Source organism: Hyla sarda, chromosome 6 (assembly GCF_029499605.1).
Source record: "Hyla sarda isolate aHylSar1 chromosome 6, aHylSar1.hap1, whole genome shotgun sequence".
In the NCBI taxonomy this organism is placed as follows: domain Eukaryota; kingdom Metazoa; phylum Chordata; class Amphibia; order Anura; family Hylidae; genus Hyla; species Hyla sarda.
In genome coordinates, this window is record NC_079194.1 from 304488658 (window position 1) to 304549605 (window position 60948).

The 60948-nt window shown below is 42.3% G+C and overlaps 2 protein-coding genes across 12 annotated transcripts in view; both read left to right on the forward strand.

The window, feature by feature from the left end:
• Window positions 1-6102, forward strand: part of IRAG1 (inositol 1,4,5-triphosphate receptor associated 1) — a 128835-nt gene extending 122733 nt beyond the window's left edge. For 10 of the 11 annotated variants that reach the window (XM_056527991.1, XM_056527984.1, XM_056527983.1 and 7 more), the window contains 4 exons: window positions 1-70; window positions 2839-2961; window positions 3194-3319; window positions 5563-6102. The exon at window positions 1-70 is cut by the window's left edge and continues 10 nt beyond it. In XM_056527991.1, the coding sequence (XP_056383966.1) occupies window positions 1-70; window positions 2839-2961; window positions 3194-3319; window positions 5563-5803 (560 nt within the window). In that variant the 3' untranslated portion in view covers window positions 5804-6102. Of the gene's footprint in view, window positions 71-2838; window positions 2962-3193; window positions 3320-3733; window positions 3800-5562 lie in introns of all 11 variants that reach the window. The other variant, XM_056527994.1, reaches the window with a different exon arrangement.
• Window positions 6103-24927: 18825 nt separating this feature from the next.
• On the forward strand, window positions 24928-55831 carry LYVE1 (lymphatic vessel endothelial hyaluronan receptor 1). The gene is made up of 6 exons (XM_056527998.1): window positions 24928-25322; window positions 48422-48593; window positions 48718-48860; window positions 52697-53056; window positions 53769-53847; window positions 55117-55831. The coding sequence occupies exons 1-6, from the start codon at window positions 25238-25240 to the stop codon at window positions 55292-55294; spliced, it is 1017 nt and encodes a 338-aa protein (XP_056383973.1). The 5' UTR covers window positions 24928-25237; the 3' UTR covers window positions 55295-55831.
• Window positions 55832-60948: the final 5117 nt, after the last annotated feature.

Consider the following 60948-nt stretch of genomic DNA (forward strand, 5'->3'; position numbering starts at 1 on the left):
CCGGCAGTAGCGGCGGCAGCAGCAGGAGCAGTGTACCAGCATCTCCGGGACTCTCTCCACTGATAGAAAAGTGAGTTCTCCTCCATAAAACATTTCACTGGTCTGAACCTGCAGGACTCCCTCCTCTTTAAAGGTGTAACATGATGCCACGCCCCTGTGATGTCACGCCACGCCCCCTCAATGCAAGTCTACTGGAGGGGGCATTACAATGTGATGCCGCACCCCCCTCAATGCAAATCTATGGGAGGGGGCATGGCAGGAGAGGTCGCAACATGATGCTATGCCCCTGTGATGACACGCCACACCCACTCACTGCAAATCTATGGGAGGGGGCATGGCAGCGAGGGGTCGCAACGTGATGCCACACCCCTGCGATGTCATGCCACGCCCCCTCAATGCAAGTCTATGGGAGGGGGCATGGCAGCGAGGGGTCGCAACGTGATGCCACCCCCCTGCGATGTCATGCCACGCCCCCTCAATGCAAGTCTATGGGAGGGGTCATGGCAGCGAGGGGTCGCAATGTGATGCCACACCCCTGCGATGTCATGCCACGCCCCCTCAATGCAAGTCTATGGGAGGGGGCAAGGCAGCGGGGGGGGTCGCAACATGATGCCACATCCCTGTGACGTCACGCCACACCCCCTCAGTGCGAGTCTATGGGAGGGGGCATGGCAGCGGGAGGTCGTAACGTGATGCCACACCCCCTCAATGCAAGTCTATGGAAGGGGGAATGGCAGCGGGGGGGTCGCAACGTGATGCTACACCCCCGTGATGTCACATCACGCCCCCTCAATGCAAGTCTATGGGAGGGGGCGTGGCATCCGTAGATTTGCATTGAGAGGGAGTGACGTGACATCACAACCCCTGCAGCCCACATTCAGTGTTTGGAACTAAATGTTCCAAATGCTGGGGCAGTGGAGTTCCCCTTTAAATCTATTTAAACCCCTTGTGTTTCTCTACAACTTCCTGATAAAGTTTGTGACCCCGCCCCCCCCCCCCTTGGTTTTCCACCAGTTGAGGTCATTGGATGATTACTACATTGCGATACCGTTTCATCTCGGCCGAGCGCTAAGAACGTTCTCCGACGCGTCCTGTGATCTCAGGGTCAAGTGTAGATAAAGTAGAGTGGCCCCTCCCCCCCCCCCCCCCCCCCCCCCGCTGCCACTGGTACATTCTGACTGATTTATTTCCACTGGGAACACAGGATGTCGGGGTCTGTGGAAAGAAGTGTGACCCTCCCAGGCATGGCATGGATACGGGTCACCCTCCAATATCAGGGCAGGAAATTGTTGCTTTGCTGAGGTCCCAGATTTGCTGACATGACACAATGGGGAGGACATGGAGGATGAGATAAGCCCAAATCTTGGAAAATCAGTTCAAACAAAGTGTTTTTCGCAGCCGGGCGTTGTCTGCGGGAGCTTCATTCATTCACTTAAAGACAGGAATGCGCAGCGCTAGGCACACGGAAGGACCGCGCACAGGCGGCGGCCCGAAATTACGTAAATCCAGCAGTTATATTTATTGTTACAAATACCGCCACACCGTGCCATCCTGAGCTGAACCCTTCTTGCTCGGTTCCTATGTGCTGTTGTCTTCCATGTTGTATGCCAGTCAGGTGTCCTAGGAAGCAGGGCTGCCATCAGATATTTCGGGCCCCTCAAGACCAGGGACCCCCCACCAGTGTCATGCCCCCTTTGTGCCCCCATAGGTAGTTAGTCATAGGCCCCCTTTGTGCCCCCTAGGTAGTTATAGGCCCCCTTTTGTGCCCCCTAGCTAGTTATAGGCCCCCTTTGTGTCCCATTAGGTAGTTATAGGCCCCCTTTGTGTCCCCATTAGGTAGTTATAGGCCCCCTTTGTGTCCCCATTAGGTAGTTATAGGCCCCCTTTGTGTCCCCATTAGGTAGTTATAGGCCCCCTTTGTGCCCCCCCTAGTTATAGGCCCCCTTTGTGCCCCCCCCCCTAGGTAGTTATAGGCTCCATGTGCCCCCACAGACATCCTGCCTCCAGCCATACACAGCATATGGCCAGAGGCAGTATGTCTGTGCTCCGACCACTGCTCCTCTGGTCCGGTGCCTATGGGTCGGAGCAATAGGCCCCTGGACCTAGGAGCAGTGGTCGGAGCATTGAAGTCAGCCTTCTGCAGTTATCTTCCTGGCCAGCCAGTTAGTCACACGTCTTCCTGGCTGCTCCTCCGCTCCTGCTCCTTCGCTCCGGCTCTTTTTTGGGGCGCTGCTCTCTTCTGACTTTAGGGGCACCGCGCCGTGTCATAGCACAGCAGACGTGCCTATGCGCGGCACATTTGCTGCGTTAATACCTCTCGAAGGCTACCACAGTTTTAAAGTGACCGGGACAGTGTGACCGATTGGCTGTACAGAGTACCCCCCCCAGCAGTCAGTGAGTGACAGTCATCAGGGGTCCGGGGCCCTTACTGGGGTACTGGCGGCCCTGCTAGGAAGTTACAGCCACCATATTCATTAGCCATCATTTAGTCAAGGAGTAACCCAAACTCCATAGAGATGCACAGTCCTGCACTCTGTATGGCTCCTCCCTTTAAAGGGGGTGGTCCAGATTAAAAAAAACATTTTCATACACCCTATTAGTCAAATCTCGTGAGGATCCTCATCTCTGGCCCAAAATGGGGAATCATTTCAATCAGTGTAGTGTAATATATTTCTTTCTCCTGTGGTGGCGCTGCAGGGAAATGAAGCCCTTGTTGCCCAGTTCATCACTGATCGCAGCCGATCACTGAGGGATCTACTTGTAGAAAAAAAATTCCTAAGTGGACAACCCCCACCCTTAATGATATAAAATCTTTGTTTATCTTCCTCATTTCATCAGTGGGAAGCCTGGCGAGGATACAGACACGTGTGTGATCCTGGGGTCTGTGGTGGCACCGAACTGTGCAGAGGACATCAGTGCGGAGATTAAAGCCAAGATTGAGGAGGAGGCGTATAACAAGGGGTATGGATCAATGACGGCTCGTTTCATGCACATTGTGTCCATTTCATTGTGATCAGTCCATCATAGTAAAAGCTTTAAGCAGTGTTTTCATTGGGACCCTGGTATGTGGAAGGTGGGTGGTCATATGAACCCCCCCCACCCCCTTTCCTGCCCATCTGCTGCTCGCTTCACCCCGGCTTATATCACTGTATGGTCCTGAAAAAGTATATGGAGTTTCTCACCTTCTTCTAAGGTACCAGGAAGGTTTAAAGAAGGTTCAAGGTCTTCAGGAATTAAAAGAAGAAGAGGAGAAGTTAAGTGAGTGTCCGGCGGAGTATGAACAGGAGGAGAAGGAGGAATTCACCAAGCTGAAGAGCAGGTCAGGATGGTTTGACAACAGGGGGCATACATGGGCAGAGGGGTCACTCTGTTGACTGAACCTGTTGATTTGTAAGAGCAGCTGACAATCTATCATGTATGGCCCTTCCTGACCATCCCCAACAGATGAAGTCAGTAACGAAAAGTATCAGACATGTTGGGTTTCTCCTGCATAATCCTTTTGATCCCAGGCAGGTTTCACCCTTCCTCCCAGCTTAACTTGCATGTGTATAGGAGAATCGGCAAGATAGAGAGGAGAGCATACATGATGCACCTATCTACAGCCTGTGTAAGCCTCCCTCCATGTCTGCTCTTCTCCGTATCTACAACCTGAGCTGCCCTCCATGTATGCTCTCCTCCCTATCTACAGCCTGTATGAGACATCTTCAATGTAATCTTTCCTTTCTATCTACAGCCTGTATGAGACGTCTTCAATGTATGCTTTCCTTTCTATCTAAAGCTCGTATGAGCTGCACTTCAGGTATGTTCTCCTTCCTATCTATAGCCTGTGTAAGCCTCCCTCCATGTTTGCTTTCTTCCTTACGAACAGCCTTTGTTTCTGATCTGCCCATTAGTATTCTTTCCTCCCTACCTACAGTCTGTGAAAGCCTCCCTCCATGAATACTCTCCTTCCTATCTACAGCCTGTGTAAGCTGCCCTTCATGTTTGCTCTACTTCCTGTTTACAGCTTGTGTGAGCTGCCCTCCATGTATGCTTTCCTTCTATTTACAGCCTGTGTAAGCTGTAAATAGAATGTGATCTGTCCTCCCTGTATGCTCTCCTTCCTATCGACAGCCTGTGTAAGGCTTCCTCCATGAATGCTTCCTTCCCTATCAATAGCTTGCATTAGCTGCCCTCCATGTATGTTCTCCTCTCTATCTACAGCCTATGTAAGCTGCCCTCCATGTATGTTCTCCTCTCTATCTACAGCCTATGTAAGTTGCCTCCATGTATGCTTTTGTCCCTATCTACAGCCCATGTGAGCTGCGCTCCATGTATGGTTCCTTCCCTATCAACAGCCTGCGTGAGCTGCCCTCCATGTATGTTCTCTTTTCTATCTACATCCTATGTAAGCTGCCCTCCATGTATGTTCTCCTCTCTATCTGCAGCTTATGTAAGCTCACACAAGCTGTAAACATGTATGTTTTCCTCTATCTTCATCCTGTGTAAGACTCCCTCCCTGTATGTTCTCTCTATCTACAGCCTATGTAAACCTCCCTCCATGTATGCTCTCCTCTTTATCTACAGCCTATGTAAACAGCCCTCTATGCTCTCCTTCCTATCTACAGCCCATGTGAGCTGCCCTCCATGTATGCTCTCCTCCTTATTTACAGCTTGTGTGATCTGCCCTCCATGCATGCTGCACTCTCTATCTTCAGCCTGTGTAAGCCTCCCCCTTGTATGTTCTCTTCTCTATTTACAGCCCTCAATGTATGCTCTCCTCCCTATCTACAGCCTATGTGAGCTGCCGACCATGGATGCACTCCTCCTTATCTACAGCCTGTGTGATCTGTCCTCTATGCTGCATTCTTTATCTTCAGCCTGTGTAAGCTGCCGTCCTTATATTCTTTCTTCTCTATTTACAGCCCTCTATGTATGCTCTCCTCCCTATCTACAGCCGGTGTGAGCTGTCCTCCATGTATACTCTCCTCTCTATCTTTAGCCCGTGTAAGCCTCCCTCCATGTATGCTCTCCTCCCTATCTACAGCCTATGTGAGCTGCCCTCCATGTATGCTCTCCTCCTTATCTACAGCCTGTGATCTGCCTCCCTCCTTCTATGCTCTCTTCTCTATTTACAGCCCTCCATGTATGCTCTCCTCCCTATCTACAGCCTGTGTGAGCTGTCATCCATGTATACTCTCCTTTCTATCTTCAGCCTGTGTAAGTCTCCCTCCATGTATGCTCTCCTCCCTATGTGAGCTGCCCTCCATGCATGCTCTCCTCCTTATCTACAGCCTGTGATCTTCTCTCTATGAATGCTACACAAGCTACCTCCCCCTACCCAATATATATGCTCTCCCAACGATTCGCACTCTAATTTACTATGTACAACCCCCTTCCCCACCCTTCTGCCATCACTATGACTGACAGAATAAAGGGGAAGAGCCGAGAGCCCTCGGACAGATTTTTCTCTTATTTCTTTTTTAGATAAAGACAGAATTTTTTTTAACTAAATATTATAATAATTTTACATTCAGAAAACAAATGCAAATTAACAAAAAACATTTTCTTCCCGAATTTCAGTAAAATTGAAGAATGCCTTGACTACTTACACATGCTGTATCCCAAGTTATTGAACCACTGGAGCGTCTTCTCCATCATGGCGGCTGGCATCGTCCTCCTGGCCGTCTTGTTGAGTATTTATAATTCCTTCTCTTCATGCACTGAAATGCCAGACGGGGGCCACGGTAAGGCCACGTGCTCCGTACCCCAGAGATACTCCTGGTGGACCTCAGGGTCTCAGCACAAGCAGCGGCGGCAGTAGAAGACAAAGGTCCATACTTGGCCCGGTCCGTCAAGAAGGTCCATGGGACAATGAGACGCCTATTGAGAAGGAACTCTACGGAAAGGGAGATTGGAAGTTTATGGGGTCCGGGTGTAGGGTGACTCCATATTTCATCACACGGGCATTGACTACAAGTCCTATTTGTGGTCCAGCGTTAATATGGAGGGCGCTGTGGCCACGGGCACAACTCTAAGGGGGATGATGCACAGTGGGTGTAAAGCTGTGTTTCCCAACCAGTTTGCCTCCAGCTTTGCAAAACTACAACTCCTAGCATGCCCGGACAGCCAATGGCTGTCCGGGCATGCAAGGAGTTGTAGTTTTGCAAAAGCTGGCGGCAAACTGGTTGGGAAACTAATGCTCTGGAGCTCCGTTTCAATTTACTAATAAAATTTTGGTTGCCTGTTACCCCCTCTAGAGGGCAATCGTTATATGGCTCAGTCTGTCAGGAGGGTTGTCAGGTCTAGTGGTCTTCAGAGCTGTCACTCAAAGCAGAGAGGAGGGGCTAGGTAAAGCTGTCAATCCAGAGATATCAGGGCACCTAATGCAAAAGAACCTGCCTCCTGGACACCGGCGGCAGCTATTGAGCGGCCATCTTTAAAGAAACGTTTTCAATGAAAGTTGGAGCCATGGCAGGAATACTGTGAGTCAGGCCTCCAAAAGCAGCATTAAGGCTCCCGATAACCTGTAAATACTGGATGGGTGCCAAGAAGGCGGGATCTCAACTTTAATTGTATAGATACATCCAGATCCTCAGAGTTAGGGGGCAATAAGATTGGAAACTTAGGGCTCTCAACGAGTCAGACTCTCCTTTCATTAGTGTAGACAGACATATATGAATACAGAGCCTGCTGATCAGACCCCATAATTTATATACAGTGTAGACATATATATGAATACAGAGCCTGCTGATCAGACCCCATAATTTATATACAGTGTAGACATATATATGAATACAGAGCCTGCTGATCAGACCCCATAATTTATATACAGTGTAGACATGAATACAGAGCCTGCTGATCAGACCCTATAATTTATATACAGTGTAGACATGAATACAGAGCCTGCTGATCAGACCCCATAATTTATATACAGTGTAGACATGAATACAGAGCCTGCTGATCAGACCCTATAATTTATATACAGTGTAGACACATATATGAATACAGAGCCTGCTGATCAGACCCTATAATTTATATACAGTGTAGACACATATATGAATACAGAGCCTGCTGATCAGACCCTATAATTTATATACAGTGTAGACATATATGAATACAGAGCCTGCTGATCAGACCCTATAATTTATATACAGTGTAGACATATATATGAATACAGAGCCTGCTGATCAGACCCTATAATTTATATACAGTGTAGACACATATATGAATACAGAGCCTGCTGATCAGACCCTATAATTTATATACAGTGTAGACATATATATGAATACAGAGCCTGCTGATCAGACCCTATAATTTATATACAGTGTAGACATATATATGAATACAGAGCCTGCTGATCAGACCCTATAATTTATATACAGTGTAGACATATATATGAATACAGAGCCTGCTGATCAGACCCCATAATTTATATACAGTGTAGACATATATATGAATACAGAGCCTGCTGATCAGACCCTATAATTTATATACAGTGTAGACACATATATGAATACAGAGCCTGCTGATCAGACCCTATAATTTATATACAGTGTAGACATATATGAATACAGAGCCTGCTGATCAGACCCTATAATTTATATACAGTGTAGACATATATATGAATACAGAGCCTGCTCATCAGACCCCATAATTTATATACAGTGTAGACACATATGAATACAGAGCCTGCTGATCAGACCCTATAATTTATATACAGTGTAGACATATATATGAATACAGGGCCTGCTGATAAGACCCTATAATTTATATACAGTGTAGACACATATATGAATACAGAGCCTGCTGATCAGACCCTATAATTTATATACAGTGTAGACATATATGAATACAGAGCCTGCTGATCAGACCCTATAATTTATATACAGTGTAGACACATATATGAATACAGAGCCTGCTGATCAGACCCTATAATTTATATACAGTGTAGACATATATGAATACAGAGCCTGCTGATCAGACCCCATAATTTATATACAGTGTAGACATATATATGAATACAGAGCCTGCTGATCAGACCCTATAATTTATATACAGTGTAGACATATATGAATACAGAGCCTGCTCATCAGACCCCATAATTTATATACAGTGTATACATATATGAATACAGAGCCTGCTGATCAGACCCTATAATTTATATACAGTGTAGACATGAATACAGAGCCTGCTGATCAGACCCTATAATTTATATACAGTGTAGACACATATATGAATACAGAGCCTGCTGATCAGACCCTATAATTTATATACAGTGTAGACATATATATGAATACAGAGCCTGCTGATCAGACCCTATAATTTATATACAGTGTAGACATATATATGAATACAGAGCCTGCTGATCAGACCCTATAATTTATATACAGTGTAGACATATATGAATACAGAGCCTGCTGATCAGACCCTATAATTTATATACAGTGTAGACACATATATGAATACAGAGCCTGCTGATCAGACCCTATAATTTATATACAGTGTAGACACATATATGAATACAGAGCCTGCTGATCAGACCCTATAATTTATATACAGTGTAGACATATATATGAATACAGAGCCTGCTGATCAGACCCTATAATTTATATACAGTGTAGACATATATATGAATACAGAGCCTGCTGATCAGACCCCATAATTTATATACAGTGTAGACATATATGAATACAGAGCCTGCTGATCAGACCCCATAATTTATATACAGTGTAGACATATATATGAATACAGAGCCTGCTGATCAGACCCCATAATTTATATACAGTGTAGACATATATATGAATACAGAGCCTGCTGATCAGACCCTATAATTTATATACAGTGTAGACATATGTATACAGAGCCTGCTGATCAGACCCCATAATTTATATACAGTGTAGACATATATATGAATACACAGCCTGCTGATCAGACCCCATAATTTATATACAGTGTAGACATATATATGAATACAGAGCCTGCTGATCAGACCCCATAATTTAAATACAGTGTAGACATATATATGAATACAGAGCCTGCTGATCAGACCCTATAATTTATATACAGTGTAGACATATATGAATACAGAGCCTGCTGATCAGACCCCATAATTTATATACAGTGTAGACATATGTATGAATACAGAGCCTGCTGATCAGACCCCATAATTTATATACAGTGTAGACATATATATGAATACAGAGCCTGCTGATCAGACCCTATAATTTATATACAGTGTAGACACATATATATGAATACAGAGCCTGCTGATCAGACCCTATAATTTATATACAGTGTAGACATATATATGAATACAGAGCCTGCTGATCAGACCCTATAATTTATATACAGTGTAGACATATATATGAATACAGAGCCTGCTGATCAGACCCCATAATTTATATACAGTGTAGACATATATATGAATACAGAGCCTGCTGATCAGACCCCATAATTTATATACAGTGTAGACACATATATGAATACAGAGCCTGCTGATCAGACCCCATAATTTATATACAGTGTAGACATATATATGAATACAGAGCCTGCTGATCAGACCCTATAATTTATATACAGTGTAGACATATATATGAATACAGAGCCTGCTGATCAGACCCCATAATTTATATACAGTGTAGACATATATGAATACAGAGCCTGCTGATCAGACCCTATAATTTATATACAGTGTAGACATATATATGAATACAGGGCCTGCTGATCAGACCCCATAATTTATATACAGTGTAGACACATATATGAATACAGAGCCTGCTGATCAGACCCTATAATTTATATACAGTGTAGACATATGTATACAGAGCCTGCTGATCAGACCCCATAATTTATATACAGTGTAGACATATATATGAATACAGAGCCTGCTGATCAGACCCTATAATTTATATACAGTGTAGACATATATATGAATACAGAGCCTGCTGATCAGACCCTATAATTTATATACAGTGTAGACACATATATGAATACAGAGCCTGCTGATCAGACCCTATAATTTATATACAGTGTAGACATATATATGAATACAGAGCCTGCTGATCAGACCCCATAATTTATATACAGTGTAGACATATATATGAATACAGAGCCTGCTGATCAGACCCTATAATTTATATACAGTGTAGACACATATATGAATACAGAGCCTGCTGATCAGACCCTATAATTTATATACAGTGTAGACATATATGAATACAGAGCCTGCTGATCAGACCCTATAATTTATATACAGTGTAGACATATATATGAATACAGAGCCTGCTCATCAGACCCCATAATTTATATACAGTGTAGACACATATATGAATACAGAGCCTGCTGATCAGACCCTATAATTTATATACAGTGTAGACATATATGAATACAGAGCCTGCTGATCAGACCCTATAATTTATATACAGTGTAGACATATATGAATACAGAGCCTGCTCATCAGACCCCATAATTTATATACAGTGTATACATATATGAATACAGAGCCTGCTGATCAGACCCTATAATTTATATACAGTGTAGACATGAATACAGAGCCTGCTGATCAGACCCTATAATTTATATACAGTGTAGACACATATATGAATACAGAGCCTGCTGATCAGACCCTATAATTTATATACAGTGTAGACATATATATGAATACAGAGCCTGCTGATCAGACCCTATAATTTATATACAGTGTAGACATATATATGAATACAGAGCCTGCTGATCAGACCCTATAATTTATATACAGTGTAGACATATATATGAATACAGAGCCTGCTGATCAGACCCTATAATTTATATACAGTGTAGACATATATATGAATACAGAGCCTGCTGATCAGACCCTATAATTTATATACAGTGTAGACATATATATGAATACAGAGCCTGCTGATCAGACCCCATAATTTATATACAGTGTAGACACATATATGAATACAGAGCCTGCTGATCAGACCCTATAATTTATATACAGTGTAGACACATATATGAATACAGAGCCTGCTGATCAGACCCTATAATTTATATACAGTGTAGACACATATATGAATACAGAGCCTGCTGATCAGACCCTATAATTTATATACAGTGTAGACATATATATGAATACAGAGCCTGCTGATCAGACCCCATAATTTATATACAGTGTAGACACATATATGAATACAGAGCCTGCTGATCAGACCCTATAATTTATATACAGTGTAGACACATATATGAATACAGAGCCTGCTGATCAGACCCTATAATTATATACAGTGTAGACATATATGAATACAGAGCCTGCTGATCAGACCCTATAATTTATATACAGTGTAGACATATATATGAATACAGAGCCTGCTGATCAGACCCTATAATTTATATACAGTGTAGACATATATGAATACAGAGCCTGCTGATCAGACCCCATAATTTATATACAGTGTAGACATATATATGAATACAGAGCCTGCTGATCAGACCCCATAATTTATATACAGTGTAGACATATATATGAATACAGAGCCTGCTGATCAGACCCTATAATTTATATACAGTGTAGACATATGTATACAGAGCCTGCTGATCAGACCCCATAATTTATATACAGTGTAGACATATATATGAATACACAGCCTGCTGATCAGACCCCATAATTTATATACAGTGTAGACATATATATGAATACAGAGCCTGCTGATCAGACCCCATAATTTAAATACAGTGTAGACATATATATGAATACAGAGCCTGCTGATCAGACCCCATAATTTATATACAGTGTAGACATATGTATGAATACAGAGCCTGCTGATCAGACCCCATAATTTATATACAGTGTAGACATATATATGAATACAGAGCCTGCTGATCAGACCCTATAATTTATATACAGTGTAGACACATATATATGAATACAGAGCCTGCTGATCAGACCCTATAATTTATATACAGTGTAGACATATATATGAATACAGAGCCTGCTGATCAGACCCTATAATTTATATACAGTGTAGACATATATATGAATACAGAGCCTGCTGATCAGACCCCATAATTTATATACAGTGTAGACATATATATGAATACAGAGCCTGCTGATCAGACCCTATAATTTATATACAGTGTAGACATGAATACAGAGCCTGCTGATCAGACCCTATAATTTATATACAGTGTAGACATATATATGAATACAGAGCCTGCTGATCAGACCCTATAATTTATATACAGTGTAGACACATATATGAATACAGAGCCTGCTGATCAGACCCTATAATTTATATACAGTGTAGACATATGTATACAGAGCCTGCTGATCAGACCCCATAATTTATATACAGTGTAGACATATATATGAATACAGAGCCTGCTGATCAGACCCTATAATTTATATACAGTGTAGACATATATATGAATACAGAGCCTGCTGATCAGACCCCATAATTTATATACAGTGTAGACATATGTATACAGAGCCTGCTGATCAGACCCCATAATTTATATACAGTGTAGACATATATATGAATACAGAGCCTGCTGATCAGACCCTATAATTTATATACAGTGTAGACATATGTATACAGAGCCTGCTGATCAGACCCCATAATTTATATACAGTGTAGACATATATATGAATACAGAGCCTGCTGATCAGACCCTATAATTTATATACAGTGTAGACATATATATGAATACAGAGCCTGCTGATCAGACCCTATAATTTATATACAGTGTAGACATATATATGAATACAGAGCCTGCTGATCAGACCCCATAATTTATATACAGTGTAGACATATATATGAATACAGAGCCTGCTGATCAGACCCCATAATTTATATACAGTGTAGACATATGTATGAATACAGAGCCTGCTGATCAGACCCCATAATTTATATACAGTGTAGACATATGAATACAGAGCCTGCTGATCAGACCCTATAATTTATATACAGTGTAGACATATATATGAATACAGAGCCTGCTGATCAGACCCCATAATTTATATACAGTGTAGACCTATATATGAATACAGAGCCTGCTGATCAGACCCCATAATTTATATACAGTGTAGACACATATATATGAATACAGAGTCTGCTGATCAGACCCCATAATTTATATACAGTGTAGACATATATATGAATACAGAGCCTGCTGATCAGACCCTATAATTTATATACAGTGTAGACATATATATGAATACAGAGCCTGCTGATCAGACCCTATAATTTATATACAGTGTAGACATATATATGAATACAGAGCCTGCTGATCAGACCCCATAATTTATATACAGTGTAGACATATATATGAATACAGAGCCTGCTGATCAGACCCCATAATTTATATACAGTGTAGACATATGAATACAGAGCCTGCTGATCAGACCCTATAATTTATATACAGTGTAGACATATGAATACAGAGCCTGCTGATCAGACCCTATAATTTATATACAGTGTAGACATATATATGAATACAGAGCCTGCTGATCAGACCCCATAATTTATATACAGTGTAGACCTATATATGAATACAGAGCCTGCTGATCAGACCCCATAATTTATATACAGTGTAGACATATATATGAATACAGAGCCTGCTGATCAGACCCTATAATTTATATACAGTGTAGACACATATATGAATACAGAGCCTGCTGATCAGACCCTATAATTTATATACAGTGTAGACATATATGAATACAGAGCCTGCTGATCAGACCCCATAATTTATATACAGTGTAGACATGAATACAGAGCCTGCTCATCAGACCCCATAATTTATATACAGTGTAGACATATATATGAATACAGAGCCTGCTGATCAGACCCTATAATTTATATACAGTGTAGACCTATATGAATACAGAGCCTGCTGATCAGACCCTATAATTTATATACAGTGTAGACATATATATGAATACAGGGCCTGCTGATCAGACCCTATAATTTATATACAGTGTAGACACATATATATGAATACAGAGCCTGCTGATCAGACCCTATAATTTATATACAGTGTAGACATATATATGAATACAGAGCCTGCTGATCAGACCCTATAATTTATATACAGTGTAGACATATGAATACAGAGCCTGCTGATCAGACCCTATAATTTATATACAGTGTAGACATATATATGAATACAGAGCCTGCTGATCAGACCCTATCATTTATATACAGTGTAGACATATGAATACAGAGCCTGCTGATCAGACCCTATAATTTATATACAGTGTAGACACATATATGAATACAGAGCCTGCTGATCAGACCCTATAATTTATATACAGTGTAGACACATATATGAATACAGAGCCTGCTGATCAGACCCTATAATTTATATACAGTGTAGACATATATATGAATACAGAGCCTGCTGATCAGACCCTATAATTTATATACAGTGTAGACATATATGAATACAGAGCCTGCTGATCAGACCCCATAATTTATATACAGTGTAGACATATATATGAATACAGAGCCTGCTGATCAGACCCTATAATTTATATACAGTGTAGACATATATATGAATACAGAGCCTGCTGATCAGACCCTATAATTTATATACAGTGTAGACATATATATGAATACAGAGCCTGCTGATCAGACCCTATAATTTATATACAGTGTAGACACATATATGAATACAGAGCCTGCTGATCAGACCCTATAATTTATATACAGTGTAGACACATATATGAATACAGAGCCTGCTGATCAGACCCTATAATTTATATACAGTGTAGACATATATATGAATACAGAGCCTGCTGATCAGACCCCATAATTTATATACAGTGTAGACATATATATGAATACAGAGCCTGCTGATCAGACCCCATAATTTATATACAGTGTAGACATATATATGAATACAGAGCCTGCTGATCAGACCCCATAATTTATATACAGTGTAGACATATATATGAATACAGAGCCTGCTGATCAGACCCCATAATTTATATACAGTGTAGACATATGAATACAGAGCCTGCTGATCAGACCCTATAATTTATATACAGTGTAGACATATATATGAATACAGAGCCTGCTGATCAGACCCTATAATTTATATACAGTGTAGACATGAATACAGAGCCTGCTGATCAGACCCTATAATTTATATACAGTGTAGACATATATATGAATACAGAGCCTGCTGATCAGACCCCATAATTTATATACAGTGTAGACATATATATGAATACAGAGCCTGCTGATCAGACCCCATAATTTATATACAGTGTAGACATATATGAATACAGAGCCTGCTGATCAGACCCCATAATTTATATACAGTGTAGACATATGTATGAATACAGAGCCTGCTGATCAGACCCTATAATTTATATACAGTGTAGACATATATATGAATACAGGGCCTGCTGATAAGACCCTATAATTTATATACAGTGTAGACACATATATGAATACAGAGCCTGTTGATCAGACCCTATAATTTATATACAGTGTAGACACATATATGAATACAGAGCCTGCTGATCAGACCCTATAATTTATATACAGTGTAGACATATATATGAATACAGAGCCTGCTGATCAGACCCCATAATTTATATACAGTGTAGACATATGAATACAGAGCCTGCTGATCAGACCCCATAATTTATATACAGTGTAGACACATATATGAATACAGAGCCTGCTGATCAGACCCTATAATTTATATACAGTGTAGACATATATGAATAAAGAGCCTGCTGATCAGACCCTATAATTTATATACAGTGTAGACATATATGAATACAGAGCCTGCTCATCAGACCCCATAATTTATATACAGTGTAGACACATATATGAATACAGAGCCTGCTGATCAGACCCTATAATTTATATACAGTATAGACATATATGAATACAGAGCCTGCTGATCAGACCCTATAATTTATATACAGTGTAGACATATATGAATACAGAGCCTGCTCATCAGACCCCATAATTTATATACAGTGTAGACACATATATGAATACAGAGCCTGCTGATCAGACCCTATAATTTATATACAGTATAGACATATATGAATACAGAGCCTGCTGATCAGACCCTATAATTTATATACAGTGTAGACATATATGAATACAGAGCCTGCTGATCAGACCCCATAATTTATATACAGTGTAGACATATATATGAATACAGAGCCTGCTGATCAGACCCCATAATTTATATACAGTGTAGACATATATATGAATACAGAGCCTGCTGATCAGACCTCATAATTTATATACAGTGTAGACATATATATGAATACAGAGCCTGCTGATAAGACCCTATAATTTATATACAGTGTAGACACATATATGAATACAGAGCCTGCTGATCAGACCCTATAATTTATATACAGTGTAGACACATATATGAATACAGAGCCTGCTGATCAGACCCCATAATTTATATACAGTGTATACATATATGAATACAGGGCCTGCTGATAAGACCCTATAATTTATATACAGTGTAGACATATATGAATACAGAGCCTGCTGATCAGACCCTATAATTTATATACAGTGTAGACATATATATGAATACAGAGCCTGCTGATCAGACCCTATAATTTATATACAGTGTAGACATATATATGAATACAGAGCCTGCTGATCAGACCCTATAATTTATATACAGTGTAGACACATATATATGAATACAGAGCCTGCTGATCAGACCCTATAATTTATATACAGTGTAGACATATATATGAATACAGAGCCTGCTGATCAGACCCTATAATTTATATACAGTGCAGACATATATATGAATACAGAGCCTGCTGATCAGACCCTATAATTTATATACAGTGTAGACACATATATATGAATACAGAGCCTGCTGATCAGACCCTATAATTTATATACAGTGCAGACATATATATGAATACAGAGCCTGCTGATCAGACCCTATAATTTATATACAGTGTAGACATATATGAATACAGAGCCTGCTGATCAGACCCTATAATTTATATACAGTGTAGACATATATATGAATACAGAGCCTGCTGATCAGACCCTATAATTTATATACAGTGCAGACATATATATGAATACAGAGCCTGCTGATCAGACCCTATAATTTATATACAGTGTAGACACATATATATGAATACAGAGCCTGCTGATCAGACCCTATAATTTATATACAGTGTAGACATATATGAATACAGAGCCTGCTGATCAGACCCCATAATTTATATACAGTGCAGACATATATATGAATACAGAGCCTGCTGATCAGACCCTATAATTTATATACAGTGTAGACACATATATATGAATACAGAGCCTGCTGATCAGACCCTATAATTTATATACAGTGCAGACATATATATGAATACAGAGCCTGCTGATCAGACCCTATAATTTATATACAGTGTAGACATATATGAATACAGAGCCTGCTGATCAGACCCTATAATTTATATACAGTGTAGACATATATATGAATACAGAGCCTGCTGATCAGACCCTATAATTTATATACAGTGCAGACATATATATGAATACAGAGCCTGCTGATCAGACCCTATAATTTATATACAGTGTAGACACATATATATGAATACAGAGCCTGCTGATCAGACCCTATAATTTATATACAGTGTAGACATATATGAATACAGAGCCTGCTCATCAGACCCCATAATTTATATACAGTGTAGACACATATATGAATACAGAGCCTGCTGATCAGACCCTATAATTTATATACAGTGTAGACATATATGAATACAGAGCCTGCTCATCAGACCCCATAATTTATATACAGTGTAGACACATATATGAATACAGAGCCTGCTGATCAGACCCCATAATTTATATACAGTGTAGACATATATGAATACAGAGCCTGCTGATCAGACCCTATAATTTATATACAGTGTAGACATATATATGAATACAGAGCCTGCTGATCAGACCCTATAATTTATATACAGTGTAGACATATATATGAATACAGAGCCTGCTGATCAGACCCTATAATTTATATACAGTGTAGACATGAATACAGAGCCTGCTGATCAGACCCTATAATTTATATACAGTGTAGACATATATATGAATACAGAGCCTGCTGATCAGACCCTATAATTTATATACAGTGTAGACATATATGAATACAGAGCCTGCTGATCAGACCCCATAATTTATATACAGTGTAGACACATATATGAATACAGAGCCTGCTGATCAGACCCCATAATTTATATACAGTGTAGACATATATGAATAAAGAGCCTGCTGATCAGACCCTATAATTTATATACAGTGTAGACATATATATGAATACAGAGCCTGCTGATCAGACCCTATAATTTATATACAGTGTAGACATATATGAATACAGAGCCTGCTGATCAGACCCCATAATTTATATACAGTGTAGACATATATATGAATACAGAGCCTGCTGATCAGACCCTATAATTTATATACAGTGTAGACATATATATGAATACAGAGCCTGCTGATCAGACCCTATAATTTATATACAGTGTAGACATATATGAATACAGAGCCTGCTGATCAGACCCTATAATTTATATACAGTGTAGACATGAATACAGAGCCTGCTGATCAGACCCTATAATTTATATACAGTGTAGACATATGTATACAGAGCCTGCTGATCAGACCCTATAATTTATGTACAGTGTAGACATATATATGAATACAGAGCCTGCTGATCAGACCCTATAATTTATATACAGTGTAGACATATATATGAATACAGAGCCTGCTGATCAGACCCCATAATTTATATACAGTGTAGACATATATATGAATACAGGGCCTGCTGATCAGACCCCATAATTTATATACAGTGTAGACATATATATGAATACAGGGCCTGCTGATCAGACCCTATAATTTATATACAGTGTAGACATATATGAATACAGGGCCTGCTGATAAGACCCTATAATTTATATACAGTGTAGACATATATGAATACAGAGCCTGCTGATCAGACCCTATAATTTATATACAGTGTAGACACATATATGAATACAGAGCCTGCTGATCAGACCCTATAATTTATATACAGTGTAGACATATATATGAATACAGAGCCTGCTGATCAGACCCTATAATTTATATACAGTGTAGACATATATGAATACAGAGCCTGCTGATCAGACCCCATAATTTATATACAGTGTAGACACATATATGAATACAGAGCCTGCTGATCAGACCCTATAATTTATATACAGTGTAGACACATATATGAATACAGAGCCTGCTGATCAGACCCTATAATTTATATACAGTGTAGACATATATATGAATACAGAGCCTGCTGATCAGACCCTATAATTTATATACAGTTTAGACACATATATATGAATACAGAGCCTGCTGATCAGACCCTATAATTTATATACAGTTTAGACACATATATATGAATACAGAGCCTGCTGATCAGACCCTATAATTTATATACAGTGTAGACACATATATATGAATACAGGGCCTGCTGATCAGACCCTATAATTTATATACAGTTTAGACACATATATATGAATACAGAGCCTGCTGATCAGACCCTATAATTTATATACAGTGTAGACATATATGAATACAGGGCCTGCTGATCAGACCCCATAATTTATATACAGTGTAGACATATATGAATACAGAGCCTGCTGATCAGACCCTATAATTATATACAGTTTAGACACATATATATGAATACAGAGCCTGCTGATCAGACCCTATAATTTATATACAGTGTAGACACATATATGAATACAGAGCCTGCTGATCAGACCCTATAATTTATATACAGTGTAGACACATATATGAATACAGAGCCTGCTGATCAGACCCTATAATTTATATACAGTGTAGACACATATATATGAATATAGAGCCTGCTGATCAGACCCTATAATTTATATACAGTTTAGACACATATATATGAATACAGAGCCTGCTGATCAGACCCTATAATTTATATACAGTGTAGACATATATGAATACAGAGCCTGCTGATCAGACCCTATAATTTATATACAGTGTAGACACATATATGAATACAGAGCCTGCTGATCAGACCCTATAATTTATATACAGTGTAGACACATATATGAATACAGAGCCTGCTGATCAGACCCTATAATTTATATACAGTGTAGACATATATATGAATACAGAGCCTGCTGATCAGACCCTATAATTTATATACAGTGTAGACATATATATGAATACAGAGCCTGCTGATCAGACCCTATAATTTATATACAGTGTAGACACATATATGAATACAGAGCCTGCTGATCAGACCCTATAATTTATATACAGTGTAGACATATATGAATACAGAGCCTGCTGATCAGACCCTATAATTTATATACAGTGTAGACATATATGAATACAGAGCCTGCTGATCAGACCCTATAATTTATATACAGTGTAGACATATATGAATATAGAGCTAAGTATCTGAGTTGGTGCCGACTTGGTGGCGGTGACTGGAGAGTAAGACCAGATGGAAGTGAAGATCAGTAAGATGACAATAAGTAAAGTATGTGCCGAGCTGAGGGTCATATATAGTGTATGTGACGCTGCCACAAGTGGTAAAACCTGTACTGACAATTATTAGAGGAAAGTGATGAGAAACATAGAAAAGAAAATGTGTTATATGTTCATGGACATGATAATGATAACCTATATAACATCCCTGACAACATATGTCTACTAGACCCCAGGATATAACTCAGGATCAGTACAGGATCAGTAATGTAATGTATGTACACAGTGACCTCACCAGCAGAATAGTGAGTACAGCTCTGGAGTATAATACAGGATATAACTCAGGATCAGTACAGGATAAGTAATGTAATGTATGTACACAGTGACCTCACCAGCAGAATAGTGAGTACAGCTCTGGAGTATAATACATGATATAACTCAGGATCAGTACAGGAAACGTAATGTAATGTATATACACAGTGATCTCACCAGCAGAATAGTGAGTGCAGCTCTGGAGTAAAATACAGGATATAACTCAGGATCAGTACAGGATAAGTAATGTAATGTTTGTACACAGTGACCTCACCAGCAGAATAGTGAGTACAGCTCTGGAGTATAATACAGGATATAACTCAGGATCAGTACAGGATCAGTAATGTAATGTATGTACACAGTGACCTCACCAGCAGAATAGTGAGTACAGCTCTGGAGTATAATACAGGATATAACTCAGGATCAGTACAGGAAACGTAATGTAATGTATATACACAGTGATCTCACCAGCAGAATAGTGAGTGCAGCTCTGGAGTAAAATACAGGATATAACTCAGGATCAGTACAGGATAAGTAATGTAATGTATGTAAACAGTGATCTCACCAGCAGAATAGTGAGTACAGCTCTGGGGTATAATACAGGATATAACTCCGGATCAGTACAGGATAAGTAATGTAATGTATATACGCAGTGATCTCACCAGCAGAATAGTGAGTACAGCTCTGGAGTATAATACAGGATATAACTCAGGATCAGTACAGGATAAGTAATGTAATGTATATACGCAGTGACCTCACCAGCAGAATAGTGAGTACAGCTCTGGAGTATAATGCAGGATATAACTCAGGATCAGTACAGGATAAGTAATGTAATGCATGTACACAGTGACCTCACCAGCAGAATAGTGAGTACAGCTCTGGGGTATAATACAGGATATAACTCCGATCAGTACAGGATAAGTAATGTAATGTATGTACACAGTGACCTCACCAGCAGAATAGTGAGTGCAGCTCTGGGGTATACATAGGTATTTGGGGCATTAGTTATTCCCACAAGTGTTTTCTTCTATCCCAGTCTGTGCATCCACATGAGGAGATCTCCATAGTATTTGATGGTTGGTATCTTAGGTCTAATAGAAGCCGCTGATCTGTATGGACCTGATCTTATACCCGCAGGCGTTTTATGTCTTGTTGTAGTTATATTGTGTCCGACACAGCACTGAATTGTAAGTCACCCGGTGTAGAGTATTTAATTTTCTAGTAACATTCTGTGTTGCACGGTCTGTGCTGTTCCTTGTACTGTACATTACCACATACTTGATTGAAAAAATAAACAGAATAATGGATGAAACTTGTCTGTGTATAATATTATGTATCTGAGGACACAGGATCCGGACATCACTGAATGGAGCACTACAATTATAATGTATGCAATAGCAGAAATAATCTTACTGTACACAAAATAACACCTCACCTACACCGCCCCCTATGTACAAGAAAAATAATACTGCCCCTATCTACAAGAATATAACTACTATAATACTGCTCCTATCTACAAGAATATAACTACTATAATACTGCTCCTATATACAAGAATATAACTACTATAATACTGCTCCTATATACAAGAATATAACTACTATAATACTGCTCCTATCTACAAGAATATAAATACTATAATACTGCTCCTATATACAAGAATATAACTACCATAATACTGCTCCTATATACAAGAATATAACTACTATAATACTGCTCCTATATACAAGAATATAACTACTATAATACTGCTCCTATCTACAAGAATATAACTACTATAATACTGCTCCTATATACAAGAATATAACTACCATAATACTGCTCCTATCTACAAGAATATAACTACTATAATACTGCTCCTATATACAAGAATATAACTACTATAATACTGCCTCCTATATACAAGAATATAACTACTATAATACTGCTCCTATATACAAGAATATAACTACTAAAATACTGCTCCTATATACAAGAATATAACTACTATAATACTGCTCCTATATACAAGAATATAACTACTATAATACTGCTCCTATATACAAGAATGTAACTACTATAATACTGCTCCTATATACAAGAATATAACTACTATAATACTGCTCCTATATACAAGAATATAACTACTATAATACTGCTCCTATATACAAGAATATATCTACTATAATACTGCCTCCTATATACAAGAATATAACTACTATAATACTGCCCCTATATACAAGAATATAACTACTATAATACTGCCTCCTATATACAAGAATATAACTACTATAATACTGCTCCTATATACAAGAATATAACTACTATAATACTGCCCCCTATATACAAGAATATAACTACTATAATACTGCTCCCATATACAAGAATACAACTACTATAATACTGCTCCCATATACAAGAATATAACTACTATAATACTGCCCCTATATACAAGAATATAACTATTATAATACTGCTCTAATATACAAGAATATAACTACTATAATACTGTTCTTATATACAAGAATATAACTACTATAATACTGCCTTCTATATACAAGAATATAACTACTATAATACTGCCTTCTATATACAAGAATATAACTACTATAATACTGCTCCTATATACAAGAATATAATTACTATAATACTGCTCCTATATACAGGAATATAACTACTATAATACTGCCTCCTATATACAAGAATATAACTACTATAATACTGCTCCTATATACAAGAATATACCTACTATAATACTGCTCCTATATACAAGAATATAACTACTATAATAGTGCCCCCTATATACAAGAATATAACTACTATATTACTGCTCCTATATACAAGAATATAACTACTATAATACTGCTCCTATATACAAGAATATATCTACTATAATACTGCCTCCTATATACAAGAATATAACTACTATAATACTGCTCCCATATACAATATAACTACTATAATACTGCTCCTATATACAAGAATATAACTACTATAATACTGCTCCTATATACAAGAATATAACTACTATAATACTGCCCCCTATATACAAGAATATGACTACTATAATACTGCTCCTATATACAAGAATATAACTATTATAATACTGCTCCTATATACAAGAATATAACTACTATAATACTGCTCCTATATACAAGAATATAACTACTATAATACTGCTCCTATATACAAGAATATAACTACTATAATACTGCTCCTATATACAAGAATATAACTACTATAATACTGCCTCCTATATACAAGAATATATCTACTATAATACTGCCTCCTATATACAAGAATATAACTACGATAATACTGCCCCCTAGGGGCATGCTGAGTTCTCTTCCTCAGTTTTGTGTTATTGTGTTTCTTCCGTTCCGCGTTCCGTCCTATTCAGCAGTATGGGGCAGTTTTCCAGACGTCTGTCCACGGAGCAGATCAGGGGTTTTGTGTGTCAGAAGTTTCCACCCATTGTCCTCAGACTGACAGGAGACGTCCATGAAGTGAAAACCTTATTCCAGGGGTCTGGGACTTCATTCTCAGCATCTGGCATCACCAGAGATCACCAGGAGAGAGAGATCACCAGGAGAGAGAGAGATCACCAGGACAGGGATCACCAGGAGAGGGAGATCACCAGTAGAGGGAGGGAGGGATCACCGGGAGAGAGATCACCAGGAGAGGGAGATCACCAGTAGAGGGAGGGAGGGATCACCGGGAGAGAGATCACCGGGAGGGAGAGGGATCATCGGGAGAGAGAGGGATCATCGGGAGAGAGAGGGATCACCGGGAGAGAAAGGGATCACCGGGAGAGAGAGGGATCACCGGGAGAGAGAGGGATCACCGGGAGAGAGAGGGATCACCGGGAGAGAGAGGGATCACCGGGAGAGAGAGGGATCACCGGGAGAGAGAGGGATCACCGGGAGAGAGAGGGATCACCGGGAGAGAGAGGGATCACCGGGAGAGAGAGGGATCACCGGGAGAGAGAGGGATCACCGGTAGAGAGAGGGATCACCGGTAGAGAGAGGGATCACCGGTAGAGAGAGGGATCACCGGTAGAGAGAGGGATCACCGGTAGAGAGAGGGATCACCGGTAGAGAGAGGGATCACCGGTAGAGAGAGGGATCACCGGGAGATAGAGGGATCACCGGGAGAGAGAGGGATCACCGGGAGAGAGAGGGATCACCAGGAGAGAGGGATCACCAGGAGAACCATCACCAGGAAAGGGATCACCAGGAGAACCATCACAAGGAGAACCATCACCAGGAGAACCATTACCAGGAGAGGGATCACCAGGAGAACCGTCACCAGGAGAAGGATCACCAGGAGAGGGATCACCAGGAGAGGGATCACCAGGAGAGGGATTACCAGGAGAAGGATCACCAGGAGAGGGATCACCAGGAGAACCATCACCAGGAGAACCATCACCAGGAGTGTCACAATCCCTCCACTGTACCATGTCTCATCACTTTGGGGTTCTTTTTGCGCTCCTGTCCCTCATTTTGGGGGGTCATCTATTGGAATCGTCTTTTGATGTGGCAGGTAGGTTCTCCTCACCATCACATTCTCTGCAGGACAGGACGGGGGCAAATTGTGGGGTCCGCACAGAGGAAGGAAATTCTACAAAGACGGAAAATGGTGGAAAAGTGGTCAAGAGCTTAAACCCCAAAAGGATGGAAAATGGGGGATGTATATAATGGGGGGTGTAGTGCTGGATGTATATAATGGGGGGTGTAGTGCTGGATGTATATAATGGGGGATGTAGTGCTGGATATATATAATGGGGGATGTAGCGCTGGATGTATATAATGGGGGATGTAGCGCTGGATGTATATAATGGGGGATGTAGTGCTGGATGTATATAATGGGGGTGTAGTGCTGGATGTATATAATGGGGGATGTAGTGCTGGATGTATATAATGGGGGATGTAGTGCTGGATGTATATAATGGGGGATGTAGCGCTGGATGTATATAATGGGGGTGTAGTGCTGGATGTATATAATGGGGGATGTAGTGCTGGATGTATATAATGGGGGTGTAGTGCTGGATGTATATAATGGGGGATGTAGCGCTGGATGTATATAATGGGGGATGTATATAATGGGGGATGTAGTGCTGGATGTATATAATGGGGGATGTAGTGCTGGATGTATATAATAGGGGATGTAGCGTTGGATGTATTTAGTGGGGGATGTAGCGCTGGATGTATATAATGGGGGATGTAGCGCTGGATGTATATAATGGGGGATGTAGTGCTGGATGTATATAATGGGGGATGTAGTGCTGGATGTATATAATGGGGGATGTAGTGCTGGATGTATATAATGGGGGATGTAGTGCTGGATGTATATAATGGGGGATGTAGTGCTGGATGTATATAATGGGGGATGTAGTGCTGGATGTATATAATGGGGGTGTAGTGCTGGATGTATATAATGGGGGTGTAGTGCTGGATGTATATAATGGGGATGTAGTGCTGGATGTATATAATGGGGGATGTATATAATGGGGTATGTAGCGCTGGATGTATATAATGGGGGATGTAGCGCTGGATGTATATAATGGGGGATGTAGTGCTGGATGTATATAATGGGGGATGTAGTGCTGGATGTATATAATGGGGGATGTAGTGCTGGATGTATATAATGGGGGTGTAGTGCTGGATGTATATAATGGGGGTGTAGTGCTGGATGTATATAATGGGGATGTAGTGCTGGATGTATATAATGGGGGATGTATATAATGGGGGATGTAGTGCTGGATGTATATAATGGGGGATGTATATAATGGGGGATGTAGTGCTGGATGTATATAATGGGGGATGTAGTGCTGGATGTATATAATGGGGGGTGTAGTGCTGGATGTATATAATGGGGGGTGTAGTGCTGGATGTATATAATGGGGGTGTAGTGCTGGATGTATATAATGGGGGTGTAGTGCTGGATGTATATAATGGGGGTGTAGTGCTGGATGTATATAATGGGGATGTAGTGCTGGATGTATATAATGGGGGATGTAGTGCTGGATGTATATAATGGGGGTGTAGTGCTGGATGTATATAATGGGGGTGTAGTGCTGGATGTATATAATGGGGGTGTAGTGCTGGATGTATATAATGGGGATGTAGTGCTGGATGTATATAATGGGGGATGTAGTGCTGGATGTATATAATGGGGATGTAGTGCTGGATGTATATAATGGGGGTGTAGTGCTGGATGTATATAATGGGGGTGTAGTGCTGGATGTATATAATGGGGGTGTAGTGCTGGATGTATATAATGGGGGATGTAGTGCTGGATGTATATAATGGGGGATGTAGTGCTGGATGTATATAATGGGGGATGTAGTGCTGGATGTATATAATGGGGGATGTAGCGCTGGATGTATATAATGGGGGATGTAGCGCTGGATGTATATAATGGGGGATGTAGTGCTGGATGTATATAATGGGGGATGTAGTGCTGGATGTATATAATGGGGGTGTAGTGCTGGATGTATATAATGGGGGATGTAGTGCTGGATGTATATAATGGGGGTGTAGTGCTGGATGTATATAATGGGGGTGTAGTGCTGGATGTATATAATGGGGGATGTAGTGCTGGATGTATATAATGGGGGATGTAGTGCTGGATGTATATAATGGGGGATGTAGTGCTGGATGTATATAATGGGGGATGTAGCGCTGGATGTATATAATGGGGGATGTAGCGCTGGATGTATATAATGGGGGATGTAGCGCTGGATGTATATAATGGGGGATGTAGTGCTGGATGTATATAATGGGGGATGTAGTGCTGGATGTATATAATGGGGGATGTAGTGCTGGATGTATATAATGGGGGATGTAGTGCTGGATGTATATAATGGGGGATGTAGTGCTGGATGTATATAATGGGGGATGTAGTGCTGGATGTATATAATGGGGGATGTAGCGCTGGATGTATATAATGGGGGATGTAGTGCTGGATGTATATAATGGGGGATGTAGCGCTGGATGTATATAATGGGGGATGTAGCGCTGGATGTATATAATGGGGGTGTAGTGCTGGATGTATATAGTGGGGGATGTAGTGCTAGATATATATAATGGGGGATGTAGTGCTGGATGTATATAATGGGGGATGTAGTGCTGGATGTATATAATGGGGGATGTAGTGCTGGATGTATATAATGGGGGGTGTAGTGCTGGATGTATATAATGGGGGATGTATATAATGGGGGTGTAGTGCTGGATGTATATAATGGGGGATGTAGTGCTGGATGTATATAATGGGGGATGTAGTGCTGGATGTATATAATGGGGGATGTAGTGCTGGATGTATATAATGGGGGGTGTAGTGCTGGATGTATATAATGGGGGATGTATATAATGGGGGTGTAGTGCTGGATGTATATAATGGGGGATGTAGTGATGGATGTATATAATGGGGGATGTAGCGCTGGATGTATATAATGGGGGATGTAGTGCTGGATGTATATAATGGGGGATGTAGTGATGGATGTATATAATGGGGGATGTAGCGCTGGATGTATATAATGGGGGATGTAGTGCTGGATGTATATAATGGGGGATGTAGCGCTGGATGTATATAATGGGGGATGTAGCGCTGGATGTATATAATGGGGGATGTAGTGCTGGATGTATATAATGGGGGATGTAGTGCTGGATGTATATAATGGGGGATGTAGCGCTGGATGTATATAATGGGGGATGTAGTGCTGGATGTATATAATGGGGGATGTAGCGCTGGATGTATATAATGGGGGATGTAGCGCTGGATGTATATAATGGGGATGTAGTGCTGGATGTATTTAGTGGGGGATGTAGTGCTGGATGTATATAATGGGGGATGTAGCGCTGGATGTATATAATGGGGGTGTAGTGCTGGATGTATATAATGGGGGTGTAGCGCTGGATGTATATAATGGGGGATGTAGTGCTGGATGTATATAATGGGGGATGTAGTGCTGGATGTATATAATGGGGGATGTAGTGCTGGATGTATATAATGGGGGATGTAGCGCTGGATGTATATAATGGGGGATGTAGCGCTGGATGTATATAATGGGGGATGTAGCGCTGGATGTATATAATGGGGGATGTAGTGCTGGATGTATATAATGGGGGATGTAGCGCTGGATGTATATAATGGGGGATGTAGTGCTGGATATATATAATGGGGGATGTAGCGCTGGATGTATATAATGGAGGATGTAGTGCTGGATGTATATAATGGGGGTGTAGTGCTGGATGTATATAATGGGGGATGTAGTGCTGGATGTATATAATGGGGGATGTAGTGCTGGATGTATATAATGGGGGATGTAGTGCTGGATGTATATAATGGGGGATGTAGCGCTGGATGTATATAATGGGGGATGTAGTGCTGGATGTATATAATGGAGGATGTAGTGCTGGATGTATATAATGGGGGTGTAGTGCTGGATGTATATAATGGGGGATGTAGTGCTGGATGTATATAATGGGGGATGTAGTGCTGGATGTATATAATGGGGGATGTAGCGCTGGATGTATATAATGGGGGATGTATATAATGGGGGATGTAGCGCTGAATGTATATAATGGGTGATGTAGCGCTGGATGTATATAATGGGGGATGTAGTGCTGGATGTATATAATGGGGATGTAGTGCTGGATGTATATAATGGGGGATGTAGTGCTGGATGTATATAATGGGGGATGTAGTGCTGGATGTATATAATGGGGGATGTAGTGCTGGTTGTATATAATGGGGGATGTAGCGCTGGATGTATATAATGGGGATGTATATAATGGGGGATGTATATAATGGGGATGTATATAATGGGGATGTAGCGCTGGATGTATATAATGGGGGATGTAGTGCTGGATGTATATAATGGGGGATGTAGTGATGGATGTATATAATGGGGGATGTAGCGCTGAATGTATATAATGGGTGATGTAGCGCTGGATGTATATAATGGGGGATGTAGTGCTGGATGTATATAATGGGGGATGTAGTGCTGGATGTATATAATGGGGGATGTAGTGCTGGATGTATATAATGGGGGATGTAGTGCTGGATGTATATAATGGGGGATGTAGCGCTGGATGTATATAATGGGGGATGTAGTGCTGGATGTATATAATGGGGGATGTAGTGCTGGATGTATATAATGGGGGATGTAGTGCTGGATGTATATAATGGGGGATGTAGTGCTGGATGTATATAATGGGGATGTAGCGCTGGATGTATATAATGGGGGATGTAGTGCTGGATGTATATAATGGGGATGTAGCGTTGGATGTATATAATGGGGGATGTATATAATGGGGGATGTATATAATGGGGGATGTAGTGCTGGATGTATATAATGGGGGATGTAGCGCTGGATGTATATAATGGGGGATGTAGTGCTGGATGTATATAATGGGGGATGTAGTGCTGGATGTATATAATGGGGGTGTAGTGCTGGATGTATATAATGGGGGATGTAGTGCTGGATGTATATAATGGGGGATGTAGTGCTGGATGTATATAATGGGGGTGTAGTGCTGGATGTATATAATGGGGGTGTAGTGCTGGATGTATATAATGGGGGATGTAGCGCTGGATGTATATAATGGGGGATGTAGTGCTGGATGTATATAATGGGGGATGTAGTGCTGGATGTATATAATGGGGGATGTAGTGCTGGATGTATATAATGGGGGTGTAGTGCTGGATGTATATAATGGGGGATGTAGTGCTGGATGTATATAATGGGGGATGTAGTTCTGGATGTATATAATGGGGGATGTAGTTCTGGATGTATATAATGGGGGATGTAGTGCTGGATGTATATAATGGGGGATGTAGTGCTGGATGTATATAATGGGGGATGTAGTGCTGGATGTATATAATGGGGGATGTAGTGCTGGATGTATATAATGGGGGATGTATATAATGGGGGATGTAGTTCTGGATGTATATAATGGGGGATGTAGTTCTGGATGTATATAATGGGGGATGTAGTGCTGGATGTATATAATGGGGGATGTATATAATGGGGGATGTAGTTCTGGATGTATATAATGGGGGATGTAGTTCTGGATGTATATAATGGGGGATGTAGTTCTGGATGTATATAATGGGGGATGTAGCGCTGGATGTATATAATGGGGGATGTATATAATGGGGGATGTAGTGCTGGATGTATATAATGGGGGATGTAGCGCTGGATGTATATAATGGGGGATGTAGTGCTGGATGTATATAATGGGGGATGTAGCGCTGGATGTATATAATGGGGGATGTAGTGCTGGATGTATATAATGGGGGATGTAGCGCTGGATGTATATAATGGGGGATGTAGCGCTGGATGTATATAATGGGGGATGTAGTGCTGGATGTATATAATGGGGGATGTATATAATGGGGGATGTAGTTCTGGATGTATATAATGGGGGATGTATATAATGGGGGATGTAGCGCTGGATGTATATAATGGGGATGTAGCGCTGGATGTATATAATGGGGGATGTATATAATGGGGGATGTAGTTCTGGATGTATATAATAGGGATGTATATAATGGGGATGTATATAATGGGGGATGTAGTGCTGGATGTATATAATGGGGGATGTAGTGCTGGATGTATATAATGGGGGATGTAGTGCTGGATGTATATAGTGGGGGATGTAGCGCTGGATGTATATAATGGGGGGTGTAGCGCTGGATGTATATAATGGGGGATGTAGCGCTGGATGTATATAATGGGGGATGTAGCGCTGGATGTATATAATGGGGGATGTAGCGCTGGATGTATATAATGGGGGATGTAGCGCTGGATGTATATAATGGGGATGTAGCGCTGGATGTATATAATGGGGGTGTAGCGCTGGATGTATATAATGGGGGATGTAGTGCTGGATGTATATAATGGGGGATGTAGTGCTGGATGTATATAATGGGGGTGTAGTGCTGGATGTATATAATGGGGGATGTATATAATGGGGGATGTATATAATGGGGGATGTAGTGCTGGATGTATATAATGGGGGATGTAGTGCTGGATGTATATAATGGGGGATGTAGTGCTGGATGTATATAATGGGGGATGTAGTGCTGGATGTATATAATGGGGGATGTAGTGCTGGATGTATATAATGGGGGATGTAGTGCTGGATGTATATAATGGGGGATGTAGTGCTGGATGTATATAATGGGGGATGTAGTGCTGGATGTATATAATGGGGGATGTAGTGCTGGATGTATATAATGGGGGATGTAGTGCTGGATGTATATAATGGGGGATGTAGTGCTGGATGTATATAATGGGGGATGTAGTGATGGATGTATATAATGGGGGATGTAGTGCTGGATGTATATAATGGGGGATGTAGTGCTGGATGTATATAATGGGGGATGTAGTGCTGGATGTATATAATGGGGGATGTAGTGCTGGATGTATATAATGGGGGATGTAGTGCTGGATGTATATAATGGGGGATGTAGTGCTGGATGTATATAATGGGGGATGTAGTGCTGGATGTATATAATGGGGGATGTAGTGCTGGATGTATATAATGGGGGATGTAGTGCTGGATGTATATAATGGGGGATGTAGTGCTGGATGTATATAATGGGGGATGTAGTGATGGATGTATATAATGGGGGATGTAGTGATGGATGTATATAATGGGGGATGTAGTGCTGGATGTATATAATGGGGGGATGTAGTGCTGGATGTATATAATGGGGGGATGTAGTGCTGGATGTATATAATGGGGGATGTATATAATGGGGGATGTAGTGCTGGATGTATATACTGGGGGATGTAGTGCTGGATGTATATAATGGGGGATGTATATAATGGGGGATGTAGTGCTGGATGTATATAATGGGGGATGTAGCGCTGGATGTATATAAAGGGGGGTGTAGTGCTGGATGTATATAATGGGGGATGTAGTGCTGGATGTATATAATGGGGGATGTAGCGCTGGATGTATATAATGGGGGATGTAGCGCTGGATGTATATAATGGGGGATGTAGTGCTGGATGTATATAATGGGGGATGTAGTGCTGGATGTATATAATGGGGGATGTAATGCTGGATGTATATAATGGGGGATGTAGTGCTGGATATATATAATGGGGGATGTATATAATGGGGGTGTATATAATGGGGGATGTAGTTCTGGATGTATATAATGGGGGATGTAGTTCTGGATGTATATAATGGGGGATGTAGTGCTGGATGTATATAATGGGGGATGTAGTGCTGGATGTATATAATGGGGGATGTAGTGCTGGATGTATATAATGGGGGATGTAGTGCTGGATGTATATAATGGGGGGTGTAGCGCTGGATGTATATAATGGGGGATGTAGTGCTGGATGTATATAATGGGGGATGTATATAATGGGGGTGTAGTGCTGGATGTATATAATGGGGGATGTAGTGCTGGATGTATATAGTGGGGGATGTAGTGCTGGATGTATATAATGGGGGATGTAGTGCTGGATGTATATAATGGGGGATGTAGTGCTGGATGTATATAATGGGGGATGTAGTGCTGGATGTATATAATGGGGGATGTATATAATGGGGGATGTAGTGCTGGATGTATATAATGGGGGATGTAGTGCTGGATATATATAATGGGGGATGTAGTGCTGGATGTATATAATGGGGGATGTAGTGCTGGATGTATATAATGGGGGATGTAGTGCTGGATGTATATAATGGGGGATGTATATAATGGGGGTGTAGTGCTGGATATATATAATGGGGGATGTAGTGCTGGATATATATAATGGGGGATGTATATAATGGGGGATGTATATAATGGGGGATGTAGTGCTGGATGTATATAATGGGGGATGTAGTGCTGGATGTATATAATGGGGGATGTATATAATGGGGGTGTAGTGCTGGATGTATATAATGGGGGATGTAGTGCTGGATGTATATAGTGGGGGATGTAGTGCTGGATATATATAATGGGGGATGTAGTGCTGGATGTATATAATGGGGGATGTAGTGCTGGATGTATATAATGGGGGATGTAGTGATGGATGTATATAATGGGGGATGTAGCGCTGGATGTATATAATGGGGGATGTAGTGCTGGATGTATATAATGGGGGATGTAGTGCTGGATATATATAATGGGGGATGTAGTGCTGGATGTATATAATGGGGGATGTAGTGCTGGATGTATATAATGGGGGATGTAGTGCTGGATGTATATAATGGGGGATGTAGTGCTGGATGTATATAATGGGGGATGTATATAATGGGGATGTATATAATGGGGGATGTATATAATGGGGGGTGTATATAATGGGGGATGTAGTGCTGGATGTATATAATGGGGGATGTATATAATGGGGGATGTAGTGCTGGATGTATATAATGGGGGATGTAGTGCTGGATGTATATAATGGGGGATGTATATAATGGGGGATGTATATAATGGGGGATGTATATAATGGGGGATGTAGTGCTGGATGTATATAATGGGGGATGTATATAATGGGGGATGTAGTGCTGGATGTATATAATGGGGGATGTAGCGCTGGATGTATATAATGGGGGATGTAGTGCTGGATGTATATAATGGGGGTGTAGTGCTGGATGTATATAATGGGGGATGTAGTGCTGGATGTATATAATGGGGGTGTAGTGCTGGATGTATATAATGGGGGGTGTAGTGCTGGATGTATATAATGGGGGATGTAGTGCTGGATGTATATAATGGGGGATGTATATAATGGGGGATGTATATAATGGGGGGTGTAGTGCTGGATGTATATAATGGGGGATGTAGTGCTGGATGTATATAATGGGGGATGTAGTGCTGGATGTATATAATGGGGGTGTAGTGCTGGATGTATATAATGGGGGATGTAGTGCTGGATGTATATAATGGGGGATGTATATAATGGGGGATGTATATAATGGGGGGTGTAGTGCTGGATGTATATAATGGGGGATGTAGCGCTGGATGTATATAATGGGGGATGTAGTGCTGGATGTATATAATGGGGGATGTAGTGCTGGATGTATATAATGGGGGATGTAGTGCTGGATGTATATAATGGGGGATGTATATAATGGGGGATGTATATAATGGGGGGATGTATATAATGGGGGGTGTAGTGCTGGATGTATATAATGGGGGATGTAGTGCTGGATGTATATAATGGGGGATGTAGTGCTGGATTTATATAATGGGGGTGTAGCGCTGGATGTATATAATGGGGGATGTAGTGATGGATGTATATAATGGGGGATGTAGTGCTGGATGTATATAATGGGGGATGTAGCGCTGGATGTATATAATGGGGGATGTAGCGCTGGATGTATATAATGGGGGATGTAGCGCTGGATGTATATAATGGGGGATGTAGCGCTGGATGTATATAATGGGGGATGTAGCGCTGGATGTATATAATGGGGGATGTAGCGCTGGATGTATATAATGGGGGATGTAGTGCTGGATGTATATAATGGGGGATGTAGCGCTGGATGTATATAATGGGGGATGTATATAATGGGGGATGTAGTGCTGGATGTATATAATGGGGGTGTAGCGCTGGATGTATATAATGGGGGTGTAGTGCTGGATGTATATAATGGGGGATGTAGTGCTGGATGTATATAATGGGGGATGTAGTGCTGGATGTATATAATGGGGGATGTAGTGCTGGATGTATATAATGGGGGATGTAGTGCTGGATGTATATAATGGGGGATGTAGTGCTGGTTGTATATAATGGGGGATGTAGTGCTGGATGTATATAATGGGGGATGTAGTGCTGGATGTATATAATGGGGGATGTAGTTCTGGATGTATATAATGGGGGATGTAGTGCTGGTTGTATATAATGGGGGATGTATATAATGGGGGATGTAGTGCTGGATGTATATAATGGGGGTGTAGTGCTGGATGTATATAATGGGGATGTAGTGCTGGATGTATATAATGGGGGATGTAGTTCTGGATGTATATAATGGGGGATGTAGTTCTGGATGTATATAATGGGGGATGTATTTCTGGATGTATATAATGGGGATGTATATAATGGGGGATGTATATAATGGGGATGTATATAATGGGGGATGTAGTGCTGGATGTATATAATGGGGGATGTAGTGCTGGATGTATATAATGGGGGTGTAGTGCTGGATGTATATAATGGGGGATGTATATAATGGGGGATGTAGTGCTGGATGTATATAATGGGGGATGTAGTGCTGGATGTATATAATGGGGGATGTAGTGCTGGATGTATATAATGGGGGATGTAGTGCTGGATGTATATAATGGGGGATGTAGTGCTGGATGTATATAATGGGGGATGTAGTGCTGGATGTATATAATGGGGGATGTAGTGCTGGATGTATATAATGGGGGATGTAGTGCTGGATGTATATAATGGGGGATGTAGTGCTGGATGTATATAATGGGGGATGTAGTGCTGGATGTATATAATGGGGGATGTAGTGCTGGATGTATATAATGGGGGATGTAGTGCTGGATGTATATAATGGGGGATGTAGTGCTGGATGTATATAATGGGGGATGTAGTGCTGGATGTATATAATGGGGGATGTAGTGCTGGATGTATATAATGGGGGATGTAGTGCTGGATGTATATAATGGGGGATGTAGTGCTGGATGTATATAATGGGGGATGTAGCGCTGGATGTATATAATGGGGGATGTAGTGCTGGATGTATATAATGGGGGATGTATATAATGGGGGATGTAGTGCTGGATGTATATAATGGGGGATGTATATAATGGGGGATGTAGTGCTGGATGTATATAATGGGGGATGTAGTGCTGGATGTATATAATGGGGGATGTAGTGCTGGATGTATATAATGGGGGATGTAGTGCTGGATGTATATAATGGGGGATGTAGCGCTGGATGTATATAATGGGGGATGTAGTGCTGGATGTATATAATGGGGGATGTATATAATGGGGGATGTAGCGCTGGATGTATATAATGGGGGATGTATATAATGGGGGATGTAGCGCTGGATGTATATAATGGGGGATGTATATAATGGGGGGTGTAGTGCTGGATGTATATAATGGGGGATGTATATAATGGGGGATGTAGTGCTGGATGTATATAATGGGGGATGTAGTGCTGGATGTATATAATGGGGGATGTATATAATGGGGGATGTATATAATGGGGGATGTATATAATGGGGGGTGTAGTGCTGGATGTATATAATGGGGGATGTAGTGCTGGATGTATATAATGGGGGATGTAGTGCTGGATCTATATAATGGGGGTGTAGTGCTGGATGTATATAATGGGGGATGTAGTGCTGGATGTATATAATGGGGGATGTAGTGCTGGATGTATATAATGGGGGATGTAGTGCTGGATGTATATAATGGGGGATGTAGTGCTGGATGTATATAATGGGGGATGTAGTGCTGGATGTATATAATGGGGGATGTAGCGCTGGATGTATATAATGGGGGATGTAGTGCTGGATGTATATAATGGGGGATGTAGTGCTGGATGTATATAATGGGGGATGTAGCGCTGGATGTATATAATGGGGGTGTAGCGCTGGATGTATATAATGGGGGTGTAGCGCTGGATGTATATAATGGGGGTGTAGTGCTGGATGTATATAATGGGGGTGTAGTGCTGGATGTATATAATGGGGGATGTAGTGCTGGATGTATATAATGGGGGGTGTAGTGCTGGATGTATATAATGGGGGATGTAGCGCTGGATGTATATAATGGGGATGTAGTGCTGGTTGTATATAATGGGGGATGTATATAATGGGGGATGTAGCGCTGGATGTATATAATGGGGGATGTAGTGATGGATGTATATAATGGGGGATGTAGCGCTGGATGTATATAATGGGGGATGTAGTGCTGGATGTATATAATGGGGGATGTAGTGCTGGATGTATATAATGGGGGTGTAGTGCTGGATGTATATAATGGGGGATGTAGTGCTGGATGTATATAATGGGGGATGTAGTGCTGGATGTATATAATGGGGGATGTAGTGCTGGATGTATATAATGGGGGATGTAGCGCTGGATGTATATAATGGGGGATGTAGCGCTGGATGTATATAATGGGGGATGTAGTGCTGGATGTATATAATGGGGGATGTAGTGCTGGATGTATATAATGGGGGATGTAGCGCTGGATGTATATAATGGGGGATGTAGTGCTGGATGTATATAATGGGGGATGTAGTGCTGGATGTATATAATGGGGGATGTAGTGCTGGATGTATATAATGGGGGATGTAGCGCTGGATGTATATAATGGGGATGTAGCGCTGGATGTATATAATGGGGGATGTAGTGCTGGATGTATATAATGGGGGATGTAGTGCTGGATGTATATAATGGGGGATGTAGTGCTGGATGTATATAATGGGGGATGTAGTGCTGGATGTATATAATGGGTGATGTAGTGCTGGATGTATATAATGGGGGATGTAGTGCTGGATGTATATAATGGGGGATGTAGTGCTGGATGTATATAATGGGGGATGTAGCGCTGGATGTATATAATGGGGGATGTAGTGCTGGATGTATACAATGGGGGATGTAGTGCTGGTTGTATGTAATGGGGGTGTAGTGCTGGATGTATATAATGGGGGTGTAGTGCTGGATGTATATAATGGGGGATGTAGTGCTGGATGTATATAATGGGGGATGTAGTGCTGGGTGTATATAATGGGGGATGTATATAATGGGGGATGTATATAATGGGGGATGTATATAATGGGGGATGTAGTGCTGGATGTATATAATGGGGGTGTAGTGCTGGATGTATATAATGGGGGATGTATATAATGGGGATGTAGCGCTGGATGTATATAATGGGGGTGTAGTGCTGGATGTATATAATGGGGGGTGTAGTGCTGGATGTATATAATGGGGGGTGTAGTGCTGGATGTATATAATGGGGGGTGTAGTGCTGGATGTATATAATGGGGGATGTAGTGCTGGATGTATAATGGGGATGTATATCATGGGGGATGTATATAATGGGGGATGTAGCGCTGGATGTATATAATGGGGGTGTAGTGCTGGATGTATATAATGGGGGATGTAGTGCTGGATGTATATAATGGGGGGTGTAGTGCTGGATGTATATAATGGGGGATGTAGTGCTGGATGTATAATGGGGATGTATATCATGGGGGATGTATATAATGGGGGATGTAGCGCTGGATGTATATAATGGGGGATGTAGTGCTGGATGTATATAATGGGGGTGTAGTGCTGGATGTATATAATGGGGGATGTAGTGCTGGATGTATATAATGGGGATGTATATAATGGGGGATGTATATAATGGGGGATGTATATAATGGGGGATGTAGTGCTGGATGTATATAATGGGGGATGTAGCGCTGGATGTATATAATGGGGGATGTAGTGCTGGATGTATATAATGGGGGATGTAGTGCTGGATGTATATAATGGGGGATGTAGTGCTGGATGTATATAATGGGGGATGTAGTGCTGGATGTATATAATGGGGGATGTAGTGCTGGATGTATATAATGGGGGATGTAGCGCTGGATGTATATAATGGGGGATGTATATAATAGGGGATGTATATAATGGGGGATGTATATAATGGGGGATGTATATAATGGGGGATGTAGTGCTGGATGTATATAATGGGGGATGTAGCGCTGGATGTATATAATGGGGGATGTAGCGCTGGATGTATATAATGGGGATGTAGCGCTGGATGTATATAATGGGGGATGTAGCGCTGGATGTATATAATGGGGGGTGTAGTGCTGGATGTATATAATGGGGGATGTAGTGCTGGATGTATATAATGGGGGATGTAGTGCTGGATGTATATAATGGGGGATGTAGTGCTGGATGTATATAATGGGGGATGTAGTGCTGGATGTATATAATGGGGGATGTAGTGCTGGATGTATATAATGGGGGTGTAGCGCTGGATGTATATAATGGGGGATGTAGTTCTGGATGTATATAATGGGGGATGTAGTGCTGGATGTATATAATGGGGGATGTAGTGCTGGATGTATATAATGGGGGATGTATATAATGGGGGTGTAGTGCTGGATGTATATAATGGGGGATGTAGTGCTGGATGTATATAATGGGGGATGTAGTGCTGGATGTATATAATGGGGGTGTAGTGCTGGATGTATATAATGGGGGATGTAGTGCTGGATGTATATAATGGGGGTGTAGTGCTGGATGTATATAATGGGGGTGTAGTGCTGGATGTATATAATGGGGGATGTAGCGCTGGATGTATATAATGGGGATGTAGCGCTGGATGTATATAATGGGGGATGTAGCGCTGGATGTATATAATGGGGATGTAGTGCTGGATGTATATAATGGGGGATGTAGTGCTGGTTGTATATAATGGGGGATGTAGTGCTGGATGTATATAATGGGGGATGTAGTGCTGGATGTATATAATGGGGGATGTAGTGCTGGATGTATATAATGGGGGATGTAGTGCTGGATGTATATAATGGGGGATGTAGTGCTGGATGTATATAATGGGGGATGTAGTGCTGGATGTATATAATGGGGGATGTAGTGCTGGATGTATATAATGGGGGTGTAGTGCTGGATGTATATAATGGGGGATGTATATAATGGGGGATGTATATAATGGGGGATGTAGTGCTGGATGTATATAATGGGGGATGTAGTGCTGGATGTATATAATGGGGGTGTAGTGCTGGATGTATATAATGGGGGATGTAGTGCTGGATGTATATAATGGGGGATGTATATAATGGGGGATGTATATAATGGGGGATGTATATAATGGGGGATGTAGTGCTGGATGTATATAATGGGGGATGTATATAATGGGGGATGTAGCGCTGGATGTATATAATGGGGGATGTATATAATGGGAGGATGTAGTGCTGGATGTATATAATGGGGGATGTAGTGCTGGATGTATATAATGGGGGATGTAGTGCTGGATGTATATAATGGGGGTGTAGTGCTGGATGTATATAATGGGGGTGTAGTGCTGGATGTATATAATGGGGGATGTAGTGCTGGATGTATATAATGGGGGTGTAGTGCTGGATGTATATAATGGGGGTGTAGTGCTGGATGTATATAATGGGGGATGTAGTGCTGGATGTATATAATGGGGGATGTAGTGCTGGTTGTATATAATGGGGGATGTATATAATGGGGGATGTAGTGCTGGATGTATATAATGGGGGTGTAGTGCTGGATGTATATAATGGGGGATGTATATAATGGGGGATGTATATAATGGGGGATGTAGTGCTGGATGTATATAATGGGGGATGTAGTGCTGGTTGTATATAATGGGGGATGTATATAATGGGGGATGTAGTGCTGGATGTATATAATGGGGGATGTAGTGCTGGTTGTATATAATGGGGGATGTATATAATGGGGGATGTAGTGCTGGATGTATATAATGGGGGTGTAGTGCTGGATGTATATAATGGGGGATGTATATAATGGGGGATGTAGTGCTGGATGTATATAATGGGGGATGTATATAATGGGGGATGTAGCGCTGGATGTATATAATGGGGGATGTAGTGCTGGATGTATATAATGGGGGTGTAGTGCTGGATGTATATAATGGGGGATGTAGTGCTGGATGTATATAATGGGGGTGTAGTGCTGGATGTATATAATGGGGGTGTAGTGCTGGATGTATATAATGGGGGATGTAGTGCTGGATGTATATAATGGGGGATGTATATAATGGGGGATGTAGCGCTGGATGTATATAATGGGGGATGTAGTGCTGGATGTATATAATGGGGGTGTAGTGCTGGATGTATATAATGGGGGATGTAGTGCTGGATGTATATAATGGGGGATGTAGCGCTGGATGTATATAATGGGGGGTGTAGTGCTGGATGTATATAATGGGGGATGTAGCGCTGGATGTATATAATGGGGGATGTAGTGCTGGATGTATATAATGGGGGATGTAGCGCTGGATGTATATAATGGGGGATGTAGCGCTGGATGTATATAATGGGGGATGTAGCGCTGGATGTATATAATGGGGGATGTAGCGCTGGATGTATATAATGAGGGATGTAGCGCTGGATGTATATAATGGGGGATGTAGTGCTGGATGTATATAATGGGGGATGTAGCGCTGGATGTATATAATGGGGGATGTAGTGCTGGATGTATATAATGGGGGTGTAGCGCTGGATGTATATAATGGGGGATGTAGTGCTGGATGTATATAATGGGGGATGTAGTGCTGGATGTATATAATGGGGGATGTAGTGCTGGATGTATATAATGGGGGATGTAGTGCTGGATGTATATAATGGGGGTGTAGTGCTGGATGTATATAATGGGGGATGTAGTGCTGGATGTATATAATGGGGGTGTAGTGCTGGATGTATATAATGGGGGTGTAGTGCTGGATGTATATAATGGGGGATGTATATAATGGGGGATGTATATAATGGGGGTGTAGTGCTGGATGTATATAATGGGGGATGTAGCGCTGGATGTATATAATGGGGGATGTAGTGCTGGATGTATATAATGGGGGGTGTAGCGCTGGATGTATATAATGGGGGATGTAGCGCTGGATGTATATAATGGGGGATGTAGCGCTGGATGTATATAATGGGGATGTAGCGCTGGATGTATATAATGGGGGATGTAGCGCTGGATGTATATAATGGGGGATGTAGCGCTGGATGTATATAATGGGGGATGTAGTGCTGGATGTATATAATGGGGGATGTAGTGCTGGATGTATATAATGGGGGATGTAGTGTTGGATGTATATAATGGGGGATGTAGTGCTGGATGTATATAATGGGGGATGTAGTGCTGGATGTATATAATGGGGGATGTAGTGCTGGATGTATATAATGGGGGTGTAGTGCTGGATGTATATAATGGGGGATGTATATAATGGGGGATGTATATAATGGGGGATGTATATAATAGGGGATGTAGCGCTGGATGTATATAATGGGGGATGTAGTGCTGGATGTATATAATGGGGGATGTAGTGCTGGATGTATATAATGGGGGATGTAGTGCTGGATGTATATAATGGGGGATGTAGTGCTGGATGTATATAATGGGGGATGTAGTGCTGGATGTATATAATGGGGGTGTAGTGCTGGATGTATATAATGGGGGATGTATATAATGGGGGATGTATATAATGGGGGATGTAGTGCTGGATGTATATAATGGGGGATGTAGTGCTGGATGTATATAATGGGGGTGTAGTGCTGGATGTATATAATGGGGGATGTAGTGCTGGATGTATATAATGGGGGATGTATATAATGGGGGATGTATATAATGGGGGATGTATATAATGGGGGATGTATATAATGGGGGATGTATATAATGGGAGGATGTAGTGCTGGATGTATATAATGGGGGATGTAGTGCTGGATGTATATAATGGGGGATGTAGTGCTGGATGTATATAATGGGGGTGTAGTGCTGGATGTATATAATGGGGGTGTAGTGCTGGATGTATATAATGGGGGATGTAGTGCTGGATGTATATAATGGGGGTGTAGTGCTGGATGTATATAATGGGGGTGTAGTGCTGGATGTATATAATGGGGGATGTAGTGCTGGATGTATATAATGGGGGATGTAGTGCTGGTTGTATATAATGGGGGATGTATATAATGGGGGATGTAGTGCTGGATGTATATAATGGGGGTGTAGTGCTGGATGTATATAATGGGGGATGTATATAATGGGGGATGTAGTGCTGGATGTATATAATGGGGGATGTAGTGCTGGTTGTATATAATGGGGGATGTATATAATGGGGGATGTAGTGCTGGATGTATATAATGGGGGATGTAGTGCTGGTTGTATATAATGGGGGATGTATATAATGGGGGATGTAGTGCTGGATGTATATAATGGGGGTGTAGTGCTGGATGTATATAATGGGGGATGTATATAATGGGGGATGTAGTGCTGGATGTATATAATGGGGGATGTATATAATGGGGGATGTAGCGCTGGATGTATATAATGGGGGATGTAGTGCTGGATGTATATAATGGGGGTGTAGTGCTGGATGTATATAATGGGGGATGTAGTGCTGGATGTATATAATGGGGGTGTAGTGCTGGATGTATATAATGGGGGATGTATATAATGGGGGATGTAGTGCTGGATGTATATAATGGGGGATGTATATAATGGGGGATGTAGCGCTGGATGTATATAATGGGGGATGTAGTGCTGGATGTATATAATGGGGGTGTAGTGCTGGATGTATATAATGGGGGATGTAGTGCTGGATGTATATAATGGGGGTGTAGTGCTGGATGTATATAATGGGGGATGTAGTGCTGGATGTATATAATGGGGGATGTAGTGCTGGTTGTATATAATGGGGGATGTATATAATGGGGGATGTAGTGCTGGATGTATATAATGGGGGATGTAGTGCTGGATGTATATAATGGCGGATGTAGTGCTGGATGTATATAATGGGGGATGTAGTGCTGGATGTATATAATGGGGGTGTAGTGCTGGATGTATATAATGGGGGATGTAGTGCTGGTTGTATATAATGGGGGATGTATATAATGGGGGATGTAGTGCTGGATGTATATAATGGGGGTGTAGTGCTGGATGTATATAATGGGGGTGTAGTGCTGGATGTATATAATGGGGGATGTAGCGCTGGATGTATATAATGGGGGATGTAGTGCTGGATGTATATAATGGGGGTGTAGTGCTGGATGTATATAATGGCGGATGTAGTGCTGGATGTATATAATGGGGGATGTAGTGCTGGATGTATATAATGGGGGTGTAGTGCTGGATGTATATAATGGGGGTGTAGTGCTGGAGCGGGAACCTGCACCCACCGTTCCCTATTTATATATACTATGGTCATGTCCATGGGTCGGTGATGTTGGGAGTTGTAGTGCTTCATGTATAGCATATAATAGAATCACTGATTGTGAGTTGTAGTACATACATAGTATAACATTGATATTTACCATGATATCAATTATCTGATGCTCGTTAATAGTTTTTATGTCTTCATCCTGGACTTTTGTTGAGTCACTGAGGATTTATTTTGGTTTTTGTGACCCGGATCAGAAGGGACATCTTTCGGCTATCTGGGCATGCTGGGAGTTTTGCAACAGCTGGAGGCACCCCAGTTGGGAAATACTGCTCTAGTCTTCAGGCTCGGTCCCACATGCTCTGTACAGGTCAATATAAGGTTCTCACTGACTCAACACATCCAGCGGTGCCAAAACAGAAGCCTCGACAAGGCAGTGTCTGCACCAGCCTCCGACCTCTACATAGTCATCGGTGCGCCCCCTGCTGTCAGCTGTGTAACAAGTCTTCCCCACCATCGAAGGGATGGATCCGCTGAGCACTGAGGTTCTCACCAGCTCTTTCCATCCAGGACAAAATGTAGTCAACCAAGACCAAACACACATACACCATTAAAATCTCCCTTAGCGGACACCTCCCAAAAGCGGACGGTTGGTAATTCCCCGGCAGAGTCCTATAAGACCGAATGCATTTGCACCCTCGGAATAGGGGACAAAACCCTCCCAATAGAGGGGACAATAAGGGACAAAACACTCCCAATAGAGGGGACAAAACACTCCCAATAGAGGGGACAAAACACTCCCAATAGGGGACAAAACATTCCCAATAGAGGGGACAAACCACTCCCAATAGAGGAGACAAACCACTCCCAATAGAGGGGACAAAACACTCCCAATAGAGGGGACAAAACACTCCCAATAGAGGGGACAAAACATTCCCAATAGAGGGGACAAAACATTCCCAATAGAGGGGACAAAACACTCCCAATAGAGGGGACAAAACACTCCCAATAGAGGGGACAAAACATTCCCAATAGAGGGGACAAAACATTCCCAATAGAGGGGACAAAACACTCCCAATAGAGGGGACAAAACACTCCCAATAGAGGGGACAAAACACTCCCAATAGAGGGGACAAAACACTCCCAATAGAGGGGACAAAACACTCCCAATAGAGGAGACAAAACACTCCCAATAGAGGGGACAAAACACTCCCAATAGAGGGGACAAAACACTCCCAATAGAGGGGACAAAACACTCCCAATAGAGGGGACAAAACACTCCCAATAGAGGGGACAAAACACTCCCAATAGAGGGGACAAAACACTCCCAATAGAGGGGACAAAACACTCCCAATAGAGGGGACAAAACACTCCCAATAGAGGGGACAAAACACTCCCAATAGAGGGGACAAAACACTCCCAATAGAGGGGACAAAACACTCCCAATAGAGGGGACAAAACACTCCCAATAGAGGGGACAAAACACTCCCAATAGAGGGGACAAAACACTCCCAATAGAGGGGACAAAACACTCCCAATAGAGGACAAAACACTCCCAATAGAGGACAAAACACTCCCAATAGAGGACAAAACACTCCCAATAGGGGACAAAACACTCCCAATAGAGGGGACAAAACACTCCCAATAGAGGGGACAAAACATTCCCAATAGAGGGGACAAAACACTCCCAATAGAGGGGACAAAACACTCCCAATAGAGGGGACAAAACACTCCCAATAGAGGGGACAAAACACTCCCAATAGAGGGGACAAAACACTCCCAATAGAGGGGACAAAACACTCCCAATAGAGGGGACAAAACACTCCCAATAGAGGGGACAAAACACTCCCAATAGAGGGGACAAAACACTCCCAATAGAGGGGACAAAACACTCCCAATAGAGGGGACAAAACACTCCCAATAGAGGGGACAAAACACTCCCAATAGAGGGGACAAAACACTCCCAATAGAGGGGACAAAACACTCCCAATAGAGGGGACAAAACACTCCCAATAGAGGGGACAAAACACTCCCAATAGAGGGGACAAAACACTCCCAATAGAGGGGACAAAACACTCCCAATAGAGGGGACAAAACACTCCCAATAGAGGGGACAAAACACTCCCAATAGAGGGGACAAAACACTCCCAATAGAGGGGACAAAACACTCCCAATAGAAGGGACAAAACACTCCCAATAGAGGGGACAAAACACTCCCAATAGAGGGGACAAAACACTCCCAATAGGGGGACATAACACTCCCAATAGGGGACAAAACACTCCCAATAGAGGACAAAACACTCCCAATAGAGGGGACAAAACACTCCCAATAGAGGGGACAAAACACTCCCAATAGAGGGGACAAAACACTCCCAATAGAGGGGACAAAACACTCCCAATAGAGGGGACAAAACACTCCAAATAGGGGACAAAACACTCCCAATAGAGGGGACAAAACACTCCCAATAGGGGACAAAACACTCCCAATAGGGGACAAAACACTCCCAATAGAGGGGACAAAACACTCCCAATAGAGGACAAAACACTCCCAATAGAGGACAAAACACTCCCAATAGAGGACAAAACACTCCCAATAGAGGGGACAAAACACTCCCAATAGAGGGGACAAAACACTCCCAATAGAGGGGACAAAACACTCCCAGTAGGGGACAAAACACTCCCAGTAGGGGACAAAACACTGCCTGTAGGGGGACAAAACACTCCCAATAGAGGGGACAAAACACTCCCAATAGAGGACAAAACACTCCCAATAGAGGGGGACAAAAAACTCCCAATAGGGGACAAAACACTCCCAATAGAGGACAACCAGGCTTAAGTGCCGCTGTCAGGGGGTACAGCCAATACCCCAGTAAGAGGCCCAGGCCCCCGCTGAACCCCCCCCCAAAGCAGCCCAAGCACAGAAGCAGAAGAACGCTATTTTAACAGTGGTCTCCTGCTTCTGTACATCCGCCAGCCACATCATTCACCCCCACTCCTTTCCTGATCCTTCCCCGTGCGAAATCATCCCCCTCTTTATTACCCCCTGTGCCACATAATTTCCCCTTGATTCCCCTGTGCCATTTCATTCCTCCTTTATTACCCTCTGTGCGGTTTAAACCCCCCCCCCCCCTCCCCCCGGGCCATCTAACCCCCTTTATCCCCATGTGCCACTTCATTAAGAAGGGGGGGGGGTGATGAATTTACAGAGGGTAATAAAGGGGGAATGAAATGGCACAGGGGGATAGGGAGGAAATGATGTGGCACAGGGGAAAAGGGAGGGGGGGGTAATTTGGCACAAGGCACAGGGGAATAGGGTGGCACAGGGTATAAAGGGGGGATGAAATGATACGAGGGGATAAGGAAAGATTAAACGACACTGGGGGATTCAACTGTAATATTGCATTTTATCATGTTTTTTATTAAATTCGTTTTTTTATTATGTTTTTTGGTAATTACACTCTGGAGTGAGTACAGGACAGTATTCAGTCATTTAGAAAGATTTTAAGCCTTTTTTCTCAATAGGGGAGATCTCTCAATAGGGGACACCTCTTAATAAGGGACATCTCTCAATAGGGGACACCTCTTAATAGGGCACACCTCTCAATAGGGGCACCTTTTTTTTATTCCCGTGAGTGTCCTCTATTGGGAGATTCTACTATCAATATAGGCAACATTTACACAATGAAACAAATCCTTGTACCTGCAGATGAAAAGTTCAATGTTAACCCCCCCTAACAATTGTTAACCCCTTTGCGCGATTTCAGATCTTAAACAACCACAATGCAGAATAGCTGGTGTGACGCTGGTGCAGAAACAAGACAAATCGACGATATTCAACTACACAATGGCAGAAAGTGCGTGCCAGGCTCTGGGGCTCCAGCTCGCCAACAAGGAGCAGATGGAGAAGGCCAGGGGGTACGGATACGAGACGTGCAGGTAAGTCCTGGGTCTTCCCGTGACACAAACTACTCAGTAATATAACGTACATATCACTGGTGTTGACTGGGACTGTGTCGCCCATACTGGGGCTCATCTCACATCTTCAATTCCTTCGTTGCAGCTTTGGATGGGTTTCAGACAAAGTTGGAGCAATTCCAAGAATACAACACAATGAAAAATGTGGCAATAACAAAACCGGGGTCCTTACCTGGACTGTCAACCTCAGCAGGACCTTTGCGGGTGCCTATTGCTTCAATGTCTCTGGTGAGTATACTGGAATTGCAATAAAGGAGGTTCGGCATAGGCAAAACACCTCTGACCTTTGGGGTCACGACTTATAGCTACCACCTCTATCTACATGACATGCATGAGCAACGTCTACATGTGGTCCTACAGCCAAATCGTGACATATCAAAATACGGCCCCCCAAAAAAAAACTATAGAATCATTATTTAAAGGGGTACTCCACTGGAAAACATTTTTTTTTTTTTTTTTAAATCAACTGATGCCAGAAACTTATACAGATTTGTAAATTACTTCTATTAAAAAAATCTTAATCCTTCCAGTACTTATCTGCTGTATGCTCCACAGGAAGTTCATTTCTTTTTGAATTTCCTTTCTGTCTGACCACAGTGCTCTCTGCTGACACCTCTGTCCATGTCAGGAACTGTCCAGAGTAGGAGCAAATCCCCATAGAAAACCTCTCCTGCTCTGCACAGTTCCTAAAATGGACAGCGGTGTCAGCAGAGAGCACTGTGGTCACACAGTGCTGATAAGTACTGGAAGCTGATAAGTACTGGAAGGATTAAGATTTTTAAATACAAGTAATTTACAAATCTGTTTACTTTTGTAGCACCAGTTGATTTAAATCCCCCCCCCCCCCTTAAAGGGTACCTCTCATCAAATAAACTTTTGATATATTTTAGATTAATGAATGTTGAATAACTTTCCAATAGCATGTTAATGAAAAATATGCTTCTTTCTATTGTATTTTTCCCGATCAGTCCTGTCAGCAAGCATTTCTGACTCATGCTGGAGTCCTAAACACTCAGAGCTGCCAGCCTGCTTTGTTCACAGCCAAACAGGCTGTGAACAAAGCAGGCTGGCAGCTCTGAGTGTTCTCCTTTGTGAACAAAGCAGACTGGCAGCTCGTAGTGTTTAGGACTCCAGTGTGAGTCTGAAATGCTTGCTGCCAGGACTGGTAGGGAGACCCCTAGTGGTCATTTCTTCAAAGTGGAAAAATAAATAGAAAGAAGCATATTTTTTAATAACATGCAATTGTAAAGTTATTCTGCATACATGAATCTATAATATATCAAAAGTTTTTTTGATGAGAGGTACCCTTTAAGTGCAACTAATGAAGAACCTGTAGAGCTGGCCTTCCGGCCAGCTCTACAGGTTCTTCATTAGTTGCACTTAGTGTTATATGATGGTGTAATGGGCAAATAGTGGCCATCTTCAACCCACAATTTCCCCGCCCCAAGAACGACTGTAGTATACCCACCTCCGCAGAGGACAATATATGGGGGCAGACGTAATAAAACAAAGAAAAGTCCAAAATGAGGTTGCACTCACCATCCACTAGTTTATTCAACACGGCACAGCCTGGATGAGCGGAGGCAGGGGCACACCGGGACAAGTTGGCAAGTTGTTTCACGCTGGTTTGCGCTTCTTCTGGCTGGAATATATGGGGGCAGTATGAGCTATAGGGTTTAAACAGACATAAAACATGTTGCAAATTTGAGCAAATTATATAAGAGGTTCTCCCCAACGGGCAGATCTCAAAGAGACAGAAACTGTAGCTAATGTTCGGTCCACAGAGAAGGGACCCCAGTTAAGATGTGAACACAGTCAATGGTCAGACCCCCCTTTATTTCCTACAGTTGAGTGAGGGTGCCCCGATACTGCAGCTGGGGATGGACAGTCTGCTAGGGATACAATGTAACAAACCATATCAGGGGACAAGTTGTTTTTGGCCGGACCACCCCTTTAACATCTTGGAAAGTTTATTGAATGGTTCACATCAAGATCTATTATTTATTAGTGGGAAACCAGACCCCACAATTATTTAAGATCCCAGACACCGAAACTCGTTAAGACCCCAAATCAAACCACTAAAAGAACCCCGGCCACACTGCAAAAATAAAGACCCTAGTTCGGACCCCTAAAATAAATCAGACCCCAGACCAAGCCTCCACTGGCCAGCGTTGGGAACATTTAGTTCCGAACGCTGTGTGCGATCCGCGGGGACGGCCATGCCCCCTCATGATGTCAGGCCATGCCCCATCAATGCATGTCTATAGGAGGGGGCGTGATGGACGTGGCCGACCCCTGCAGCGCGCACTCAGCGTTTGGAACGAAATGTTCCCAACGCAGCCGAAACGCTGGCCAGTATAGTACACTTTTCAATAAAATCAGATTCCAGACTAGGCCACTAAAATGAATTCAGACCCATAAAAATGTATCAAACACCAGATCACAATGTGGATATGAATGCACTTACAAAACCCCTTAGGAAGGCATCTACGCAAATAATAAATGTAAATCTTTAAGAAAGACAATAATTCTCACCTAATAGCCTAGTGATAAAACTTTAGACTAAAAAAGGTTCAAGTTCAACAGTAAATAAACAAATGTAATCCAAAGTATACCAAATATTAACCAAAAACCATCCCCAAACATGCCAAAATATTGATTGTGAACTCCCCGTCAGAACACAAACACTGCTGAAATTATTTAGACTCCAGAGCAGACTCTATAATTAATCGGACCCTAGACTAGACCCATAACAATTAATCAGATCCCAGACTAGACCCATAGCAATCGGACCCTAGACTAGACCCATAACAATTAATCAGACCCCAGACTAGACCCATAGCAATCGGACCCTAGACTAGACCCATAACAATCAGACCCCAGACTAGACTCATAGCAATCGGACCCTAGACTAGACCCATAACAATTAATCAGACCCCAGACTAGACTCATAGCAATCGGACCCTAGACTAGACCTATAACAATTAATCAGACCCCAGACTAGATGATTAAAATTGATCAGACCCCAGACAAGCCCCAAAATTACTTCATACTCCAAACTATATCATAATATGAATCAGACCGTCAGACACCAGACCCCTAAAATTGATTCAGACCAATACCAGATAGTAGATCTCCTCAAATGCGTCTATGACGGTAGGTCCGGACAGCCGGCGTCCCTGGCCTGGAATGAGATTGCGCTTCACCATGATAACCCCCAATCTAGAGGCAAATCAATCTGTGTCCAATTACATCCCATTAACAGAGGATACAAAAGGGTCAAAATATATACACTGCTCAAAAAAATAAAGGGAACACTAAGATAACACATCCTAGATCTGAATGAATGAACGAATCATATGAAATCCTTTCATCTTTACATACAGTCATGGCCGTAAATGTTGGCACCCCTGAAATTTGGGGGTGTAGATAAACTTGCTAAATCAAGAGCAAATATTTTAGTTGTGAAAGCAGCTCATGATGTTACTGTAAGGTAAATTATATGAAAACAGAAGTGTAAACACAGCTCAGTCGGTAAAGCACGGGATTCTCAATCTCGGTCGTGGTTTAAAGGGGCACTCTGGTGGAAAATATATATATTTTTTAATTCAACTGGTGCCAGAAAGTTATACAGATTTGTAAATTAGCGGTCCTGCTGCTGGGTTGTTGCCCTCCTATGGCCTCCTCATGCTACCCCTAGAGTGAAAGCACCGCCAGCATTCAAAAGTGACCAAAACATCAGTTAGGAAGCATAGGAACTGAGAAGTGGTCTGTGGTCACCACATGCAGAAAAACTCCTTTAATCGGGGGTGTCTTGCTAATTGCCTATAATTTCCACTTGTTGTCTGTTCCATGTGAAATTGATTGTCAATCAGTGTTCTTCCTGAGTGGACAGTGGGATTTCACACAAGTGTCAGTGACTTGGAGTTACAATGTGTTGTTTACGTGTTCCCATTATTTTTCTGAGCAGTGTATTTAGAGACTATTACTACTCCAAGCATTGCTGTAACTCAGAGCTGTTGTCCCTTTCTAGCTCCACCCTCTCTACTCCATATTTATTTCAGATGTCCGGATCAATTCCTGTAAGCCCGGACTCATGGTAACAGAACCACCGAGCACCGTGTTGATGCCAACATCTGGATCCACCACAGCATCAGCCACGACCAGCCTGAAAACAGAAACTCAGACGGACACGACTCTGATGTCCACGGCACGTGTGAGGACAACTCCCGATGCCTCCACAACATCACTATACACAACTTTAATGACTACAACGACTAAAGCGAGGAAACCACAGACCACCACTCTACAGGCAACCACCCTACAGACCACCACCCTACAGACCACACCACCAGAGGACACCGAACCACCCACCAAGCAGGAGAACCAGATGGCTCAAAAAACTGAGAGAATAATTTTCGGAGGTAAAAGCTTAAACATTAAAAGGGGCACTCCAAAGGGATAAGAGGTCTGATCGCTGGGGTCCCACCACTGGGGACTCCAGCAATCTTTCGTCTCTGCCCGGCGTTCGTTCAGAGTGTCGGGTGCAGTGCAGGAGGCTTGGGACGCTACGGCCATGCCCTGCTCGTGACGTCACGGCCACACCCCTCAATGCAAGTCTATGGGAGGGGGCGTACGCCCCCTCCCATAGACTTGCATTGACGGGGCATGTCCGTGACGTCACAAGCCTCCACCCCGCATCACCAGTCTTCCGGCACAAAGCAAAGATTGCTCCGTTCACTGGACTTGCATTGAGGGGGTGGGGTGTCATCAGGGGGTGGGGCCATGACATCACAAGTCATGGTGTATGCCCCCTCCCATAGACTTGCATTGAGGGGGCATGGTCGTGACGTCACGAGCCTCCGCCCCGCATCGTGGGGTAGGGCCATGACATCACAAGCCCCTAGCTCTAAGCGTTCTTATTTCAAGTCATCCCCTATCGACAGATTGGTGTAGGTCCGACTGCTCAGATCCGCCCCCCCCCCCCCCTAATTCCCAGAACGCCATAACCTTAGATCCCCGAGTGAACGGCGTGGGCTATGCCTGCACGGTCACCGCTCCATATAACACATGGGCTGAAGGTAACTACGAGACAGATAAAGCAAATGATTTACAATGTTTTTCTATCCCACACAGGGTTACCGACGACACTGCTCATACTGGCGCTGGTGTTCTTCGTAGCGGCGGTGGGCCTTGCTGTTTGCTACATCAAAAAGTAAGTTGAATTATTTTCTAAAATCACGAGGAGGTGCCAGAAAGTTACACAGATTTGTAAATTACTTCTATTAAAAAAATCTTAATCCTTCCAGTACTTATGAGCTGCTGTATGATCCACAGGAAGTAATTTTCTTTTTGAATTTCCTTTCTGCCCAACCACAGTGCTCTCTGCTGACACCTCTGTCCATGTCAGGAACTGTCCAGAGTAGGCGCAAATCCCCATAGAAAACCCCTCCTGCTCTGGACAGTTCCTAAAATGGACAATGGTGATCATACAGCAGCTAAGTACTGGAAGGATTAAGATTTTTAAAAAGAAGTAATTTACAAATCTGTTTAACTTTCTGGCACCAGTTTATTTAAATAAATAAAAATAAAAAAGTTTTCCGCTGAAGTACCCCTTTAAAGATGCAATCTAGGTGAACGGATTAGACTCATAAGTGGGTTGGGGTCAGTTCACATTATGTGCAGTTTATGTGTTTTCTTATTCAAAGTGCGTTTTATAGAGAAATATAAGGGCAAATCTATGTGACCTATAAACACTATTGAGTATTTAGGCTATATTATATATATATATATATATTATTTTTAAACACATTTTAGAGCATTTTGGCTATTTGGTTTGATTTTTCCAATTTTATTGCGATTGCACAAATCACAATAATAAACGCATCCTTTTGACAGCATTGTTGGAGAATTACTACAAAAAAAACATCCATTTTGCAGTAAAAATGCAACCCGTGAACATAAGCCTGAAGTTTTTCCAATGCTGGATTACTCGTTTAAATCTGCATAAAAACAAGGAAATTGTGATTATCAATCAAATCACTGGGCAATATTTCTCTAAAAGATGCAACTTGACTAAGAAAATGCAACCAAATTGCACATAATGTGAACTGACTCCAACCCACTTATTGGTCTCAGCAGTTTAGGCTGCTGGGACCTAACCAAGTGACTAGGATGGTCTCATTAAGGGAACTGCAGTGATCAGACACTACATCCTCTCTCTGCAAAGCTAAAGGTTTTATGGGAAAAGAAGGCAGCATTAGGAAATCATTTCAGTGATGTAATTGCAATCAGTATGGCTGATAACTCATGCCTACCACATAAGCTAAAACAGGTAAGCACAAGACCTACACAAGAACCTCTACATTATTCTCTACTGCACTATATATATATATATATATATATATCCAGATTCCTAGATGCAGGACTCTGTGTCTATGTCCCAGCAGGGAGAAGCGATTTCATTCTTTGACTCTTTCCACAGATACAAAACACATTTACTCTTCACCACAAAGAAACATCAGAAAGAGTCAGTGGAGACCAAGGTGTTTAAAGACACGTCGGGCGCCGAAAACACGAGCGGGGAAGAGCGATATACCAATCTGCACGGCGCTGAGAGCCCACATTATATTCCAGGAAACTCCATCGAGGCAGAGGTGTAACGTCAGGCGGTCTGGGCACAGTGATGAACTGCGTATAGACTGGGCACTGTGCCCGATGTGTCATGTGACCGCTCCGTGTCACTGCTGAAGAAAACAAAACGGGAACCAATAAATGATTTTTGATGCCCGAATAATCGGATCTAAAGCGCAGCAGAGAACATCAGACGGAGGAGCAGGGGATGGGATCGGAGGACGGCGGATGAGCCCTCAATAAATAAATTATTTTGTCAATATTGAAAGTGACCGGCGCTGGATTATACCGTATTTTACTTCTGATGTCACTTCCTGTCGTCATTGTGTTACTAGGACAAATCCCTGATTCTAAATACGTCAGTCTATTGATTCCTTATTGCTAATCTGTAACAATTAGTGATAATAAACTGTTCTTAAATAATGAAGATATGACTGAAATGATGGCCAATGACCTAGTCCTCCTCACACAGCTGAGGGTTTGAAGCTGTACAATACAAGCCTCTGTGAGCAAAGGTCTTCCTCATGTCCTGGATTCCAGAGTTATAACTCCTAACTACACTAAAAGTGAACCTGTCCTTAGCAGAATGTAGATAATACTATTCTATGTATATTTGTAATTACATTGGTTAAAAAATGTGTATACTTTTGTCCCTGCAGCTATTGCCCGTGTGTCTACGTGAGGAGTCCAAATACAGGAAGTGAGGGAGGACAAGCGGGGCTCTGTACACTGAGGACAAGCGGGGCTCTGTACACTGAGGACAAGCGGGGCTCTGTACACTGAGGACAAGCGGGGCTCTGTACACTGAGGACAAGCGGGGCTCTGTACACTGAGGACAAGCGGGGCTCTGTACACTGAGGACAAGCGGGGCTCTGTACACTGGGGACTAGCGGGGCTCTGTACACTGGGGACTAGCGGGGCCCTGTACACTGGGGACAAGCGGGGCCCTGTACACTGGGGACAAGCGGGGCCCTGTACACTGGGGACAAGCGGGGCCCTGTACACTGGGGACAAGCGGGGCCCTGTACACTGGGGACAAGCGGGGCCCTGTACACTGGGGACAAGCGGGGCCCTGTACACTAGGGACATGCGGGGCCCTGTACACTGGGGACAAGCGGGGCCCTGTACACTGAGGACAAGCGGGGCTCTGTACACTGAGGACAAGCGGGGCTCTGTACACTGAGGACAAGCGGGGCTCTGTACACTGAGGACAAGCGGGGCTCTGTACACTGAGGACAAGCGGGGCTCTGTACACTGAGGACAAGCGGGGCTCTGTACACTGAGGACAAGCGGGGCTCTGTACACTGAGTGTCACGTCTGGGCACGGAAGAAGTGCACACTATTCTCGCCCACTCCCCTATCCCTGCCTACTTACGTACTCGCCCTAGGCAACAGGTCCGTAATCACGGTGACAGTCCCTCCCTAGACAAGTGAGGGGAGTCAAAATAATAAAATACAATAATAGAGACACAGGTCAAGGTATAGTAGGGAGCAGACAGACTAACAGAAGCAAAACTAACACACTCACACAATAAGTCAAAGTCCACTATCCGCATCAAAAACCAGGAGTTGTCAAAGTACCAAATCGCTAATACCAGAGAAGAGTCAGAGAGTGGAGCTAAAGGGTCAAAATCCCAAATATTACAGATAAAGTAGAATGCTATCTAGAGTACAAACTGAGCTCTTTAGCAGGCAAAGACTGGGAGTAGACTGCCAGCTTATATGGAGCCAGAGCAGGTGCTCCAATCAAGGTAAGCTGACCAGTTCAGAAAGCCGGGCGTAACCCAGCAACAAACAACAACAAAGAACCTGTCAGAACCTTTTAACCCTATAGTTTCTGACACTGAGGCTCTATGACATGCTCCAGGCTTACACATCAGAATGATTGGCATGCCTGGAGCCTGCACAGAGCCCTGCTTGTCCCGCCCTCACTTCCTGTATTTGGACTCCTCAAAGAGACACAAAGGCAATAGCTGCAGGGACAGCATTTTTTTCACCCCAAAAAAATTAAAAATTTTAATCAATGTATATTACAAATATTCATATAATGTTATTATCTACATTATATCAAAAGTTTTTGTTAACAGGTACACTTGAAACATTGTAGCAAACTTCATCAGCTGAGAGCAGGACTAAGCCTTTACAGTTTTCTTTTTTTAGACAAAAATTTTGTAATCTCTAAATGCTATACATCCAATCACAATACTTCTTTCTTGCAAGTGATTTCATACTTGTCTGTCACCACCCAACTCATCTGCCCTCCTCCTCCAGACACTTCTGTCTCCCCTCAGGCTTCTTTATTCCTCCAGCCTCCTGTTATTCTTATGACTGATCTAACCCCCTCCAGACTCCTCTGCCCTCCTCCCTGCAGACTCCTCTTTCCTCCCTGTAGACTCCTCTGTCCTCTTCCAGACACTGAAATCCATAATGCCAGATCCTTCTTGTCCCCTGACATCGGCTATTGGTTGTGAGACCCCCATACATGAGATTGTCAGGTGTTCCAGCTACATAGGTGAGTTAGAATGACTTCCATATTGGTAAATTACAGATAAGTCATTGGCCATCCACATCATGCACAAAAACTCCAGGTCTACAGTGCCAGAGTCTCTCCTACCAGTAACATTCCTTTCCTATATCTGTGAGGATTTGGAGCTCTGTGTCAGAATATACGGATCTCTGACCACCATAAAGGAATATTAAGAAATGACCCCGCACTGAGTGCTGGACTGAACAGCATCCTGGTGTTAAAGGGTCGGGATTCACTCTGAGTAAAACAAACAAATACTGGAACGCTTCCGTGTACACTCCTAAGGAAATCCATGAAACATGACCCAGACCCGATGGCAGGGAATCTGTGTGATGGATGAGTCCATTTTCCATCCACTGTGACAGAACGAAAATCATGTTTAGAGAGAATACAGAAAAAGGTAAAGAGATCAACGGAACAGAGCAATGGAGGTTGGTTATGTTGGGAAATATGGTCAACTCTTTGGCCGCTCTGTACTGACAAAAGGCAAGAACCCCAAAACAGCTGCCCACAGATCCCCACATGACCGCCTAGAGATCCCTACATGGCCACTTAGAGATCCCTACATGGCCACCTACAGATCCCTACATGGCCACCTACAGATCCCTACATGGCCGCCTACAGATCCCTACATGGCCGCCTACAGATCCCAACATGACCGCCGACAGATCCCAACATGACCGAATACAGATCCCAACGTGACCGAATACAGATCTCAGCATGACCCCCTACAGATCCCAGCATGACCTCCTACAGATCCCAACATGACCTCCTACAGATCCCAACATGACCTCCTACAGATCCCTACATTACCGCCTACAGATCCCAACATGACCGCCGACACATCCGGACACAGCTGTCCTTTGGTAACTAGAAGACAGTTTTCTTCCTTCTGGAGGTTGCATCCTTTCTTCCCATGGTGTATTGCCTGAAATAAGTCTTACATACATACATCACCGGGGTCCCTTCTATAAGAACTTATGTTCCGAGCCCTGTAGGTGGAGAATGGACATGAGACGTCATTATTGTGCTCAATGTTATAGAGACGACAATGATAGGAAGGGGCAGACGTACTCTGGAAAGTGTGCAACTAATTTGTCAGGTTCTCAGCTCTCAGTAAGTCACATGTGAATATACCCCTAAACAGAAGTCTCTGTCTTGTATTCGATTACGTGTGCCGAAGAAAATAATGCTATGGAAAGTGGCAGACGCCAGGAAGGGGGAGGGAATGTTAGATGCCATCAGGGTAAGTAAAGTTCTACAACTTTCTAATAGGATACCCGAAGAAAAGAAAAAAAAAGGAGCTACTCAAGATGTGTAAATGAATAAAAGTACATTCTTTATTTAACATGATTAAAAATAGGTTACAATTAAAAAGGAGGAATACGACACAGACAGGCGGCAAACCTGGGACAATATAGGATAACTGCAAAAAATGCTAATGCTCACAAATTAAGTAATCATGCAACTGCTAGATCACATGGCCACTATAGGCTCAAACTGCTGTATATAGGTGCTGGAAGGTATATCTAAAGTGCAAGTGCCATATGACAAGACCTTATCTACAACCATATGGCATAGAAAGATGAGCAGATACATACCACAGTGTATGAATAGTGTTAGAAGTCCCAGGATGCCGCCCCCCCACACATGTTTCGGTCCGCTGACCTTCGTCCAGTGTTTTATACATGTTTTTTTGTATATATAACTTACTAATAGGCTATAGGGAAAGTTTATAAGGAGCAGGGTATCAGATGCTTGTCTCATGTAAAAGAAGGCTGGTGTAAGATATAAAAGCAACTAAAAAATAGGAAAACGCAAATAAAGCTGCTTGATTATTTTGTTTATATGTACCGTATTTGAAAAAAAATGGCTTTAAAAGTGGATGGAGACTTTAAGATTTATACACAGAAAACCAGAAGATCCCTGTGAAGGGAGGTGAAGGATCCTGGAATTCCTCCACTTCCCACAAGGGTCCTCTCCACTTCCCACAAGGGTCCTCTCCACTTCCCAAAAGGGTCCTCTCCACTTCCCAAAAGGGTCCTCTCCACTTCCCAAAAGGGTCCTCTCCACTTCCCAAAAGGGTCCTCTCCACTTCCCAAAAGGGTCCTCTCCACTTCCCAAAAGGGTCCTCTCCACTTCCCAAAAGGGTCCTCTCCACTTCCCAAAAGGGTCCTCTCCACTTCCCAAAAGGGTCCTCTCCACTTCCCATATTCCCACAAGGGTCCTCTCCACTTCCCATATTCCCATAAGAGTCCTCTCCACTTCCCATATGGGTCCTCTCCACTTCCCATCACAGGGTCAGTATTCTCCATTGATAACCTGCAATGGCAGTGAGGTTATCTCCTTGTGAATTGCGCATGTCCAAGGGAAGCAGATGTTTCTCAGCCTTTGGTGAACACCACTGATGTCCACAGGAAATCTGACGTTTTTACCAGGAAGAAAATAGGATTGAAGTAAAACTCTGTACTACAGCTGAGTAGTTATAAGAAGAGGCTGGCGGAGGCCACAGGCAGGAGAGCTGTATACCTTCGAGGTGACTTCTCATACTCTTAATTTATAACACACACCTCAGCTGCTGCAGAACCTAATTTTAAAGACATTAATCACTGTAACAGTAGCAGCTGCATAATACTAAACACATACCGGAAAAACAGTGCTGCTGCCATAATACTACCAACAACACATACCGGAAAAACAGTGCTGCTGCCATAATACTACCAACAACACATACCGGAAAAACAGTGCTGCTGCCATAATACTACCAACAACACATACCGGAAAAACAGTGCTGCTGCCATAATACTACCAACAACACATACCGGAAAAACAGTGCTGCTGCCATAATACTACCAACAACACATACCGGAAAAACAGTGCTGCTGCCATAATACTACCAACAACACATACCGGAAAAACAGTGCTGCTGCCATAATACTACCAACAACACATACCGGAAAAACAGTGCCGGTCCCTATGGTTTCATAGACTGCTAGTTGTTAATACCCCCATCACCACTCCCACCATAGTATGAAACGTCAGCCACAAAATCAGCCACCATGTGCAAGCCACAGATCCCCCATAATATCGCCAGACACCAGTGTCCCCCATACAAGAATATAACTACTATAATACTGCTCCTATAGACAAGAATAT

Bases quoted from the DNA above. Each gene is read 5' to 3' on its own strand.
- LYVE1 (XM_056527998.1), top strand. From the start codon at position 25,238: ATGTCTCATCACTTTGGGGTTCTTTTTGCGCTCCTGTCCCTCATTTTG. The intron at 48,594-48,717 runs GTAAGTCCTGGG...CCTTCGTTGCAG, and splicing joins TACGGATACGAGACGTGCAG to CTTTGGATGGGTTTCAGACA. The intron at 53,057-53,768 runs GTAAAAGCTTAA...TATCCCACACAG, and splicing joins TGAGAGAATAATTTTCGGAG to GGTTACCGACGACACTGCTC.